General features: G+C 38.2%; 1 protein-coding gene and 1 long non-coding RNA gene across 8 annotated transcripts in view; one reads left to right on the plus strand and one right to left on the minus strand.

The window, feature by feature from the left end:
- The window catches only part of LOC135198647 (uncharacterized), a 148,964-nt gene extending 139,703 nt beyond the window's left edge, over positions 1–9,261 (minus strand). For both annotated transcript variants that reach the window (XR_010310857.1, XR_010310856.1), the window contains exon 1: positions 9,177–9,261. This is a non-coding gene — a long non-coding RNA (uncharacterized LOC135198647). The remainder of the gene's footprint in view (positions 1–9,176) is intronic.
- A 13,374-nt stretch (positions 9,262–22,635) lies between these two features.
- LOC135198648 (uncharacterized) lies at positions 22,636–59,998 on the plus strand. Of its 6 annotated transcripts, none has more exons than XM_064226431.1 (9): positions 22,636–23,355; positions 32,449–32,794; positions 33,759–33,920; positions 44,486–44,635; positions 46,911–47,030; positions 48,276–48,389; positions 49,496–49,892; positions 50,027–50,244; positions 51,163–59,998. In XM_064226431.1, the coding sequence occupies exons 2-9, from the start codon at positions 32,459–32,461 to the stop codon at positions 51,817–51,819; spliced, it is 2,154 nt and encodes a 717-aa protein (XP_064082501.1). In that variant the 5' UTR covers positions 22,636–23,355; positions 32,449–32,458; the 3' UTR covers positions 51,820–59,998. The 6 variants fall into 6 exon arrangements, with proteins under 6 accessions (XP_064082501.1, XP_064082503.1, XP_064082504.1 ...); XM_064226433.1 differs by lacking the exon at positions 32,449–32,794 and adding an exon at positions 26,008–26,292 and having other exon boundaries at positions 22,640–23,355; XM_064226434.1 differs by lacking the exon at positions 32,449–32,794 and adding an exon at positions 26,008–26,292 and having other exon boundaries at positions 22,640–23,045.
- Positions 59,999–61,615: the final 1,617 nt, after the last annotated feature.

The following is a 61,615-nucleotide window of genomic DNA, read 5'->3' on the forward strand; positions in this document are numbered from 1 at the left end:
GAGAGAGAGAGAGAGAGAGAGAGAGAGAGGAGAGTTTGGTCCCTTTGAAATATAGTAGTCCCTTTCTTCTATATTTTTGGCGTTTTCATGGGCTCCTTCTATCAATAATATATATATATTAATAATAATATAGATATATATATCTCTATATTATATATAATATACTATGAAATCACAAAATTAAGCACGTTATTTTGTTTACCAGCAGAAGCCACAGGGAAAATACACGAAAGTACTTGGCCCTCTGTCTTTTCTTTTTTCAAATTTTCCCTGTGGTTTTTGCTGATATATATATTATTATATTACATATATATATATATATATATATATTATACACATATATATATAATAATATATATAAAATATTATATATCATATATAATAAAACATAATATAATATATATCAAAAGAATCTCTTTAAAGGTCGTCTCTAGTCTCCCCGAGAAAAAGAAAACATATCAACTTCTTCTTCTTCCAAAACTTTAAGAAAGAAAGAAAGAAAGAAGAAGACTTCGCGATAACTTCTTGATCGAAAAGAATCCTTCTCCTTTTTTTTTCGTCTCCAAGTTAAAGGTGCATTCCTCGGCTGCGTCTTCAAGCTGCCCTGGCCCGACGGACTTTGCTGTTATTCTAAGCGTCTTTTTTCTCTCGCTTCTTTGAAATATTTAGATATATTATTCCCGTTGCTTTGGGATATTATTATAATTATTTTTTACTTGCGATTTTCTTCCTTTTTTAGACTTACGGTCGGCAATAATAATAATAGATTGATAAGCGGAACCGAACAGATTCCCGAAAGCTATATTTGCTGTTTTTAAACTGAAATATATGTACATTTACATAACTGTGGATTTGTTTCTCCAATAATAATAATAATAAATATAATAATAATAATAATAATAATAATAATAATAATAATATACTCTTGGGACGCTTGAATTTCAAGTCAGTGGCCCCTCTGGTGGCCCTGATCCATAAGAATGGGGTTCGTCTTATTCAATAATAATAATAATAATAATAATAATAATAATAATAATAATAATAATAATAATAATAATAATAATAATAATGATATACTCTGACGGACTTTGCTAGTAATATAAGCGTATTTTTCTCATTCCTTGGAAATATTTTAATGATTCCCGTTGCTTTGGATTATAATTACAATAATTATTATTATTGGGGATATTTTTTGGTGGGGGGAGGGAAGACGGGTTTGGTCTTGCAGTAGTTAAGGCCAATTTCAGAACGAGTGCGAAACTTCGAAACTCCTGAATGAATGAGGGGGAAAATTCCCGAACGAACGAATGAATGAATGGATGGCCGTGACGTCATTTGACGTTTCGCGTGAGGCGGACATTCGATCAGCTGATTCTCGTCTCCTGAGCTTTTCTGCGCGATTCCCAAGGTCTTATTCGCTCTGCGGCTCCGTGAACCCCCGCCCCCAAACCCCCCTAAAGGCTTTCCTGATTTCTTTTAAGGATAACTTACTTCAAAATCTGTTATATCTCTCTCTCTCTCTCTCTCTCCTCGAGTTAAGATAACTCTCTCCCCTCTGCAAAATCCCGCAACTCACGTCTCTCCTTGTTTCTGTTTAAGATAAGCTACTCTTGTTTTTTTGTTTATTTTTTTGTTATTCTCGAGTTAAAATAATCGTTTTTCTTACCGACGACAGCCAGTGAAAAATCTGGAAGACCATTATGAAATGCTGGAACAAAGCCATTCTTCTTTTTTTTATTTCTTCCCGAGTGAAAAATCTGGAAAGTCATTATGGAATGCTGAAACAACACCATTCTGTCTTTTTTTTATTTATTCCAGAGTGAAAAATCTGGAAGACCATTATGGAACGCTGGAACCCCATTCTGTCGTTTTTTTTATATTCCAGAGTGAAAAATCTGTAAGGCCATTATGGAATGCTGGAACAACACCATTCTGTCTTTTTTTTATTCCAGATTTAAAAATCTGGAAGATCATTATGGAATGCTAGTACAACATCATTCTGTCTTTTTTTGTTTTATGTATTCCAGTGAAAAATCTGGAAGGCCATTATGGAATGCTGTAACAACGCCATTCTGTCTTATTTTTTATTCATTTATGCCAGAGTGAAAATAATTAGCTTTACCGACGAGAGCCAGTGAAAATTCTGGAAGGAGCATCCTGGAATGCTGGACGGTTCTCAAAGAGAACAAATACATTATGATCAGCTGATTTCAGCTTCCGTACAAAAGGTGAGATCGTTCTTTGCATATAATAATAATAATAATAATAATAATAATAATAATAATAATAATAATAATAATATTGGATCACTTCACGATTAGCGAATCCACTATTTTTCAAGACAATATCATACCAGTTTGATTTATATATATAAAACATATACGTATATATAATATACATACATATATAAATCAAAGTGGTATGATATTGTCTTGAAAAATAGTGGGTTTGGTAATCTTGACATGATCCATAATATTTTTGGGGGAATATCAAGTCAATGCCCCCTGTAGTGGGCTTATTCAACGGGAATACGGTCCATCTTAATAATAATAATAATATTAATAATTATAATAATAATATATTCTTAAGAAGCTTGAATTTCAAGTCTTAGGTGGGCTTGTTCCATATGAACGGGATTCATCTTAATAATAATAATAATAATAATAATAATAATAAAGAAATTCACAGTCTCGTGAAGAAACAGTCTGTTATAAAAATCCGCAATTATATATTAAAGTATATTACTATGTAAAAGAAACAGTAATATACTTCAATATATAATTGTGGATTTTTTATAATAAAATAATAATAAAAAATAATAATAATAATAATAATAATAATAATAAAGAAAAACCTTCTAAACTGCTGAAGCAAACAAAGCTGAGGACACTTTTGGTTACATATCGTCCTTAAAAGGAACGTCTCTCGTTCCGTAAACGTTAATTTTTTTTTTTTTTTTTTTTGTTTTTTTTTTTTTTTTTTATAGTCCTGTAATGGACTTGACTGGATCCCCCTAAAACCGAAAGCAGTGACGCGTCCAGAAGTCTCCTCCTCCCCCTCCCCCCCCCCCTCCACCCCAACCCCAATTTAGTTCATGACTTCCGTTTGGCCGAACTTCCGCCTGAATTTTTTATTTTTTCATTTTTTATTTTTTTTTTAATCTTCCGGTGAATGGTTGTGGTGTACATGCAGTCATGGATTTTTTTTCGATTTTTTTTTAATTTGTTACTTTTTTTAAAGTTGTTATAATAGCAGTAATAGTTGTTGGACTTGTGGTAGGCCAGAATGGTATTTAGCGACTGAAATGGATGACTGGTTAACATATTAGGAAATACGTATTACCATTATTACTATTATTAAAATATAATATATATATATATATATATATATATATATATATATATATATATATATATATATATATATAATAATAATTTAAGTTGTTACAATGGCAGTAATAGTTGTTGGACTTGTGGTCGGCCAGAATGGTATTTAGCGACTGAATTTGAAGAATGGTTGAGATATTAGGAAATATATACGTATTATTATAATTATTAGTGAAAAAGAAACCCACAAAATTAATGTGTATAACGTGTTTACTTATAAGTATTTAAATTTTATTTTACTTATAAGTAAACACGTTATACACAATAATTTTGTGGGTTTCTTTTTCAATCTTCATAAGAAAACTGAAAGAAGTTTTTGTTTGGTTCATTATTATTATTATTGAAAAAAGAAACCCACAAAATTCCTGTGAATAACGTGTTTACTTATAAGTATTTACATTGTATTTTACTCAACACTCGAGTACTTTGAGGTCTTATCTGTGGACCCTTTTCAAAGTTAAGTATATCTTAGTTTAACCAGACCACTGAGCTTATTAATTAACAGCTCTCCTAGGGCTGGCCCGAAGGATTAGATATTTTTACGTGGCTAGGAACCAATTGGTCACCTAGCAACGGTAACTACAGCTTATTGTGGTATGCGGACCACATTATATCGAGAAATGAATTTCTATCACCAGAAATAAATTTCTCTGGTTCCGCGTTGGTCGAGCCGAGAATCGAACTTCGGACCATCGGGTTGGTAGCCGAGCGCGAAATCCACTCGTCCAATGAGGAACTCAGCCCTTTTTCAAAAGATGCGTAGGTTGTCAGCCTAGGTCAAGGTCCAGCAGTCTTCTCTGGGTCTTGACCCAAGCTGACAACCTACACATCTCTTGAAATAGGGCCACATTAGATAAAGATTTAAATCCAACATCTCTTCATTAAGATGATAAAACTTCACATAAAACTACCAGCCAAATCGAAACTGGCGTGAGAACGCTATTGTTGACGTTTCTCCAAAAATCGAGTGAAAAAGGGGGCCACATTCCTGCACAGATTTCTGTCAGAAATTTTTACAAGTAGACCCCTTCCCCAAAACTCCATCCCCAGCAACCAACCCCACCCTTGGTGGTGGAGGGGGAAAGGGCCAACCCCACCCCTTCCCACACACCCCCCCCCCCCCCCACAAAGACCACTGCGGTAATCGCAGTATCTATAAGAACGCATCCATCTCTCGCGAACCAGATTTCAGTCAGAAACTTTTACAAGTAGACCCCTTCCCGTCCCCACGCCCTAAACACCATCCCCAGCACCCACCCCCAACACCAACACCCCCCCATGGTGGTGGAGGGGGAATGGGGGAAGGAACCATCCCCCCACCACCACAGCGGTAATCGCAGCATCTATGAGAACGCATCCATCTCTTGCTAACCAGATTTCTGTCAGAAATTATTACAAGCTTTCCCCTCCCCCTAAATCCATCCCCAGCCTTCCCCGACCTCCCCCCTACAGCAACAGCCACACCCCCTTGATGTGGAAGGGAAGGGAGAGGAGGGGGAATATCCTCCCCCCTCACCACCGCAGCAATGATCGTGGTCTTAGTACAAGAACGCATTCTATCTCCCGCGAAGCAGATTTTTGTCAGAAACTTTACAAGGAGACCCCTTCCACTCCTAACCACATCCCCAGCGCCCCCTCCCCACCCACAACAACAAATCCCCCCCACTTTGGTGGTGGAGAAGGAGGAGGGAGGAAGGAAGGGCAGGACCCCCTCCCCCCCAGGCAAGCAGAGCACCAATGCGATGATCGTAGAGCACATATAAAGTTTCTAATCAAAGAGCGAGATATTGGTTAATAACACCGCATTACACCACAAATCGCTCCTGCTATGGGTTAACAAGTCCTATCTCTCTCTCTCTCTCCTTGTTACCACCCACCCACACCAAAGACGGTCAGAGACATCTTTCCAGAAAGCGCTGAGTCATTCTTTTCCGATCGGCCTGATTGAATTCTCGCTATTATGACAACCACAGCGGGGACGGTGGAGTAATTCAAATCTCTCTCTCTCTCTCTCTCACACACGGTCCACAGTATATTTATATATATATATATATATATATATATATATATATATATATATATATATATATACTATATATATATATATATATATATATATAGAGAGAGTAGAGAGAGAGAGAGACGAGAGAGAGAGAGAGAGACGAGAGAGAGAGAGAGAGCCTGAGTAGAGAGAGAGGCCTGCCTGCTTCGTGGCTCATTTGAATTCCTGCAAATTACGAATTAATAAAGTCGACGAATCCGCTTTAGGTATATCTAGGTGGATATATACATTTTTCAATGATTACTTTAAAACATTAATCACTTTTGAAGTGGATATACCTTCAATCTTGAATTATTATACTAGAATGCTTATAGATCGAATTCCAAGTGACTTTGTGTATAGTATGGTAAGCACTATCTCACTGAGAATAATGTATGTATATATATATATATATATATATGTATATATATACATATACATATATATATATATATATAATATACATATATATATATCTGGTGTGTATGTGTATGTATTTATTTGTATAACGAATATGAAAGATATATGTATAAAGCACAAATATACAAACACTCATATTGTGTGTGTATGTATGTATGTATATATATATATATATATATATATATATATATATATTATATATATGATTACGGCAGGTCAAGACGAGAGAGAGAGAGAGAGACTAGGAAAAAAAAACATGCAATTCTTACGAGCAAGCCAGTGTCCGCTTTTTCCGATCGGTTCCCACAACACCGGTTTTCGATAAGCACGTACTAGGAGGAATACGAGTATTTTTGCTTCTTCATGAGCGAGAGCTAAAGAGAACAGATTAAAGAGATGTGTTCGCTGGGTCTATAATAATAGTTCCTGCTGCCTTCCAACCCTCCCCCCAGCCTTTTCCCCCACCCTAACCCCCTACGACGAGGTTCCTGTCTATCCTAGGAAGGGCTTCCACTATATGTGCAGTTCGATGTTCCCTCAAATATCCGTCTATGCAATGAAGATGCTACCTACGTCTATTTCCCGTTTATACTCTTGAACAGGTTCCCTATTTCTAATCTCTGTCGAACACTGAAGGACGTTCCCTAGGCCTAGTGTAGGTCTAACCCTCAATCAGGTCCCTAGGCCTAGCTCCTGTCTATCTATGGAAAAGGTTCTCTAGGTCTAGTTCCCGTCTATCTATGGAAAAGGTTCCCTAGGTCTAGTTCCCGTCTATCTATGGATAAGGTTCCCTAGGTCTAGTTCCTGTCTAATCCCTTGAAAAGGTTCCTTAGGTCTAGTTCTGTCTATCTATAGAAAAGGTTTCCTAGGTCTAGTTCCTGTCTATCTATAAAAAAGATTCCTTCGATCTAATTCCCGTTCATCTATAGAAAAGATTCCCAAAGTCTAGTTCCTGTCTATCTACAGAAAAGGTTCCCTAGGTCTAGTTCCCGTCTATCTAAGGCAAAGGCTCCACAGTCTAATTCCCGTTTATCCCTTGAAAAGGTTCCCTAGGTCTAGTTCCCATCTATCCCTTGAAAAAGGTTCCCTAGATCTGGTTCCCATCTGTCCCTTGGAAAGGTTCCCTAGGCCTAGTTTTCATTTATCCTTTGAAAAAGGTTCCCTAGGTCTAGTTCCAATCTATCCCTCGAAAAATTTCGCTGGATCTGTACCCGTCTATTCCTCGAAAAGGATTCCCAAAGCCTAGTGCCTGTGTATATATTTTCAAAGTTTCCTATGTCTAGTTCCCGTCTATCCGCTGACGAAAGTTCCCTCTTGTCTAAAAGTTCCCGTTTATTCCTTGACAAAAGTTCCCTGTAGGTCTAGTTCCCGTCTACCTTTCAGCAAGAGCAAAGTCCTTCGAAGCTGGCTGATTGAATATAGGCATAACAAAACTTAATTAATTTTAAATGAGCCAAATTAACGGCGTCCAGAATAAACGAACACGCCAGAAAAATGGCTGAGATGATAAATGTTGATATTTGTCATATAAATCGTCAAGTCTGCCATCTCTTCTTAACCCGAAGAAAACTTGATTGACCATACAAAAGTTTTCCTAAAATGTATACTATATATATATATATATATATATATATATATATATATATATATATATATATATATATAATGCACTCGTATGAATTTTGATTAAGCAAGGCATTGCAAATTATCTATATGTTCTGTTAACCTAAACTGTAAATAAAAAATCAAGCTGTTTATCTTATGTCTCATATTCTCTCAGAGAATATATCATTTGTAATGAAAAAAAAAAACATGGAAATATTGTCGAATACCTGTGACAAAAAAGCCGTGCAAAACGAAATTTATATATATATATATATATATATATATATATATATATATATATAATATATAAAATTTCGTTTTGCACGGCTTTTTTGTCACAGGTATTCGACAATATTTCCATGTTTTTTTGCATTACAAATGTATATTCTCTGAGAGAATAAGATACATACGATAAACAAAGCTTGTGTTTTTTTTATTATTTACAGTTCAGGTTAACAGAACATTGAGATAATTTGCAATGCCTTCGCTAATCCAAATTTCGTACGAGTGCATATAATAAGACATATATATATATATATATATATATATATATTATATATATATATATATATATTATATATATCTCACCCAGTCGCGTTCAGCAGCCCTAAACCGAGCGAATATACATATTTACGCCCTCATCGTAATCACTACCTAGGTCTCCTTCCCGCTGGAGTATGTAGCATTTAGTCTATGCGATCCTCGGTCGGAGATGAGGTTGACCAAAAAGATCTTAATTATAACTGGCTGAGCATTTAGAGCGGCTCGTTTTCTCCCAGTGGTGGTGGTGTGCTCCCCCCGTGTGCCAGATGCCGAATTTTCAGAGGAGGAGGAGGAGGAGGAGGAGGAGGAGAGGAGGAGGAGGAGGAGGAGGAGGAGGAGGAGGAGGCGGAGGATCAGGAGGAGGAATAGGGAAGGAGGAGGAGGAGGGAAGAGGAGAGGAGGAGGAGGAGGGAAGACGTTACCCACCTCCGATAGACGACTTGCCTGGGTCTAAAGGGAAGAGGATGAAGAGGTGGAGGAGGAGGAAGGAGACGAATGTTTAAGAAGAGGAGGAACGTGTCAGAAGAGGAGAAGGAATGTGGAGGAGGAGGAGGAGGAAGAAGAATGAATAGGAGAAGGAGTAAGAAGAATGTGGAGGAGGAGGAGGAATGAGGGGTAAGAATCCGGAGGCGGAGAAATGGCTCCAATAGACTTAAACCTACAGCCAATATATGTCTACTAAGATGAAGAAGAGCTGGAAATGGAAACATCGATGACCTCTGCTCGTGTGACGCCAGTTTGGACGTCAGAAAAAAATAAGAAAATAAATCAAAATACGTTTAAAAAAATAATCAGGAAAAACAAATCGTTTCGTTAAGAAGGAGGGACAGTATAGCCTGGTTAAGGTTTAGGTTAGACAAGGGGGGTTGCCCCATGACCATGTTCTGTGCCAGCAAAGGGCCATTTCGTCCCGTGGCGGACCGTCAGCGTGGCAGTGCATTGGAAAGGATTCAAAGGGGCTTATACGTACCTTAGGGCGCCGCCCTACCGACAGAAATAAGGTGTAAAATGAATATAATTAGTATATGCGTCTAGTGCCTAAGCTGTCAAAGGGTCTAAAGGGAATCCCGCCCAAAATAGACACTCGTCTATTCAAAATGCAAGAGTAAATAAACATAAATAACAACAGGCGCCTCACTAGGGCGAATAAACGACTCATTTTGCAAAAGACACGACGTTACCTTTGATCTTGCCCCGTCGGAAGACGAACAATACCCGGAGGTAACTTTACCGGACCTCTGCAGGAGCAGCACAATGCCAGCGAAGCGTCGGCGGCAAAAATAAAAACGCTTTGCTTTTGTTTCCTCCATAATATCACCTCGCTCCGTTGTTCGCCATTATTATTATTATATTAATTGTGAGGCCTCGTTGCTTCGCCCGGGCCTAAAGACAAAGCATTGCAAAGCGTCGGCCAGTTTGTCTTTAGGGGACAGGTTTGCTTTTTTTTCGGGAGACATCTTTGTTTGCTGGAGGATTGTGCGCGGATGATGGCTGATGCATTCGGTTTCACGGTAGCCACATATCGCGAGATTTTGATTTTAATTACGAGATTATCATTCCAGTCGACTAGTTTATTTGAACGGGATAGTTTTGCATGACTAGCGAGACTATATTATCTGTCAGTGACCATGAACTGAAATGAGGGAGGGAAAGGCCTCGCTAGTCATGAGACTAATACCCAGGTGACTAGGATATATATGTGTCTCTTGTACCGGAACTTCGAGTCATATCGTTCAGTATACTGCGGAAGACAAGTTTTTCTTCTTCTTTTCATCTTATTCTCCTTCTTCTTCCTCAATTTCATTTCAATTGGGCAACAATGGTGGCCGCTCTGATCTGTAGTCTCTCTCTCTCTCTCTCTCTCTCTCTCTCTCTCTCTCTCTCTCTGTGAGAGAGAGTGTGTGGGAATCTGATGTCCCCGATGTTGCTACAAGTGGAATATTAAAAAATAAAATGAAAAATAAATTTGAAAAAAAAATACGTACATTGACGAACTGATACATTTTACTGCACGCGAACTGACAAAGATATTACGCAAAAACTGAAAAACATAAAACAAAAAAAATGATAGAGGGAAAAATGCAATATATTGTTATTCATAAAACTTTAGAAAACAGCCCATCAGCGAATACATAATTCTCTCCTGCCATTGGTGTACCCGGGGCACAAAAAATATATATATAAAAAACAGTCATGCTGTAAATATCATAAAATAATAGAAGCAGTCGTAATCTTCTATATAAAATAAGAGATTTTCCTTCGGGAATTGGTACAGTATGCAAATTTTACATGATTCTTTCAATATAAAATGTTGTGAGGTCTCTTTCAATAAATATATATATATGTATGTTTATGTATACATATGTTTGTATATATACTGTATATATATGTGTGTATATGTATTTATGTATATATGCATACATAAATGCCAGTATATTTCGAGACTGCGACTATCAGACACATACGAGACTAAAACGAAGACCCTATGGGACTAAATCTTGGAGGGAAAAGACGAGAGACGTATAGGTAGCCACTCTCGCCAACAGTGGAAGAGAACTAGCAGGAACTTTCTCTCCAGGCCGGTACCGGGAATAATAGCGATAATTATAAGAATAATAATATTAATAGCATTTGCGTGCTGCTAAAAACATATCGATACGGTCGACAGCCAAAAACCGCGGGTCCTAATCAGCTCTTCAAGTACTAATGCTCTCGGAGTTCGTCCCAAGATGCCAGATGTCGCCGCGTACGCAAGTTTTGTGTCTGGACGCAGCCAGTGATGAGTGAGGGTTTTATTTAATTTATTTAATCTATATTTGTGGGATTTTGTTTAATATTATGTTTGTTTGGCTTCTGCCTTGTTGTAATTAGGCTACTATACACTTCCGCCAGCTCATCTTACGTTTCGGATCAAGCATTCGACGGGTTTGCACAAATATTTCATCAGAATCATTTTTACAGATAGTTTTTATTAGATCATTTTCATTAGGAGAGAGAGACAGAGAGATGATGACTCACGTTTGAACCCAACACCGACTTTCTTATTGAGGTATTCGTATTTGTTTTATATAATAGCTCTTTACAGCGAGTAGGAAAATGTGGAACAAACAGATTGACGTATTAGCAAAAGAAAAAAAAAAGTATGCAGTTAACCTATACTGAGTGCCCGATGTATGACAACTTTCCTTTTCTGCTTCCGTTCAGCATCATGCCACCAGCATCACAGCTTTCAGAGACAACGGAAATAGTAACGAAATGTCACCACATTTCTTATTATACCATCACGCTGTCAGTACTAGTTTCTCTCTCTCTCTCTCTCTCTCTCTCTCTCTCTCTCTCTCTCTCTCTCTCTCTCTCTCTCTCTCTCTCTCTCTCTCTCTCTAAGACGTTGCGTCTATTTATCATCAGCTACATTCGTCGTAACTTGGAATTCCAAAACATCCTCAAGGTTAAAGGAAGAATATAACGTTGATTCTACCATAGGAGTTCATAAAGGTCCTGCAAAACAATTTATTATAATATGCAGCAGAAAACTTTCACGAGAATGGGTCATAGTGAGACATAGAACAGAACGGAAGAGTCTAGGCCTATATCAAATATAGTTCGTAACGCTGGTGGTCTGTAGGAAATAATATCCAAGATCTAGACATAATAACTTTGACCAGCTGCAAAGTACGAGTCAAATTGGTTAATTGATTGGCTTACATGCGCTAGCGTCAAAAATTCACTTGCAAGTCTTCCTCATACCCCCACCCCCCAGAGAATTAGAGAGTAGGGAGAATTATCTGTCAGTAATCTCGTAGATTTATTTAGATTATACAGAACAGCTGTAGCAACGAGCTGTAGCGTCCAACCGCTGGAAACCATGGCCGAATCTGACCCTACAGATGACACCAGAGCATTTCCAGGAGGAGAAGAAACCATTTAAGAAAACGAAAACGGCGAAGTGGAATGCGATTGAGCGGCTGCGTTCGAAACCGGTCAATCGGAGCGAAATATCTACCAAACACGCTTTCTGACTGGGTCGGGAGAGGACACGTTTTTGGGGTGGGAGGCCCCGGTGTAGGGGAGTTACTGGGAGGGGGAGAGGGTTGATTACGGCGAGGTTACCAGGTATGGCGAGAGGTAGGTAGGTAGAGAGGGAGAAAGAGGGAGCTTGTTTGGTAGGGAAGGGTCTACGGGTATATGGAGAAATGGTTCTTACGTAAGGCTGCATCAGAATACTTCTCTCTCACTCTCTGGCGTTCAGCGACCTTCAAGAAGATCGTGTTTACGTAGACCGACACGTGTGTACGTATTTTAGGCGTATGAACGTACACGTTCGCCTGCGCACGTATATGTAGCGCATGTGTATGCATCTATATGAAACGCCAGAGGATGAGAATATGCAGGAATTTATACTCTGGACGCTCATAAACAATAATGAAATCAAACCGGAGACGTAGGCCGAAGTTAAGAAATGGTTTAAAGCGAACTTGCTTGTTTGGTAGCCCCACGCTACTGTCCCAATCTTCACATAAAGCAAGAGCCCGTGCTTGCATTCGGCCACAATAAGAAATAAGAATATTAATTTTGTCCTTACGATTATAGGATGGAATTTCACAGCCACTTGGGATGGGACTAGTGACCTCTCAAAATCTATGCTGGTGACCCTTGGTAAGTTGTACATGTTGCTTTTAACAGGAGAGTATTTTCATATACGTTAGTTTCCGGATGTGTTTTTTATTCGGTGTTATTATTATTATTATTATTATTATTATTATTATTATTATTATTTCTCTGTTTTTTTCTAATCCTGATCGAACGTATTCCCTATCCAAATACGAACATTCAAGCTCGTAGAAGTTGCTCTGCAAATGGCTTTTTTATTTCATTGTTTTTTCAGTAGGCTGATTCTGCGTATGTGAGGAGGAAATGAAGGAAACCCAATTAATGAATAAATAAATCTCACACAAAATATCGTAGTACCATATCAGAGAGTTTACAAAGCTCATAATGGGATACCGGATTGTAAATAACACGTAGTAGACTAAAATTTTGTCCGGAAACGAAACCGGCCGTCCGGTGCAACTTCATCTTTCTTCTTCTCTCGCATTCACAAAAATCGGCTGGTCACATCCGTCATCTGCAGGAAATGCAGAGAGAGAGAGAGAGAGAGAGAGAGAGAGAGTAGTTTCATGCTCTTTTGCGACATGAGAGAGAGAGAGAGAGAGAGAGAGAGAGAGAGAGAGAGTATTTTTACGCTGTTTTGCGACATGACAGAGAGAGGAGAGAGAGAGAGAGAGAGAGAGAGAGAGAGAGAGAAGCTTTATGCTGTTGTGCGACATGACCGAGAGAGAGAGAGAGAGAGAGTAGCTTCGTGCTGTTTTGCGACATGATCGAGAGAGAGAGAGAGAGAGAGTAGCACGTGTTTTTTTTGCGACTGACGAGGGAGAGAAGAAGAGAGAGAGAGAGAGAGAGAGAGAGAGAGAGAGAGAGAGAGTAGCTTCGTGCTGTTTTGCGACATGATTGAGAGAGAGAGAGAGAGAGAGAGAGAGAGAGAGTAGTTTCGTGCTGTTTTGCGACATGGCCAAGAGAGAGAGAGAGAGAGAGAGAGAGAGACCTTACAGACCTTACAGACCTTACATTCTTGTTCGGGTTGCCCCAGGTCCCTCAGTGTGAGGCACCTCTAATGTCTACCAGAGAGTTGCTAGTACATCTTCCGGTATATTTTGCATCTTCCAATCTTGGATGGTCTGGGATGCAGTTTAGATATTTGTCGAGCTTATTCTTAAACACATCTACGCTCACTCCTGATATATGCCTCAGATGAGCTGGCAACGCATTGAATAGACGCTGCATTATCGATGCTGGTGCGTAGTGGATTAATGTCCTGTGTGCTTTCCTTATTTTTCCTGGTATAGTTTTGGGCACTATTAATCTACCTCTGCTTGCTCTTTCTGATATTTTTAGTTCCATGATATTTTCTGCTATTCCTTCTATCTGTTTCCATGCCTGAATTATCATGTAGCGTTCTCTTCTCCTTTCTAGACTATATAATTTTAAGAATTGTAGTCTTTCCCAGTAGTCAAGGTCTTTAACTTCTTCTATTCTAGCTGTAAAGGATGCAATATCCTTTTGATAGTGTGGGTACCATATCATATTGCAATATTCAAGTGGACTACGAACATATGTTTTATAAAGCATAATCATGTGTTTCAGCTTTCTTGTTTTGAAGTGCCGTAACAACATTCCCATTTTTGCTTTACATTTTGCCAACAAAGTTGCTATTTGATCATTGCATAACATGTTCCTATTCATCATCACACCAAGGTCTTTAACTGCTTCCTTATTTGTGATTGTCTCATTATTAGGTCCCTTATATGCATATAGCTTTCTTTCTCTGTCTCCATAATTTATTGATTCAAATTTATCAGAGTTAAATACCATCCTATTTACCTCTGCCCAATCATATACTTTGTTAAGGTCTCTTTGTAGAGCGTTCCTATCTTCATCACAAGTAATTTCTCTACTTATTCTTGTGTCATCTGCGAAACTACTCACTACCGAATCCTTAACATTATTGTCTATGTCTTCAATCATAATAACAAACAGTATTGCAGCTAACACCGTACCTTGCGGCACACCGGATATTACCTTGGCTTCATCCGATTTCTCGTCGTTTGCAATAACTATCTGTTTTCTGTTGTGTAAAAATTCTTTTAACCATCTTCCTACTTTATCCACGATATTGTGTTTTCTAATCTTCTTCGCTAATATATTATGGTCTACTTTATCAAAAGCTTTTGCAAGTCTAAATAAACCACATCTGTTTCATTTCCGCTTTTCATATTTTTGAATATGTTCTCACGGTGGACTAACAGTTGGGTTTGTGTACTTTTTCCGGGTACGAAAACCATGTTTGTTCCTTTATTAAACAAATTATTTTTTATTAAATGTTTCATAATATTTTTCTTCATTACCCTTTCATACACTTTCATAATATGTGATGTTAGACTCACAGGCCTATAATTACTTGCCTCTAGTCTTGATCCACTTTTGAAAGTAGGGGTAATATATGCTAATTTGTGCTCATCATAAATCTTGCCTGTATCTACACTTTGTCTTAATAATATTGCAAGTGGCTTTGCGATAGAATGAACTACTTTCTTTAACAAAATAGCAAGGAATTCCATCAGGCCCTGCAGCAGCTCCATTTTTAATTTCATTAATAGCCTGCACAATATCAGCTTCATTAATATCTATGTCAGCTAAATATTCACTATTTTCATCCCTTACTTCTATATCATTATCTTCATTATCTATTCTAGGGGTGAATTCTCTCTTATATCGTTCTGCCAGTATGTTGCAACTTTCCTTTTTTTCATTCGTTAATCTCCCTTCAATTCTTAGAGGGCCTATTTCTATTCTTCTTTTATTCATCTTCTTCGCATATGAGTATAATAGTTTGGGATTTTGCTTGATATTTAATAGGGTTTTTTCTTCCAAGTCCCGTTTTTCATTTTCTTTTGATTGTATAATCTTTTGTCTGCATTTTCTATCTTACTTTTTAGTTCTATAACTTTCCATGCATTTTTTTTTTTTGCTAGACCTTTTTTCCACTTTCTGATTTTCTGGAACAAGATCCTTCTGTCTCTTGGTATGCATGACTGATGTTTACTTTTCTTCTTCAGTATATGATTTATCCACTATTTTCTCTAATATTTTATATAATATCTCCGTATTTACCTTTATGTCATCCCTTACGAAAATATTATCCCAATCTTTGTTTAATTCTTCATTTATTCTGACCATTTTATATTTTTACTGTAGAAGTTGTATTTTCCATATCCTTCCCACTTTTTCATTTCTTGCTTATCTCTGTTTTCACTTGCTTTGGAATGGACTGTTAATTCTATGACATTATGGTCTGAAATACTCGCATTATAAACTATTATTTCTTTAACATAATTCATCTCGTTCACAAATACTAGGTCTAAAGTATTTTCCTTTCTTGTTGGCAGGTGATTTATTTGTTGAATGTTGTATTCTAGTAGCATATCTAATAGCTTTTCGAATTGCCTCTTATCTTCTGCACTACTATTACTCTCTTTTTTATATGTATAAGTACATCCACAATCTCCTATTCGTTCTTTCCAGTCTACGAAAGGAAAGTTTGAAGTCTCAGATAGGAGAATAGTCCAGTCCTTGTGATTTCTACATATATCATCCAATTTTTCTATTATTAAGTCAAACTCTTTAGTATTAGGAGGTCTATATATTACTATGTTCATTAATTTTTCAGATTCAAATTCTACCGCTATTAGTTCACATTCCCTTGAGTTACTATATTTCTCATATATTTTTCCTTGTTTTTTGTCTTTCCCATATATTGCGGTTCCCCCTTGATTCTTATTTTTTCTATCTGATCTATAAGTTTGAAACCCTTTTATTTGATCATCATTCCCAGTCTCTTGGGAATACCAGGTTTCACTTATATTCATTATATCTATTTTCTTTTCAATTTGGGTTAGTTCTTCTAGTACTCTATTTTTTCTTTTTGAGTTACTCGTAACTAAACCCTGCGCATTATCACTATGATGGTTTGCGTGTTTTCTCCTTCATTTAATATTGGTAATAATAAGGATTTTCCCATGTCTCTTTCCTGTTCTGGTATGTTGTTCTTTTTTTCATTTCCAGAAATTCTGACATTAAAAAATCCAACTTTTTCCATAATATTTGTTCTTCCTTCATCATAATTATTCATTTTGTGTCTGAATCTGCAATTTTCTCCATATCTGCAATATCCCCTTGCATAATAAAAACAGTTATTATCTCTTGAGTAGAATCTTGGAGCTGATGCATTGAAATTTTTTGCTGGCACCTCTGCATATCTCGTTGATGGCTTGCTTTTTTCTTTTTACCTGATATTCTTCATTCCTCTCTTTATTTGTTTCTTTCTTATTTTGGATTTTATTGCTTGATTGGTTATTTATTTGATTATTTTTCATGGCTACAGGGTGCATATATTTACATTTTTTGTCGAACTTACATTCCTTTTCCTTCTTTTAGGTTTTTGCATATTTTTGGATGTAGATCTCTGCAATCATCCTCATATCCATCTAAGTATGCACATTTACCATATATTTCATAGTTGTGACATACCTTAGGATGTTTGTAGTAACATTTTTCTCCATATCTGCAATTCCCTCTTTTCAAAAGGTTGCAGACTTTGTCTTTTTGTATATTTTTTCCTCTTTCCCGTCATTGTGTAGATCTGGGTAGAGCCTCTTCGGCATTTTCTTTTGTGCTGTCATATCGTAATTTATTTCTTCGTAGGTATGCTGCTTTATAGCCTCATATGTAGTATCAATGAGTATCTCTGCATTCCATACTTTTATTCTTGTTCTTTGTTTCCTTATCTTTTTCTGTCATTTCAGTTTTTCCGTTTACTTCTCTTAACGTTTGTCCCTCTTGTTCTTTTCTTCTTCTTCTTCTTCTTCTTCTTCGTCTTCTTCTTCCCTTCCTACCTTACCCCTTCTTTCCTTTACTTCCTTCTTTCATCCTCAACTATTTGTACATTCAATCTTGATTTAATAACATTGTCTATCCATGGTAGACATGTTGAGCAAAAAATTCTTGTGTCTTTTCTCATATCTTGCATTACCTCAGCACACTGTGGATGGGTCGGAATGTTGCATGCAGCACATTTTCTGATTAGGTTTTGTGGATTAACTATGCTATACCACACCTTACACAGTTTACATGCTTTTGGCATTCTTTTTCCTAATGCATCAATTAGGATATTCACAAGGTTCACTTTATTCATTTTCTTTGTCGGAATATGTTGGTTTATGTATATTTTCTTTATGAGTCTCTTGACCACTTGGATTTTATTTGGAACTTCTTCAATTATTTTCAAGATGTTTTCATTTGATTTGTTCCAGTTTGAAGGATTGTATCCTTCTAATATATCTATGAATGATTTTGTATCTTTTTGGTTAGGACTGTTGCTGATTTCATAGATGAGAAATGCCAGTTCCCTTCCTGCTACCTCATCGTATTGCGAATCTGCCAAGCAAGCTAAATCTCGCCATTTTTTTCCGCAGTTGGAGCTTACTGCCATCTTGTTATGATTTACAGTATTTCACTTGATAAACTAACTTAGAAGACGCTTTATCCTACTATTTCCACACTAATCTTATCACCGATAGTTCACGAACACTTCTAGATATTTCTCAAATTCTAGACGTATGTTAAACTTGTGAGAGAGAGAGTAGCTTTATGCTGTTTTGCAACATGACCGAGAGAGAGAGAGAGAGAGAGAGAGAGAGAGAGAGAGAGAGGACCCATAGACTCATTAACGGAAACGAAGCCATTCAAGCCTGGGATTTCTTCCGGCCGGTTGACATAAGCTGAGATTCCGGAAGTGATGTTTCTCCAACAAGTGAGACTAAACAAATAAATCACCAAAGTAAACAAATAAATCTCTAAATAACCAATGAAATCGGCAAACACATTGATTTTTAATAATTAGAAAAATAGATAAATAGACCTACATGTTGGACTAGAGCATTCAGATTTTCTTTCTTACTAAGATAACTGGAAAAACCAATGTCAAGTTTTTTTCCTTTTTTTAATCTTTCCGAGCGAGTTTTGATTCATTCACAGATTTTTTTTATCGCGAAAAAAACGTGAAAAATTCAGACGAATTTGTCAACGAAGTAAGAGAAAAACTTGTTTATTCGAAATAAAACTGTTTTGATAGTTTATTAACTGCTGAATAAACTGTTCGTACAACGCGTAATAAATAAAAAAGACATGCATTTATTTTAAAGATTGGAAAAAATATCAATTAGCAACGGATTTCCGTGACACGCACGAACACACAAACACAGACATATATACGTCTATACATGCCTCACTTTTAGAGAGAGAGAGAGAGAGAGAGAGAGAGAGAGAGAGAGAGAGAGATGAGGACAAGGCTCAGTTTGATTTTGGTGTTGGGTTTTGCAAGTAACTCACTCTTAGACCTATATAAATACATATAGGTCTAAAAGTGAGGTATTTACGAAACCCAACACCGAAATCAAACTGAGCCTTCTCTCTCTCTCTCTCTCTCTCTCTCTCTCTCTCTCTCTCTCTCTCTCCCAGTCGCACAAGCGTAATAAGAAGTCCGTCCTGACGCAATGCGTGACTTCTTCTTTCTTGTGTTCATCTGCTCCAGGAGGACGTGGTTCCTTCTCAGTGTATAGTACCTAGAGATATTCTCCTTTTCGAAGTCGACACAATAGACTGCAACACATGGAGAATGAATGCTCTTTCTGCTAGACCTATACCTTTGTTTGTTGTCTGTTCTCTGTCTTGTATGCCTGTTTCAATTGTGTGTGTATGTATTTATGTGTGCGTGCACGCGTGTGTGTAAGTATTTAAGTGTGCGTGCACGCGCGCATCCAGGAACTAGCTACCAGTTTTGTACCAGATTGTGTTCCACAGTTTTAAAATAATTGCGGTCGTATTATGGCCGGTAGCATATAACGTGAAATGTTATTAAAACATTAAACATTAAATCTGTTATTTTCTAATATTTTTTTACCTTAAGCGTGTTATGGTTTTTATCATATTAATGATAAAAACTAAATGTCACACAGAAAGCCAACTAGACGTAACACAGCTCCACTGTTGCTTTCAAATTACTTTTTTTTTTTCATGGCAAACATTTTAGCAACCAAATTTCCATGACATTTGAGAGAGAGAAAGAGAGAATGCTAAACCTGCAATTTCATAGCTAAATATGCACGCTCACCCCAACCCCCCAAAACCCCGCCCAATACACCTCTGGCATCCCAGATTAGGATCCGAGTTTGTATTTTTTACAGAGGCCGATGGGGATGGCGACCCAGTGCCCTCATCTCTCTCTCTCTCTCAAAGTGATCCCCGCGCAACGGGAGAGGCGCAACGACAAATTCATTAATGAACTACATCGGTTCCTTTGGGACAAGACTCCCTGAATCATTGTCAAGAATTCAGAGCACAAGAGCTGTACCTTCACTGAAATATTGAATTGCCTGATCATACCTCTCTCTCTCCCCTACTGGTGCTGGTATAAGGACACCTAATCCTAAATGCATGGTCTCAAAACTGCATTTGCAACACTGACGGTTCATAAATAGCAAGGAATTGCAGGCTGTATAGGTCTAAGGATCTTCCTGGAAAAAGCCTAGGAAAAAAGTGCTCATTTTTTATCTCATATCCATAAACCTATGCAAAGTAGATTTGGAGGTTTTTAAAATTTAATTTGCGGTGCAGATGCACGTGAAGATTGTTTCACATCTTGGCTTACTCTGGTCTATGATACGGAATCCAGTGAACTGGAAAAAAAAAAAAAAAAATCTTTGACATTAAAGAAACCTTACGCGCGATCATGTTTGAACTAGGCGCTTTTAAATGTTGGAAACAACGGGGTACTTATTATAAAGCTTTCAGAATTCAGCTTGGCCTCAAGTTCATCAGGTTTCGTATCTCGTTAAGACGAGGAGGAATAATGATTTACAGACTCCAATCCTGGCTAAGTGAGTCTGCGGGGAATAAATAGTACTAAAACTCCTTCCCTCGTCTCATTCCCACAACAACGCGAAGGAAGAAGACGAAGAAGAAGTGACGAAGTTTATGCGATAAAACAAGAAATGTAATTGATATCCAAGACGATATGAAAGTGCAGAGTAATGATCCCATAGGGACTGAATGGGAGGTGGTGGGGGGAGGTGGAGGGACTGACAGAGCCGAGGGAATGGAGTATACGTATGCGCGTGTGTGTATTTGCAAGAAAATAATTACATCCTTGCCCGCATTTATATAGCGGCTTTCTCTCGCCTAGAATTTTTCCGCGTCGTAATGAGTGGATATATCATTTGATTTGCGAGCTCTTGTATAACAAGACTTCATTGAATCTTATTTTGCATTATCAGCGTAATAAACGTGGAATAAATATAAAGTAGGATATGTTAATCATTTTGAAGCAATCCTTATCCAGCAAGACGCCTTAAACGGCGGTTGAACTCGACGTAAATGGAAACCATAGTTCAACTATGCGATACTGAAATATTAAACGAGAGAGAGAGAGAAGAGAGAGACGAGAGAGAGGAGAGAGAGGCACAAGTTTCCCCAATTAAAGAAAGTTATCGCACAATTCTATGGCAAAAGAGACGAGAGAGGAGATGAGAGAGAGAGAGAGAGAGAGAGAGAGAGATGAAGACGAGAGAGAGAGAGAGAGAGAGAGAGAGAGAGAGAGAGAGAGAGCACAAGTTTCCCCGAATTAAAGAAAGTTATCGCTTACAGATTTCTATGGCAAGAGAGAGAGAGAGAGAGAGAGAGAGAGAGAGAGAGAGAGAGAGAGAGAGAGAGAGAGAGAGAGAGAGAGAGAGATCGCAACAGCGTCATGGAGGAGACTAACAAAACCATTTAAATTAACCAGCCCAAGGCTGACAGGTGTTTCCGTTTCGACCAAAATTGAGGAGAGAAAAATAATTTCAGGACTACCAACCTCTGTCAAAAGTAGGGGCGGAGGCAGTGAGGGAGAAGCAGGGCCGCCAACCTATTCAACTACAATTGATTACTTTAGGGTAATTACTCCCCACCGGCCTTTATTGATTATCGCAAACTTAGCGGCAATATGATAGTTAGGGCTGTGCATTTCCAGTTCGAGAGTTTGATGAAGATCGTAGCGTTTAGCAGCTGTTTTTTTAGTCATCTTTTTTTTCTTTTCAAACAAGTCGCTTTTTCGGCCGATGATGTGTATAGCTAGTAGGCCTACGAGCGAGCGAAGCAGCAGCAGCACAGCACAGCAGCAGAGCAGCAGCACAGCACAGCAGCAGCATCGCCCAGCCCCCCACAAAAACGAGGAAAGGAAATGATACGATACCAGCCTAGCTAATAAAAACGACAGAGAACACACTAGCAGAAACTTTCTGGTGCTCTCTCGGGCGAGAGAGCCAGCCAAAATTCACAAAGAAGAGGTATTGGCAGCTACCCAGAAACGGGTCCAAGGGGTTTTTTGTTTCAAATTATGGTTAATTTTAGACGATGTCAGAAACTCCAAGTTCACATCGGGGAGGATTGTGTGTGCGGGCTTTATATACAATGTGCAGCAGAAGCATAAGAAGAAGAGGAAGAAGAAACAGCAGCACTCGCACGGTTTACGAAGGGAAATATGAATTGAATTGATAGATTAATTAGATAGTCCAGCTGTAGAAAAGTCGGTTCTCGCACACCCTACCCTGCTCTGCATACAGAATGCGTATGGGGGCATGGAGGTATTTGTGTGTGTGTGTCTGTCTCAAATACGATTTTCTGGCGCGACTTGGAAATTTCGTCCGAGGCGTTTCTAACATCAAATAAAAGAAACGGGCGGTGAGACGAAGCGAGGCAGACCATCCCACCTGATATGGAATGCCGGCGTTCTCCATTATCTGAGGCACAGAGGCCATATAAAAATTTATTATTCCCCCCCTCAAACCCCCACCCCCCTTCGCCCGTCAACTCCCAAACCCCCTTTCCGCAAAGAGCTAAGACGCGGTCGCCAAGTTATGTTTTTCGCGCCGGCATTTTTGCGGCCTGTTTCGCTTTGGACATTTTGTTGGGAGGGTTTTTGGTGGTCCATATATGTTCATTTGGAAGTGCTGACGAAGTCATCGTGTCCCAAATCGCCATCTGCGATGAAATTTGGTGCAGTTCTTTAGCTTTGGCTCAAATCAGCTGGCTGGCCGCATGTCGCTGCCGGGAGAGGGAAAACGTGTCGTGCAACCGAGAATTTCCTCCCGTTTCGAATTCGGCCGCTGAATTCATGAGACGTGTCCTCGAATATGTCCGCATGAAGTCGCGCCGCGTCCAAAAGGCGACAGTTTAGAATAAGAAGTGGGCGTCTGGAATTCAAAACCATAATCATGCGTGTGGCGGAGATGGGCGGGAGGTAGTTGCGTTGGCGGCCGTCAGGGGGACGGTCGTTCGGAATATTTTTGAACAAAAAATTATCTAAATAAAATCCGAAAGGCGCCATAGTGACGAGGTCCAAGGTAGGAGGAGAGCGTCGTGTCCTTTCGGATCATGTGGGTGTGTTTGCCGAAGGATAAGAACGCGGCCAGTGATGAAATAGGCGTCTGAAAAAAAAAGAGGGCGGTGTGTGAGAGTGAGTGAGTGTGACCCTCGCCAGCGAGTATAACTCTTTCGACCCAAAAACGAAAAAAACAGGAAAATGAAAGGACTTGACGATTAATCGAATTTCTTCTTCTACTCCTGAGGTCGCGCGGCGGACGGCGGCGGCGGCGGAGGCACCAGCGGTGGATCTCTCTCCTCTCCTCCTCCTCGCTATTTATGTCTCCTAAGGTATGATATCGTGGCCCTGTCACGCCGAAAACTGAAAAGAGAGAGAAAAAAATATTAGTGAAAACCTCGCTCCCATTGACCGCCCCCCGAATTTTTCTAAAAAGCCCAAATTCGACTACTAAAAATAACTTTGGGCCGGGAGGGCCACCAACACAGCAGAGCCCTCCTCCTCTCCTCTTCCTCCTCCAACTCCAACAACATCTCCTCCTCCAACACCACGCTTCTGCTTCTCCAACTTTCCAAGAAGCAGCAGCAGGAGGGGGTTCAGAAAGCCCCACGCTGTCTGTCCGTGTGTCTGTCTGTCACTGTCCGTGTCTGTCTTGTGTGCCCTTTTCAATCCCCAGCCCCTTCACCCCTTTTTCCAAAAAATATAATAATTTCGAAAAAATAACTCGAAAAGAAAACTTAGAATTTCAGTGTGGCAAAAGTTTCCCACGAGTGGTGGAGTTTTTTTATTTTCATCTTTTTACTTTTTCTTCGAGATTTTTCGTATGCAGAAGTTCACGCAAACTTTGGGAAGTGAGTGAGAGAGAGAGAGAGAGAGAGATGGAGACTGTTAGTGTGTTTGTGTGTGTGAGAGAGAGAAAGATAAAGAGAGAGTGTGTGTGTGAGAAAGAGGAGAGAGAGAGAGACCGGCTCCTGGTGAGTGCCTTGTGAATAAGTGAGTCATTGTTAAAGAGGATGTGTCATAGTAACTTCGCCACTTTACATATACGCTTGCTCTCTCGCCCATGGGGTAGGCTTGGCCATTGGGCCTATCCTATAGGCCTATTTCTCTCTCTCTCTCTCTCTCTCTCTCTCTCTCTCTCTCGTACGAGACAGGATTTCTCTCGTTTCGGAAAGCCTACGCGAGTAGGAGTTGGAGGGGGAGGAGGATTCCTGACGTAGGTTTTGTCGTAAAATGACCCCCACCCTATTCTATCTAGCTACCTCCTTCAGGAAGTATGTCGCTAATGTATTGTCGCCTAAACGAACGTCACAAGTGTGGAAAACTGATCCTGGAAGTCAATGTATTTTAATTATATATTTAATGATGTTTCGAGTGTCATATAATCATTTTTTAATGTCATTCCTTCGGCGACTGTTATAGGAGTAGCACCACCACCAGCAGGATCATCAGCATCCTGCCTCTTCAGTCAAGGTGTTTTGTGTTGTGGTTCCTCCTCCCTCCCCCCCCCCCCCTACTCACGCTCCCTCCACCCCATTTGGTGGCCTACTTTGCCAAGCCCTGTCATAGGTCAGTGTGCACCTGGATGAGTTTTCGGCCCTTCCACCACCTGGGACTCGATGCGGGCCTCAAGGGGGCGGCCCTGGAATGTTTTGCATGGCCCGGGGACAGAGGTCACACACAATGCCCTCCTGGTGTTTTGACCTTGGTGACACTGTTGTTGGGCAGTGTTCTGAAGTGAGTCCTAGGGCGTGTGTCACGAGTGTAGTAACCTGCAGAAGGGCCGTGAATTGAGAAGTCCTTTTTGTGTGGAAGGGCCATGTCTGGTGCTACCCCCGGGCATTTAGCCTGTGTTGCTTGGCTAAATGGCCCGTGCCCTTGGCCGGGCATTTGTGGTTTGTGGAAGTTTTACACCCCCAGGGGAAGTGTAGGGAGAATTGCGAGGCATAGCCGAGTCTGGATGTTTGATTTGGCGAAGGTGAAAGGCTTTTGTGCAGGAAGTGACTTTTGTGAAGTGCAAGGAAGGACCCCTTGGCTATATGGTCATTGGTAGGCCCCTCGCTTTTCCCTAGGCTAACCGGGTCTTTGCACAGTTCAGTGACGCCAGTAAGGACAATTAGCGAGCAGTTAAGTCAGTGTTGACCGTGGTGACCTCGCAAAGAATTTCTTTTAGTCTGTGTTGACCTGTCGTTAGGCACCCCTGATATAGCCATTGCTGTAATGCAAAGTTAGAATTGTGGTTTGTCATTCTGTGGAAAGCTTGTAAGATGCCAATATTCCAACTGTTTTGCTTTCTAAGTCGTGTTGCAGGCTTAGGTTAGGCTAGCCTTGTTCTAATGTCGTAAAAGTTTTTTGGACTGAGTGATTTAGCTCTTTGCAATAGGGTTTTTGTAGAAACCAAGTGGTTGGCTATTCTGTTTATTAAGTCGGCTCTGAAAGAATTATAATATGAAAAAGTGGTAGCCAAAGAAATTTTTGTAGAACTAAAAGTTAAATAGCATTGTTCTTAATGAGATGTGGATGAGATTTTTTTTGGCATTGCAGTGGGCCACCTTGTAATATTGCATTGTGGATTGTTATTTGTGTTCATTTACTTTTAATACTATTTATTTCATTTTTTAAACATAATTTCCACCCTGACAATATTTTAATACTATCTTGTGAATTCCCATTGTTGGTAACAACGTGCTCCAGGTATTCATTCTTCCGTGGGTGTTCAGATTACTGTCCTTTAAAAATTCCAGTATATCGAAAGAGACATTTGAATTTGGAACTAGAGAGCGCAGGAACAAAAGATTCATTTCATTGTCGACAGGAAAAGAAAAGTGTTTTCCTCATTTACAAGAAAAGTGATACTAAGTGCTCTGAAGTTGAATTAGGTCACTTTGGATTCTACATCAGGTCAAGAGGTGAGATTCCCTCCAAGATGGGATAGGCAAGTTAACTTATCGACATCACTTCAGGTTTCATTTTCTTTCCCCCAGATGCCTAATTTAAGGAGTTTAAACACTTCTCTCGACCTAATTTTCTGCTGAAGGAACCAGGAAAATTTGGTGTGTCGTTCTCTGAGGATAATTTGGAGCCTGTAACAGTGAAAAAGATAGTCAATGATATTCAGTGGAACAAAATACTATGTGACCAAAAATGTGACCAAAGTTACTACAAACATTGCTGTGTTATGTGACTCAGTGAAGTGTGTTGAGGTATCTGACCTGACCTTCCCTAATGCTGACTTGCATTTTTGCAAGGAAGTTGAAATTGCAGTAGAGGTAAGGATTGCAAAATATGAGGATCACTTCAAAAGGGTTAACTTTTTATTGAGTGTGGGTGGAATATTGAATGATTTAATTGTGTGGATTGCATATTTCATTAACTTTTTATTTTTTTGAACTTTTGTGAATTTTTCACTCTGAATCATGAAGTTGAAAATAATTACAGTGCATGAGGTGTTTTCTGATATATTTTGAAGTGGATACATAGGTTTTCGGTCGTCAATTGGTTTTTGAATACTGCATCAAACTTATTGTTTTAGCATTTCGTTTACTGCTTTCTTTGATGCTAGTGTACATACTGTTATTACACCGCTTAAGCTAGTGAGAATCAGATATGTTGGAGAGCACTTGTTTAAAGAAAGAATTCTGGTTACCTATGTCATAGTTTGACTGAGATTCAGTCCTCCTCCTTTCAGAGAAAGAAATCTTTGCAACAGTCTGCTCGTAGAAAGTGACCTTCATCAGGTTGGTGCTTTTGCTATGAAGTTTATTATAAAATTCAACAAGTTCAATATAAAATTTGCAAGTCTTCTGGTTTATTAGGCGTTCAGGCGTATTTATAACCAAGAGAACCACTCACTCTCACTCTTGACGTAAAGGATTTGTACTTTTTCAATTAAATGTAATTGTGTTTTTATTTAAATAAAATTTAACTTGTGTTTTCTATTAAAAAATATTTTCAGTTATATTTTGCTGACCTGAAATACTTGACAAGCAGTAATTGTAGTAAAGTAATTGATACAAAATAATTTTGAATATTTTGAATTTTGAAACCGTAAACCAACAGTTTCCTCGCAGTGTTGCTTTTTACAAGAGCACCTGATCATGGAACCTCTTGGAATCGCAAAAGTAACCCGACTTTTGTTTAAGGACGAGTGAAAATTGAGTTGTTGAAGGAGAGTGCAGACATTTGTAATTGCTTTACAAAAGCATTTTGACAGGTTTAGACCCAGATATAGAAATTGTCAGTGGTGATAGTCAGGGCTGTAATTAAAAGCTATATTTTGTTGTGTCAAGAATGTCATGAACTCCATTTATCTAATGTGGAGCTAGTACAGTATATGCTTTGAGTTGTGCATGACTCTCCACAAAGGTCCCCTTCACCGTTGTTGTGTTGTTGTTTATTTTGGAAGTTCTGGACCACGGAGGAGTTAGCTCAGTTGCAGGTTAACCTGTCATTCTAGTTATGATGAATAACTAGATATTGTACCAGTAGTGCATTATCATTTCAACAAGAAAACTGTAGATTGAATTTTGAAACAGTAACTGTGCTAGATAACAGTTCTTCATTTTTTAAGTATTTCTCCTTTTTCTAGAAGGTTATAGATGTGCCATGGAAATGATTCAATTCAGAATAGATTTCTAATTTTTCTCCGTTATCTAGGTTACAGATGTGCCATGGAAATGATTTAATTCCGAATAAACATGAGTATCAGTCATACTATCATGCTGAAATGGAATGACATTGTTTTGAAATACACGTACATACGTACTGGTAAAACATTTCACAGCTTTAGATAGTTTTCTCAGTAATTCAACACGTTTACAATCGTTTAAGAAAGATTAAGGGTAATGAAATGGCAGTGAGAGAGTGTATGTGATAGCAAGGAAGAGGGAGATTTAGGCCTATGAAACCTAACCATGGATTAGTTGGCTTGGGTCCGTGGGGGATGGAAGATGTCTCTTTTATTTTTGGTCTTGTTTATACGGCAGACTACACATCCAAAGTAATTTGATGTTTTATTATGGCCTAGTTTTATGTTACTGTTGGAAAACTCATCAACAAATGTACTTAATGTTCTCTGCGTTTTGGATGTTGTTTGTTCATTCAGGAATTCATTCATATTGCGGGGCCTGGGTTAGCTTGAATTAGATGATTGTTATTACTCTGCCATCTTTTCATGGCAAGATGGCAATTCTCCATGGCCACGGTCAAGTTACACCTGTTGCTAGCCTGGAGAAACATTGATTGATCCAGTCCAGAAGCATTGTCATTCTGTTTCTAGTAATTATTTGAAGACATTCATTGTAGGGTTGATGTGTGGGAAAGCATTCCTAAATCTTGTAGCCACTCAAATAGGTATTGAAAAGGTAGTTTCGTTGAAATTTTTCAGGGTACTGTACTAAAACAACACACAACAGTTGGGTAAAGAAGGAACAAGTATTTTGCAATTGAAATTTCAAATTCAATAACCATTTGTTCCCATTATGTAATGGTACCTTACCCATCAGAGAATGCACCAGGTTAAGCGTGAAGTTTTGTAATACACTGACCATTGCAGGAAGAATCAGATTATGCAATGCATTGCCAATTGCAGAAATCATTAATATATTATTTATAACACATTAATTTATGGGGGACACTGCCAATTGCAGAAAGCATCAGGTCATGTAACACATTGCTCATTGCAGAAAGCATTAATTTATATAACACACTGTCCATTGCAAAAAGCATCAGGTCATATAACACATTGCCAGTTGCAGAAAGCATCAATTTATGTAACAGAAGTCCATTGCAGAAAGCATTAGGTTATGTAACACATTGCCCATTGCAGAAAGCATTAGGGTATGTAACATACTGCTTATTGCAGAAAGAATCAGGTTATTTAACACATTGCTAATTGCAGAAAGCAATCAGGTTGCCAATTACACACAGCATCAGGTTACGTAACACGTTGCCCATTGCAGAAAACATTAGGGTATGCAACAATGCCCATTGCAGAGTGTCAGGTTATTAACATAATGCCCCATCACAGAAAGCATAAGGTTATGCAAAACATTGCCCATTGCAAAAAACATTAACTTTTGTAATACGTTGCCGATTGCACAATGCATGAGGTTGTATAACACATTGACCATTGCAGAAAGGCTGAGATTATGTAACACATTGCCCATTGCAGAAGCAAAAGTTTATGTAACACACTGCCCATTGCAGAAAGCATTAATTTATGTAACACATTGCCTATTGCACAAAGCAATAGGTAATGTATAATGCACTTCCTGTTTGGACAGCAAGACATTTGCAAATTAAATGTAGCCAAATTCCACGTATCTTCACTTGTGGTTTCTCATAGTACTGTAGTCATATGAGATGGCTCTTTGTAGTCAGTTTCAAGGTTAACTTTCTATTAAACATTAGCATAATATTCAGAAAAAGGTCCTGAAGTATTTTTTGTGGTAGGCCTGTTTATGTATATTAGGTGTCTAAGTTTTTGGTGGCTTGTCCATAGATATTTCTTTGGTGTAATTGACAGGATTAATTTTTTATATTATATATAATTATAGCATGTGTCTGTGTAGGCTTGGATTTTGTTGGCTGAAGCTGATTTCATATTGTTGAGATTTCCCACAACTTCCATATCTAAATGGTGTAAGCCATTTCTGATAGGTTATCTTACGGCATTGTCAGTTATACCTCTTATAAATAGCAAGGGTGAACTGCAGGGGCTATTTATAGTCAGTTATACCAGTATATATATATATATATATATATATATATATATATATATATATATATATATATATATATATATATATATTATATATATATATATATAGGTATATATATATATATATATATGTATATATAGTATATATATATATTACGGTATATATATATAATATATATATATAATAGTATATAGATATAGATATATATATATAATATATTATATATATATATATATATATTAACTTGTAAACATTCCACATCTCTCAATTTAGAAAAGATGTGATTAGCATTGTTGTCTTCATTAGCTTTTTTTATTGCAAGTCTTGTTTGGTATAAATTGTTACAAATATTCTTAGCAGCTCCTGTTGTTGTTGTCAGTTCATAAGCCCTAGAATCATTATTATGTATGATGGTGTATGTTTAAAATTTATCCCATAGCAAATCATTTCAACCTTGGATGGGAAATGTGCAAGTCTGGGGACTGCCAACGAGGTTTGTCAGCTATATCTAGGAAAAGATGACGTAAAAATTGAATGCCTTTCTCAGGAAATTGTACATAGCATAGTCTAGATTTGTTTTATGCAAATTAATCTAGAAACGAGTAACACAGATAGTACCATGTAGAACTGGATGCTTGGTAGCTGTAGTGGTTGTGTCTAAGATCAGTAGGCTTGTGGGCACAGACTTCTGATATATTATCCCAGACTTCTGCCTTCTCAGAATATCTGTGATTCTCACTGGTTTGAAGTAGTGATGTGTACTCATTCAAAAATGTGTTTCTTCTAAAATAAGGATGCTACAAAATGTGGTTTTCTGAGAAAGTGTTTGAGAAAAGCAAGAGTTATTACTTCAGTATATAAGTAGTTGGGGAAGAGGGTCATCCCAAAACCGATAAAATGAACTGGATATTGCATCATCAATATCATATGGACTGTGCAAGTCAATTGTGGTGTACTGAAATAGGTCTCCATCAATGGTCTTTTGGAACTGATTTTTTGTTTGTACAGCACAATTTCAGTTAACCAGGATACATGGTAATTGGTGGCTTAATGAGAAATATCTCAAACTTCTTTGAAGAATTCATTGTTGAAATGAATTGAACCATAAAACAGCTTGGTATTAGTGATAACATAGAGTATTTCAAGGGCACCAGTTGATAAGAGAAGTTGTGGCTCGTATAGTGCTTATTGGAAAATCTTTTGCAGGTTTAGATGTGGGATTGTAGTACGTGTCTGTTCACGATGACTTTATGTATGCCAAAATGCTGTCTGTCTGTGACTCACTAGGTCTTAGGAAGCCCTGTTCCAGAACCAGATCCGGGTGAAACAGTTTCATGTTTTGCACACTGAAGTTATGATTCCTGCTATGAAATGCATTCTGCTGTCATTTTAAAGCAGAGCACGCACTTGTAATAAGATATATTACTATGGTTAAAAATAAAAACATTAAAATAAGGAACATACCGTGAACAATTACAGATGAATTTTTGGATGCTGTCCGTGCGTCAGAAGTGATCCAGACAGTTATGTTTGACAAATTGGATATAGATAGTGGTGTATGAACGTGAAAAGAAGTGAACGGGTGATGTTATTAGTTCTGTTTGTCTTTGATAGTGAGAATGGTTTGTTCAAGACTTCTGGCAAATTTATTTTCAGGTTCATCTTTATTCTATCCGTGTTAATTGTTGCCAGTTATATTAATTTTGCATGTGGAGAGATGGTTATTTTATTCATTATGATTTTGAGCTGCTTGATTATAAGTGAATGTCTTTTACTTTGAATCATTTGAATTGAGCATTTGTTTTAATATGTATTTTATTAGACTGGTCATATTTCAATAAAACATTGCTGTGTGGTATCACATAGTACTGGTTTAGCGAGTTGTTTTATACCTTCAAGTTGACTGTGGCATAGTCGACCATTCAAATTGTTCCATAATTTTCTTGCTCTTCGTCCAGAACTCTTCACCCACCCCTCACGAGTACAAGTTCCTCAGAAGTCTGGTTTCTATGTAGACTTCAGAGTTTTATCATTACGTATTTGGAGATACGTACTGCATTGACATCTAACTTTATATTTCCATTTTTGATTGACAGTCAGCGAGCCTCTTAATACTACATTTTGCCCTCACCAGAAAGGTGGCTCACTTAATATAATTGGTAACTTGTACAAACTGTAGTTTTGGCTACTAATGTGTTGATGGGTTAACCAACATGTTTTCCTACTACATTAACATAAGTTTTAAAGCATGACATAATTTACAGGGGCCATGGGCATAACTTCATTTTCAACAGCTGAAACAATTTGGGATGAAATTTGCTTAGCTAGTCAGTAGCCAGAAGATGAGTCCATGTGTTTTTCTGATTGAGAATAAATCAATTTTGAAGATTCTTTGTGTTACCATTTCAAGTTTTGGAATTTTAGACATAACTGAATGATTACACCAAGCAGAAATCCTTCAAGAATTGAGTACACTGTATCATACCACTCCCCAACAGTTAAAATGAATGGGTCCCATGTCCTAGGTGGGATTTTTTACGATAACAATAAACTTTGCGTGTTATTTATTTTGTGACAGTTTTATGTTTATGAATAGTATTGATTTAGTATCTGTATCTCAATGATTTCTCATGGCTGTGGCACATAGAAAATGTTCCACTGGTGATGAGGCTTGATTCTCACTGAAAACTATTTGTCTTTTAGCGTATGCAACATGAGCTTCCGAGAAGGTAAAGCTGGAAGACGGAGTGATTCAGTGTGGTGGCACTTTAGTAAGCGCTGGACAGATGAAAAGCACTATGTGGTGATCTGTAACCATTGCAAACAAAGAGTCAGTGCCAAAGTCGATAGACTGCGGAGGCACTTGAGGAAGTGCATTCCGGGCTATGAAAGTCCCAAGCCTGACCTAGAAGGGTCTGAGGGTCCTTTGCCAGCTAGCATGAGCTGTAACGATCCTTCTGAGTATGCCATGCCACAGCCCAATATAGAGGATACCTCTTCCCACCTCTCTCCTTCGTGGAAAACGGAAAATGTTCTTGTTGATAGTAAGGTTAGTGACTGTCCAATCCAGACCACTGTGGGGAATATATCAAAGCAAGTTGCAAAATCCGCTTTCTGAGACACATTTCTCGCCACCAACAAATGCTTGGAACACCTCGCTTTTCGTTCACCAGGCACTCAGCTGAGTCCTGCAAGTGCTGTTGTTGCAGCTTTTGCCTTTTCTGCAGGAAAAGAAGGAACAAGTAAATGTTTGTGACCTTGGATGTTATTCCTATGAAGTTTTTTGTTTGTCATGATTGTGATCAATAATGAACGCATGTCTTAAGAAAATTTAATGTACAGTAGTAGCTACCTCCTGTTGTCATTGATGATTTTTGGCCTACTTGATTGTGTGTCATTGTGGAAGATAGGGATCTGTGTCATACTGTATTGAGTAGGGTGACTGAATATGGTTATTATTGCATTTAAAGGGCAAACTGATTGATATTTGTTCAGCATAAGTATACTTGCAATTCCCTATAAATGTATTTAGATGCAATTGGTTGCTATACTGCATTAATTTTCAAAAATATTTTCAATATGTTATACACCCTAGACAAATATTAGCATTGTAACCAAATGCACTGCCATTAAGAATTCGTCTTACAGGTAAAATGCAAAAATTAATTGTGCATGCTTTGAACCATCCATCTGAAAAATGTATACAGTACTGTACTTCCTATCTAAAAGTTTTGCTTCTACAACTTGCAGCTTCTGTGAGTGTTTTAAAAATTGATCTGTTTTGAAGGAAAACAGTGGACACGAGTATTCGCACAGCACACACATTCACAAACACATTTGTACACTAAAAGATCATTAATCTGCCATCACTGCTTTTGCTGCTCTCTGCCTCTGAGATAATCTAAACCAGTTGAATTTTTTTGTACGAGGTATAAAAATACTGTGAACTCTGGTGTCGACAAGGCCTGTGAACTTGGTTTTTTGAGGTGTTAATAACCCATCTTACTTCACAGGACTCCCCACATTCCCCGTCTGCAATGGCGAACCAACAGTATTGCCTCAAGTGGAACAATCATCAGTCCAATCTCCTGCGTGCGTTTGACAGACTGCTTCAGTCTGAGTCTTTCACTGATGTCACTTTGGCCTGCGAAGGCAGGTCCCTCAGAGCACACAAGGTAAGGGGTCTTTAGGATCATGTCAAATTCACATTCATAACTTCTGAGTGGCAATGAGTCCATGAGGATTTCAATGTGTCCTTTCTTCTTTCAAAAAAAAGATTGGGAAGCTTGATCTTGTGTCAAATTTTGTCTCATGAACTTTGTATCCCAGCTATGAACTAATTATTTCTCAGTGGCAAAAGTGTTATTTATGAAGAAACTTCTGTCCCAGCTATGAACTAATTATTTCTCAGTGGCAAAAGTGTTATTTATGAAGAAACTTCTGTCAAATTTGTTTGTGATTATTTTATCTTTTTGTATCATTTGATAGTGATGTGATTATAATGAGATTGTTTGTGCATAGGTTGCTCTTACGAGAAAAAGTGGCCTTTCTTTTCAAACTTTTGCTTTAGAATTAAAGTAAACAGTGAGGATTTAGAATTAAAGTAAACAGTGAGGACAGGTACTTAAGAATAGAAGAGTTTCTTATCAGCAATCTTGCCCATGTTGATAAGGAAGTGAATGTGTGTGGGGCTTGAGATTTTGCAGGTCTCAGTTATCACCTAATATTTTGAGCATCAAATTTTCCATCCCTAATTTTCTTGAGATTTGTGTGGAATGAAACTGAGTATTATTTGGTTCTGAGCCATTACATTTTATTAAAGCCTCCTTTTTTTATGATTGAATTTTTTTTTCTTTTTTTTTATACAAGCAGAGCAGGACCAAATGTCCAGATTTATTTCTAACCACTCTAAGAAGAAATGCAATAAAAGCAAAAGGTACTGTAGGTTTTGCAATTGTAACATCTTCCTCATTCAGAAAGTTGAAACCTTTCAAATGTTATGAAGTGGTTGAACTTTTGGTCAAAATCAGAAATAGTGTGTTTTTATCTGTTTGGAAAGTCATAGGCCAGATCTCGGCTTAAGCTGACTAGTTATAGTACCCAGAAAAGAGTTTAAGGCTTGGGCCCAGCATAGCAGATATATTTCAAAGGGGAACTTCTAGAATTTAGGGCACTTAGCACCTATACCCAGTTAGCGCCTCAGTGTTGTGGTTGGTATGGTGTTGGCGTGCCACCTCGTTGGCTGCGAGTTTGATTCTTGGGCATTCCATTAAGGGGTGAGAGATGTGTATTTCTGGTGATAGAAGTTCACTCTCAACGTGGTTCGGTCACGTAAAGCCGTTTGTCCCGTTGCTGAATAACCATTGGTTCCATGCAAAGTAAAAACACCATACAGACAAAACCTATGCCCAGTTAAATTGTACGCGAGATTTGTTTTATGTGAAATCAGTATCCTCCTCCTCTTGAAGGCCCATGCTGCCACACCTCTCAGGATCACGAGTCTTCCATTTCTAAAATGCTAGGAACAGTGTTTCATTTATGTACTTTGGTGCAGTTACAGAAAGTTTTACAGCACTTAGGTATCGCTTCTAGGGGTTGCAGAGAAGTAGAAGTGATTATCGGAATGGTAGCTTGTTAAGAGGCTTGGCTGGTAACATGATCCTTCAAAAACCTGTTGCTATTGGCATAGAAAAGCTAATGTATTAAAGAAAACTACATTGTAAGAACTGCATTGTAGGTGGATCATTATAAAGAACATTTGTAAATGCCATCTGCTTACAACAAAGGGAGACAGCAGTTTTTATAGGTTGCATTTGTTCATAGCAGTAACTGAAGTCTTCCAATTTCTTGTAAATGTTTTAAACAAGTATTTTTGACAAATTGGTTGTATAATATCTCTCAGATCTCACCTAAGGTTAAATTTTTGTGCACTTGAGATCTGAACTAAGATTTTCTTGCAGCTCCTGTCTGTATATAGGAAATATGTCCAGAGGAATAATCCCATTTTATTTTCCTTCATTATTTGGCATTAAACACAGCATTTAATTTTTACTGTTAACTATGTGTGTAAAATATAGATTTACAGATTTTTTTTTACTGAGAATTATTGAAAGAATTATTTACAGTTGTGCTGGGAATCTAGGTTGATATTCTGTCTGACACTTAGGTCATATCTTACTTAAACCTCTCAGATACAAAGATAGTTTCTTGATTGTTTTCTTCATGGTTGTAGTTTTCCTCTCAAAGTAGACACTGGAAAGCAAGTTGACCTGTCTGGCTAGCCAGCAATCAGCAGACAGATTCTTGGTACTCAGGCAGTAAGTTATAGGGTGGCGGACTGATTTAAGGTACCATCGCAGTTGGATTTGACTCAGAAGTATTAAACAGGTGACAGGCAAGTCTATGAGTATTTTGTCATAGGTACATATGGTCATCAAGATCTTCAGTGATGCCTAACCTCTGGGAACCTAACTCCAAGAGAATTCCAGTATTCATTAGAACAAGTCTCAGGAAACAGCGTAAGCTTTCAAAATTGGATACTATAGTAGAAGTAATGTAGGATGTATAGCTACAGTGGGGTATAGAATGTTTTGAACACCAGCGATACTCCATTCTTTGTAGCCTTATTGGAAATACAGTTTAATGCAACTATCATTAGAAAACAAGTTGGGATTGATAAGGTATATTTTATTATTCTGAAGCCCCATTTTCCTTTAACATTTTTATATTTTATTTAGTAATGGTTTATAAAAGAGAATCAGGGTGAGTGTCGTATTGGTAAATAAACATTGGATTTTTTTTTTATTTTTTATTTTCATACACTCAACTTACCTGTCAGATATATACATAGCTATCGACTCCGTCGTCCCCGACAGAAATTCGAAATTCGCGGCACACGCTACAGGTAGGTCAGGTGATCTACCGGCCTGCCGCTGGGTGGCAGGACTAGGAACCATTCCCGTTTTCTAATCAGATTCTCTCTGTCGCTGGGAATGTAAACATATGTTTACTTTCCCTCCTGATTTGATTTTCGTGTTTCATCGCCATCGATCTTCTGGGCCGACTTTTTACAGGGAAGTACTGGATCGGTGGTTTGGCATACGTTTTAATAACTTTTTAATAACTTTTTAATGAATTAACTTCGAAGTTTTCAAAGAATAGAGGATGTGTAACTACCGAAGTTTTCGTTTTCGGTAGACAATTACATAGTTTGCAAGAAAGGGAAATATAAATATTTATTCATTGATAAAGTGTAATAAATGTTAGAATTTGATTGAGGAAAATAAGGTAACTTCCTATTTGAGGAAGTCAGAAAAACATAGAACTAGATATGCTTTCTTTAGAAGCTTTAATAGCCCTCGTTCTGACAAGCAGTTAGAATATTAACAGTACTAGTAGTGTTGTTTCCTCATCACCTTCTTACTTCACAGAAACTACAAATTCATTTGCAATTTGAAGATAAAGGAATGTAGCTCAAGATACGAGCTATTATAAGGTAAGAAGTGATTATAGTGTTCCCCATTGCAATAGAGGGTGCGTCTGATCGGCTCTGTCTCGCTCCCAGGCCTAGACCTCTTCCAAGCTCCCTGGCCCGGAGGAGAAGGAAAGTCGAAAGCCGTACGGAGGTTATGGAGAACCCCCACCGATCAGGCGTCCCCTCGGCAGGTTCTGTAGGACGTCCCAGACTGCCAGGGATAGCCATTGGAAAGGCATCCTAATTCAATGTCCCCTTATTATATCGTCTTGACGAATAAGGAGAAGAAACATTCAACGGCGTAGATTAAATGAAGATGCAAGATATCTCGTCTGGCTATCGGAACCTCAGAAGAGACGGAGAAAGGAAGACATCATTCGATAATAGTTGCGGTAGAGGCATTGCCCTATCCGGGTTCGTCCCCCGTACAGCTGGACGGGGGGGGCTCTATCCCATGGGGGTTTGAAATAGTTATTTCAATAAATTCCTCATCGGTACGTGTATATGAAAATATATCTATTCTGAGAATAACGAATTAGATATTAAAGAATATTTGTTGATCGAATGAATTATATGGATCTCGTTTAGTGATTACACATATTTATAACTTTTAAGCTTCTAGCTCCTCGGGCATGAAGCTCCGGTAACGAGGCTCAATGCGCCTAAAGCGTCTGAAACAAGGCGCAAAGCGCCTGAAACGAGGCGCAAAGCACCTGAAGAGCCTGAATAGAGGCGCAAAGCGCCTGAAGCACTATGAACCAGGATCGTCATCGGAAATGGAAGTCCTTCTCATTCAGAAGAAAGGGAGGGCTATGGACGAGAATGGAAGTATTGTCAAATTCTAAGCAAGAACAAGTGTACTAGAGATCGGAACCTTCCGCACACGGATCCTTCTGCACAAGCGGAACCTTCCAGAAGGCGGAAGATTCCAGATTCGAATCGCCTTCCAGGCTCTTGGAATTTTCCAAGAAGGAATATTTTTCCAAATGTGCAGAACATTTCACATAAGCGGAATTTGACAATAACTCGGAAACTTCCAGACGTACAGAACTTTCCAGGCGAGGATCGCCTTTCAGACGCTCGGAACTTTCCAAGCGGAAATCTTTTTCTGGATAAGCGGAACTTTCCAGGCGCGCGGAACCTTCCGCACAAGAAAAACTATACAAGCGCGATACGTCTGCTAGGATCCAGGAGTATTCTGATCACGATACTCCTCCTAGGCGCCAGGAGTATTCGGAACGCGATACTCCTGCCAGGTGCCAGGAGTGTTCCGATCACGATACTCCTCCTAGGAAAGCGATACTTCTGCCAGGCGCCAGGGAGTATTCCGAGCACGATACTCCTCCAGCGCCAGGAGTATTCCGAGCGCGATACTCCTACCAGGCGCCAGGAGTATTCCGAGACGAGGCGCCGGTATTCCGATCGCGATACTCCTCCCAGGGCGCCAGGAGTATTCGGAGCGCGATACTCCTGCCAGGCGCCAGGAGTATTCCGAGGACGAGGAGTATTCCGATCGCGATACTCCTCCCAGGCGCCAGGAGTATTCTAGGCAAGATACTCCTGCTTAGCGCCAGGCACTTTCTCCTACAAAAGAAGAGCCTGACAACCGCCAGAGTCCTCCAGGCGAAAGGTGAAAGACATTCGAGGCTTCTCCTGATAGGGACGGGAGTTGTCGCACAGGCGGCCGTTGCCCTTGTCAGGATCGTCTTAATGCAATAAAGGCAAGAGCAAGTTCGGCTTTTTCCAGGCAGGGACTCAAGACTGTAGCACAGGCTGCCGTAGCCCTTGTCAGGTTAGAGTCGGTACTGCTAAAAGCCCTTCACCTTTCGAAAGGAAGCGCTCTCCTCCGGTTGCTCAATCTTGTCCCAACTTGAGGAATGGAAGATAGAGCAGAATTGTGAGAATTAGTTCAGTATTAGTAAGAGGATATTAAAATCATCCTCCTTCTAAAAAATAATGCAACCAACCATTTACAGAAAGAGGGGCAATCGTTTGGAAGTTGAACAAGATTCGTACGAGCTCTCATTCATTGATTAGAGGCTCTTCCAGATAAGAAAGGCGTAAAATACGGACTTATCTCCAAGATAATAAAAGCTGAGAGATTCTCTTCGATCCTCGGTTGTCATTTGCGATCTCTTTCGACTAATACTCATTCGGGATTATTGACGAAATGAACGAAGAGAGGAAGATTTCCATTCTTTCTCTGCATGTCGGAAAGAAAGTGTCGTAGAAGGCTTGCTGTATACGACTACTGAATGACAAGTCATATACGCATACCATAGTTGCCTTTCTAGTTCGCTACGGAATTATCTATATCCTTACAGGATTTTCCTAGTAAGGACTTCGCTTAAAAGTTTGTTACGACAATACCTACTCAGCTTCGGTATTTAACAAAGGTTGTTTGGCTTAAATTTGCATTATTGAGAGCTTTCTTAGACTCGAGAATGAATTTTATTATATCCATTCATTGAAGGGAGTAACTGGCAACTCAGAATGAATGCAGCCAGGCAGTGAATGAGGACGCTGTAATTGTGAGCCAATCCAGTACCATCCGGTTCTCGGTCGTGAACGGTTGGTTACATCTCTCTCTCCTAAGGGATCGAATGCTTCACCGTATATTCCCCCTACAATCAGGGACTTAACCACGAATTGAGGGGATTTTTTTAGGCAAACATGAATAACATCGTATTCGTTTTGCTAAAGATATCTCTCTGCCTCGGCGAGGAAAGAAGAATGTAGTAGGAAATTCACCTTAAGATACGATACTGGTTAAGCTTATGCACACACCGTGGTTAAATTACAGCGTTCCTACTATCCTTACAAGAGTTTCCTAGATGAATGCTGTTTACCACAATGTGACGGTATTATAAAGGATTTTAATTTGGCAGAGCACGATTTAACATTTATTGGAAAGAGTTGTCAGACCCCGCGGAAAGTATTCACAGATCTCTTCGCAAGGCAGAAGATGAGCGAGCTTCTTATAGATTGCTTCCTTTTCCTCGAAACAAGAGAGGTAGCAAGATACGCCATCTTTAATTTAAATAGGGGAATAAACTTTAGTCTTTTTTCCCCTAGTTATATATATTCTTAACAGATATTAAAATAAATGGGCGTCAAAGGAAGAAGATGAATGCATCATTTTGGCAATAAAAAGGTTGGATTCACAGAGGTCACGTTCTTCTTTCAACATGTGTCGGAAGGTTTTTCTAAGAGAGTAGAGATTTTATCGGAATCTATTATAAATATTGGACCTGAAAAACCTATCCACTCTGAGTCTGTCTGCGTGCAGACTGACCAGAAGTAATATGAATGAGAGGATTTTTCAAGGGAAGCTTGATAATTCCTTTAAATATGTTAAAGACCATAGAATTGCTACAGATCGTGCTAGATGGAAAGGGAAACTGTCCTCTTCCGATACCTCTGTGAACCACATAATGGTTTTCTTCCCTTTCAGAGGGAAGAATCACCTTGGTATTTTATGCTATCAATGAACACAGTAAAAAGATATACTCTGTCTCGACAAAGAATATTAGAGATAGTAGAGAATTAAGATCTTCGGGATCTTATACAATACCTCTATACGATAATAGTAAGAGATATTATACTTAGAATGGGATCCTAATTTGGGCCTCATGATTCCATGTTCCGACAAGATGGAACTGCTCCTAATCAAATGTTTCTCTTGGTCCTAAACGATCAAGAGGACAAAGTGAAATTTTGCGTTAGAATCTGGAATCAAAAAATTCTATGAAGACTCGACAATGGTTCTGCGCCAGCATAGTATGTTTGGCAAAAGAACTAAAGCCTTTTATTCCTGGATCAACGCTTTCAGATAGAGGTTTCGTTGTCCGGGTAATGTATTGACATTGTCATCTACAGAAGAAGACAAGGTTTAAACGTTTACTGACAGTCTTTGGAACGCGATGAGGGCCCAAACTACTTCCCAAAAGGGTCAGAGAGATACATTCAAGAGCTAGAAATCAGGAGCCCTACCAATTTCAGCTCAGAATCTCTTTAAGCTTCCAGGCTCCTTCCCTTCCTTCGGGCAAGGATAGGGAAGCTTCTGCAACGAGAAAACTCATCAACATTTAGGAGGAGAACTCGTTAGCAACGGAAGTATTCAATAAGGATCCTCCTCGGAGGAAGACTTGTCTCTCGGACTTTTAGATTCCTATCGTTACTGGATGTAGCTTGACTAAATTTTGATGGAATGTGCAGGAGCAATTAGCGTCTTTGGTAGGAGTACTTTCTAAAGAGCCTACTCGTAAAAAGGATGACAGGCTTCCGATTAAGAGATCCAAATACCGATCTCCTGTCGGGCGCGACGAACCCTACAGGGGAGTTGTCGCACAAGCGGCCATCTCTGGGGGGAGCGATGCGTTAGGCAGGCGAGAAGTGAGAAAGGAAGTAACTCCTGCCAAGCGTCTGGCGCCAACTAGGAGCCAGGCGCAAAGAGTCTGACTTTACTGTAGATCGTTCTAGGCCCAGATCTTCATCCAAGCAACAAGAGCCAACTGGAGAAGAGAGAACTCCTGATAGGAGTATAGCGCCCGCCTAAGCGCAATATACTTGCCATTCGAAAGGTGCATTCCATGAGCGATACTCCTACCAAGCCACAGGAGTATTCGGAACTAGATGCGCCTTCCATAGGTCAGGAGTATTTGGGAAGAGATACTCCTGCCAGGCGCCTTGAGTACTCTGACCTCGATACTCCTCCCAGGCGCCATAGTTATTCTAGACTTTTTACTCCTACCAGGCGCCAGGAGTATTCGAAGCGCGATTGTGCCCTACCAAGCGCCAGGAGTATTCTGAGCTTAATACTCCTAACAGGCGCCAGGAGTATTTGGACCGAGATGCGCCTTCCAGACGGCAGGAGTATTCGAGAAGTGTTTACGACTGTCAGGCGGCAGGAGTATTCCAAACAGGATACTCCTCGCGCCAGCAGGCGCGAGGCGCCAGCCAGACGCTAGGCTTCATCCAGATGAGATCCAGTTCAAAGAAAGTCCTAGTCTTCTTTGAAACAATGGTGATCTCTAAAGCACTTCATAAGTGACTTGATGATACCTTCAAACAGCTGAGAATTTAAAAGCTCATGAAGTGCGAGCTTTTGCAATTCTTGTTCTTTTCGTAACAATATGTCAGGAAAGACATATTAGCTTTAACATATGAGAGATGCAACTATGTGTTGACTGCTCATTACACGAAGGACTTCAAGTTACCTACGGAGATCCTTCTCTCTTGGTTTATACCTTATCAGCGGATACGTTGCTGGGATAAGGAGCCGACACTGATCCTTTAATAATGAGTTGAATTTATTTTAACTCAGTGATTTTTTTTGAGGTTTGAAAGGAGTTTGGGGGATAACTCTTTTTCATTTTAGCGCGAACCCTCATGTTAAGAAACATGTGATCGGGATCGGTGTTGCGCTCCTTAGTTATGCCAATAGGCATAGGCATGTTGTCATATAAGCGGATTAGCACCCATTGACAAATGCCAATTAGGCTCGACCGAGTAAGTGATAGACCCCATCGGTAGACCCACAAGAACTCTTGGCCACAGATCACTATCTTGCTAAGGCTCTTGAGACGAAGCAGACTCCTATGCAATAGCTAGGAAGTCAACCCTTCGTATAGAAACACAGAGGAACCAAGGTCTATAAATACCTACAACATATGTTGTTTACCTGTCTAGTCAGTAGTTAGCTGTCTCTTGCCCTCCACCAAAGGGTGTCAATCAGCTATGTATATATCTGACAGGTAAGTTGAGTGTATGAAAATGATATTGTTATGATACAATAAAGTTTCATACATACTTACCTGGCAGATATATACAATTGAAGACCCACCCAGCCTCCCCGCAGGAGACAGGTGGAAGAGAGAATCTGATTAGAAAACAGGAATGGTTCCTAGTCCTGCCACCCAGCGGCAGGCCGGTAGATCACCTGACCTACCTGTAGCGTGTGCCGCGAATTTCGAATTTCTGTCGGGGACGACGGAGTCGATAGCTATGTATATATCTGCCAGGTAAGTATGTATGAAACTTTATTGTATCATAACAATATCATTTTTTTTAAGGAAAACAGCTTTACAAGTCTTAAAATCCAAGTTTAGCAATGGATGACACTGCTAAAAGAAGTACTTACATACATATTCTGTATTCTCTTAAATTTAAGAGCTTTGACATCCAGGAAGACCAATTGTTGGTTTTTCTGTGCATTTTAGAAATGGAAGATTTTTGGTGCTCATAAGTGTGGCAGCTTGGGCCTTCAAGAGAAGGCAGATGCTGATGTCATGTAAAACAATAAAACAAGTCTCCTGTACAATTTAACTGGGTATAGAGGGAGACAGAATTAGATGGCGAGATGAAGTGAAGGGAAGATATGGAGAGAAGAGGTTTGGTGGTGGAGGATGATGATGTCATGTATAAAACAGTAAAACAAGTCTCCTGTACAATTTAACTGGGTATAGAGGGAGACAGAATTAGATGGCGAGATGAAGTGAAGGAAGATATGGAGAGAAGAGGTTTGGTGGAGGATGATGATGCCTTTGATGGAGGGGAGTGGAGAAGGCGCATCAGGCAACCAACCCCTTAATGTAGGGATAACGATGGGAAAGAAGAAGAAGGCGCTGAGAGTGCTGAATTCTAGAAGTTCCCCTTTGAAATAGAGCTCATGAAAAGATGCTTATGTCAAAATTAGGCCAAGTTGATCAGGAGGATGAGGAGTTTTAAAAGCATGATTTTAAGTGAGTCATTGTGCTAGTCTTAGTAGTTTATTTCTACAGGCTGTTAACGAGCATTAAAGCATACAGTAATTTTTTTTGGTGCCTCAAACTTTTATATTTAAGCCATCTTTTGGGTACACTGTAAACAGCTTTTATTTTAGTGAAGGCCATCCAAGTTCTGTGGAGTGGACTTTCGAAGTACTATAGTGTATGTAAAGAATTACCAGACTGACGTAGTATTAGGTTCATATTGGTCCAATATGAACTTGTAACCCTGAAGAGATTTACATGTTACATGAACATTAGCATGCTTATATCTTTGATGATGAAATAGAATATTTAAAAAAAATGTGAAATTGTAGACCATTCTTAACTGATCATTTCTTAAAGAATGTATTGCCAGAAATCCACTATGAAATACAGTGAGAATAAGTCTACTGGCACCCTACATAAAATGACAGTGTGGGTCATACCTTGAAAGTAATGATGCAATGTGATCTAGAGTTTTTCTGGGTGTTCTTGTAATCCATTGTTGCCCTTTCAGGTGGTGTTGTCAGCATGTAGCAGTTACTTTGAACAGCTTTTTGAGGAACATCCAGACAAATCACCCATCATCATACTGAAGGACATGAAGTTTGCTCATGTTTCTCAACTGGTGAATTTCATGTATCGCGGAGAGATTAACATTACACAAGTAAGTCTCTTGCTTATTGAACCAGTAAGATCAGCCCCAGTTACCTAGTTTTCGTAATTTCATTTTTCATAAACTACTTGGTCAGTTCTCATTAGTCCAGTATTTTCAATCTGGTTCTGGTTCAGTGTTTGTTCTTGGTTTAAGAATGAATCTGTTTGGTCAGCCTGGTAATAGTAGACATGACTTGGTGATCTAATGGAGTGGAAATGTTTCATAACAAAAGTATGTGGTAAGGAATTTATTTACCTTGGTAAAACTAAATGGGCTTAGTATATATCTTAGATGTGATGGTTTGTATACGACAAATTTTGCTGTGCAGCGCAGTTATCCTATAGCAGGCAGTGCCTCTGTGGTGTGATTGGTATGGTCTTGGCCTGCCACCTCGGGTTAGAGATGTGAATTTCTGGTGATAGAAGTTCATTCTCGACGTGGTTCGGAAGTCACATAAAACTGTTGGTCCTGTTGCTGAATAACCACTGGTTCCATGCAATGCAAAAACACTATACAAACAAACAATCCTATAGCAGGCGTACCTAACTTATGAGGTAAGGGTAATACTATCCAGACACTTACAGCAAATACCAGGACCATATATTGATGCAAAATTGAGGTTATCTACTTCCTCTTTTTGACTGTTGTGTATTTCACAGTGGAGAATCCACATTTTACTTTTATTATGAGGATATGTTGGTAGAGCACCTTTTTGTCTTAAAGTACCCTTTTTCCGAGTTGCATTTGTCACATTTTGGAAACCTGTCATAGACAGAAGAGTACCACGTTTAAGCACACTTTTTCTTTTTTCTCCTCCACACATACTGTATTTAGGATTAAATGTTTGACAGGTACTGGTGGAGCAGTAACAATGTGCTATACTGTAATATTTTTGTGAGCACATCACATCTATTGTACGTTAACTGCTTTCTACAAATTTCCTTATGATGACATGGTAATTATTATGGAGGGAGAGCAAAAGTCTCATTTGTCTGTCTTGTAGTCCAACCTGTATGTTGCTTCTTAGTGCAAGTGTGGGGTTTTTTCCCAGTTACACCTTTTGATCCTTGCACTTCATCTTAATTGTATTCTCCTGTACGGGGTTAGTGCTGTCAGTGCACTGTAGGCATTACTTGAGTTTCTTTGCAGTGTCTCTTCAGGCCCTAGCTGCAATCCCTTTCATTGCTATGTATTACTGTACCTCCATTTTTGTTGTCTTTCTTCCATCTTGCTATCCACCCTCTCCTAACAATTGTTTCATAGTGCAACTACAAAGTTTTTCCTCTGTTACACCTTTCAAACCTTTCTACACGCAGTTTCCTTTTCAGTCCTGAATGACCTCCTAAGTCCCAGTGTTTGACCTTTGGCCAAAATTCAACTTTCTATTCTGTTAATTATTTTCTGGATCTCTGTATTTCACTGTTCAACTACAACAGCTCCCTGTTTTCACTGTCTTCAATGCTAAATGTCTGAAAGTGCCTAAATGATTGGATTATAGTACAAAATTCAAGTATTTGTACTCATTTAGAGCTTCATATGTATTCTATATTTTTCACTGATATGTAGTTCCATTTCCAGAAGTTTGTGTAAACACAAAGGGGAGCTCAGCTGGGTCACATGGCACTTGTTCTGGTGTGTGTGTGTGTTTTTTTTTGCATTAAAATTTGTAATTAGTACCTCCTTAACTTGAAGTAATGCATGTCTATGCTTGTGTGACTGGACCTTGATCAACATTCATGACTTAAATGTTCCATAGTTTGGGCAACATATGACCAATAATGGTATAATATATATCAGGCAAAGAAAGATACCAGAATGTTTATTCATTGTCACAACCTTTGGATGAACTTTGAATGGAACCTTTTGTCAAGATAATGTAGTGCAGGTAACATAAAGTATGCGTATGTTTATAGGTTTCTGTTTGGTGCTAGAAAGCATTGTCATCTTGTAAGCATTCACTGAAATACAATTTTTTTTTTATAATTTTAAAGGCTGTTCCGTAAAAGCCAGTGATTATGTCATGTCAGTAGTGATTTTGAGATACAAATGTCTTTGATTGTCATTGTTCCTGTAAGAAAACACTTGGTTTATGTTATCAGATATGGTAGTGTTGGTTAAAAAGTGTAAACTTTCCTTTTGTGGTAAGAATATGGTCAAATAGACAAATCATTAGAGGAAGCAAACACATCTTTACTTGAATGCCTAAATGATTTGGATTTTCTTGTGCTTTGAGCTTCTCCCTTAAGTTATATCTTTTTCAATATTTATTGTTGTTTTGTTTCAGGATATGTTATCAGGTTTGCTTAAGACAGCAGAAACCTTAAAAGTCAAGGGATTGGCAGAGGTGTCAGGAGATCAGCCTGTTCAAGCTGTTAATCCCATGCCTCCAGTTCTTCGGCTTGCTGTAAGTTGTCAAAGTAATTGGGATGCTTAACCAGTGGGGATTTTTTTTCCCTTGATGTGGGATGCTTAACCAGTGGGGTTTTTTTCCCCTTGATGTGGGATGCTTAACCAATGGGGATTTTTTGTTTTCCCTCCAGAAAGGGTTGGGGTCTGTCTCAACCCGACAAGGGGAAAATGGCAAAAGATATCCTGCAGATTGTCTAAACTAATAGGTGTCTGTGATAACTGGAAGCTTGTTATCTTAGTTAAAGAATGTGAAATATTTAAAAAGTGTGTCAGTTTGTTCTTGTCAGTTCATTAATATTCATGTGATCTGGTAGCAGAGAGCAGTTTTAAATAGTTGAAATGCTGAAATGATATTAGATTCATGGCTGAAACTTCAAGGTTTATAGAAAACCTTTTTAAAAATTGGAAAATTGCACCTTGGTGAAATCCTTGAAATATTTTGTAGTGTCAAGTCACACCCACACACCCAAAGGATTAACCAGGACTACAGTGTATCAGTATTGCAATTTTCCACATAAAAAGCTGTAATTCATCATTGAATATGGATTTGGAAATATAAGAATTAAGTGGCATTTCTTGTTCCTTAGTACCATTTAGCATTTGGTTGATATGATAATGCCTGAGAGCGCATTCCTGGTAATAGTCATGTTGAGTCCTTTAGTTATGTGTCCTGAATTAAATTGGCGAGAATGCAGACATATAAGGCCTTGGAGTTGGAATTTGTTTAAAAAAAATTTAGATGCTCATGTGTATCTTAGCAATATCAAGTCCAGGGTAGTAGATTGGATATTTGTGCAGTACCCTTCAGAGAGTATTGGAATTAGGAACCCCTATGTATATATGTATTAAAATTAATTTTTGAAGTGTTCAGTCAACTGTTTCCCGTTTCTCACTGGACAAGTGGTTTACGTGCTCGCTTACCAATTCGGTAGTCTTGAGTTCGATTCCCCACTCTGCCAGTGTGGAACCAGAGGAATTTGTTTCTGGTAATTAGAAATTAATTTCTCAGTATAATGTGGTTTGGATCCCACAATAAGCTGTAGGTCCCATTGCTAGGTAACCAATTGGTTCCTAGCCACATGAAAATACCTAATCCTTCAGGCAAGCCCTAGGAGAACTGCTAATCAGCTCAGTGGTCTGGTTAAACTAAGATATACTTAACTTTCTATCATTGGGAAGTTTTGATAGGCATATACCCTACTGATCTTCATCATTAATTGCTTCTAATCATTCTTGGCAGGCTTCACTTCCTCAGATGGTGGCCCCCAGCAATTCTCCGTTAACCACTGCTCTCAATGCTCCGCTCGTTGGTCCACCAACACTGGCACCACTCACAGCATTGCTAAATCCTGACGTAAGTAGAAATTGTTGATTGTGTAAAAGTCAGCAACTTTTCATGGATTTCTGAAAATGTTTGGCATTGATTTTAATTTACTATTGTAGTAATATCCATTGTTCTTTTTCCACCTCATTAACCTTATAGTTTTGTGGGAATAATGACAATGTTCTGAAGTCAGACTTTTGTATACCTTCAATTGATTTTCGTGTCACAGCTGTCTGTTAATGTCCTAATTGCAGTTCTCAGAATAATGGTCTTGGCATTCGTTGTCATTTTCTCAATTTTATTCCTTTATTGGGTCCACTTACCCTGAGCTGTTTTTCTTTCTTTCTGCTGGGTACTTTTCATCATCCAGTCTTTTAGTCTTAACTTATCTAGCTATCAAATTTAACTTAATTAGCTGCATTTTTCAACTTTCATTCGAGAACGAATCTTTCAGACTAACCCTGTGAAAATCGAGAATCAAGAAATAAGTCTGCAGTTTCCGTACAGCAATTTATAGCTTGTGATAATTGTCAGATATGATATCGGTCTTGGTTTTGAATTCATATACTACATTCAGTCCTGAGCGAATTAAGATATATTAAACATATACTAGTGCTCTGTGAATAGTTTTAAGCATTCCCATGACATATTTTTTTCAATGCTGTTCTAGAAAATGTCGTAATTCTATGTTCTAGTCGTTGCATGCATTTATTGGTGGAATAGAAAAAGGTAATTTTCCGAATGTGGAGAAAAGGGAAGGAATTCTTTGCTGAAAGAGTGTGTGTTTAAATCTTTTGAAGATATTTTGGTAATAGAAATTGCAGAAACGTGTAATGATAATAGATCAGTATCAGACTAGGAAACCTGAAAATGCCACAAAATGGAGAACAATTTTGCATTAGAGATTCATATTCACTTTCAAAATGTCACGCTGCCTCTTCTGTGTGGAGACACTGGAGCCCAGTTACTATTGGTAGTTGGGTTCTGCTTTCTAAACACTGAAGAGGCAGCATAATGCTCTGGGAGTGAATGTGGATTTCTTTAATATATTTGTTCTCCATTTTGTGTTTTTTGCAGAAAGGGTTAATCAGTTTGGTCTGATATACAGTGAGTCATTTAAGAAATCTGTCTTCCAGGGGATGGGTTTGGATGAACGCAGAGTCAACCTCTTGAAGCGGATGAGTGCAGCACATGAAGCAGTAGCAGCTGCTGCAGTGACAGCAGCGGCAACAGCTGTCGCTACAGCTGACGTTGGCGGTGGAGGAGGTGGAGGTGGAGGGGGTGGAGGAGGAGGAGGAGGAGGTGGGGGCGGAAGCGTCGGCGGAGGCGGTAGCGTAGGAGACGTCATTCACGAACCGCCTCAGAAGATACCGAGAAGAGAACTGAAAGAGGAAGGCGATCCATCCCAGTTACCACACGGCTCCTTGTTCATGAGTCCCCAAGACCAGTTGGCAACATCGAAGACACCCCCAGTGCAAAATGTTCTCACCCCCATCCCCCACGAACTAACTGTCAATTCGCAGGCAGAGCTACGTAAGTGCTTAAAAGACCTAGCTATGGAAAAATGTCGTTGAATGGTTTTCCAGTCATAAAACATTATATGTATATTTTTTGTTTGTGGCAAGAATTGGAGAATTGCTAAAACAATTATCATTATCTCCCTACAGCTGATTTTCTGAAAAACTTTACTGTCTTCAAACTCAATGATTATTTGGGTTTCCGCACAAGACAACAGTTTTGGGAAGAGCCATCGGTTAGACGCATTCTGGAAGGAATCAAGAATAAAGAAATAGACATGAAAAGTGCAGCAGAACTTATTGGCGTGTCTTACGGGACTTTATATGGACGATACCGTGAAGTGTTTGGCTATTTAAAACACTCTTGGGTAAGCGCCCCTCATATTTTTAGTGTATTGTACAGGGCTTGTTTTCTGCCATTGTCTGCCTTTCATGGTCCTCTGTAGGGAGGGTCTTTGTTCCCACCTGTGGTGCTCTCATAGTAGAGCTTTTTTTTTTTTTTTTTTGAGTTGTTTAAGCAGACCTTGAGTTATCGTAACATACATTGAATAAATTTTTAAGATAGGAACATGCAACCTTTCCAAGTTCCTTTCTCACTTGAATGATTTAACATGTCTGTTTTTAAATGTAATTGGAGATGAAGGCCCTGGATGTACACGTAATATAGTGATATATGTATGGCTTATACACTTTGGACGGTTATTTAAGTCTCCAAGGGTGAATGTTATCAAACTTCAGCATAGAGCAAAATGATATGCAGTAAAGTGAAAAAATCCCTTCAGGCTCCTTGTTTTAGAGCAAAACACTGGTAAACTTGGGCCAAAGTAAACGAATTTCATGGATTGTAAAACCAACTTTATGGGGTGGACCAGAGAGTTAGAGATAAACCTGAGGAAGTAAACAAGAAGGTGGAAACACATGAAACTCCCAAAGAGAGAGAGAGAGAGATGCTATAGACAATAGTAGGGTTTAAGGTTCAAACTCAGGAAAGAGTGCATTGGGATTTATATCCATTAAGTAGGTGTGTTCTTACTTAGTCTGCCCCTTGATCATCCAAGGCTCAAAAGATAATACCTTAGTTTGTATCTGCGAAACAAATAATATGAAAGACGTCCACTTGTGATTGCCAGTTGAAAGTTGTAGACAAGTATTTATTTTGACTTAAGTTAATGTTCAGGATGTTCTTTTTTGTATGTATATCAAAGAAATTTTTTCTTGCATTTGCTGTGCACTGATGTTCTTTTTTGTATGTATATCATGATTTCCTTTTCTTATTTTTCTTCCAGGTGAATAAACCTGGTCGAAATTCAGGCCCAGGACAAAAAGAGCGATCTATATGGGAAGAGTCTCGAGCCCAGGAGTTGATTCAGAGGGTACTTAGCAAAGAGCTGTCGTTGACAGCCGCTGCTGTGAGACTTGGGGTAGATACAAATACGTTCTTTGCACACATAACAGACAACGGTAAGAATAAGTCTCGTGTAGCACTTTTGCTAGGTACGGATGCCAATACAGAAAATAATTCTTTCATGAACGCCAATCATAGTGAGGATTCAGATCACAACAATTCTGCAGGAGATCCTCTAGAGATTCCCCCAGGTGATCCCTTAGGAGAAGATTCTAATCCGCCACCTTATCCAGGAAGTAGTGAAGATGGCAATATGGAAGGTGTGATGGAAAATTCACATGCCGGACCAGAAATGAACGGAGATGACAATGAAGAACCAGAAATCATCGAGGATACAGCCGATCAGAGTAGATCAGGAGATGAGCAGGGAATGCCAGAGCAAGTTACAGCAATGCAGGAAATGACAGAAGGTGACGAGGCGGCAGACCAAGGCGTAGGGGAGCCACAGGATGCGGGAGAGACTGTGGAAAGTTTCCAGTCCATGGTAGAGGATGATCCTGGCGAAAATGAATGTGATGCCGCTGTGGCTAACAATTGATACACCCACTTACTTACTTCGTAAGGATAAGGCACAAATACCAGTTTTCAGTGATGAATGAAATAACCTAAGGTGAGCTTTCGGTCAAAGTACTTTTGACGTGGCTCCATCATACAAATATAGTGCAACTTAATCTCAGTAAAACATGTTTTATTAGGGTACCAACTGATTGTATTACATTTAGAGGAATGGTTTGAAAGAATGTTTGAGGGCTATTAAATGCTCAATTAGCGTGTTGGAGTTTATGACTGAGGAAATGTTTGGTATTGGGGAGTGATTTGTTATTGTGTAGCATATGATCGAGTGTTGCTACAAGAATGCATTAACTGTTTTGCCACTAGTTTTGACACAAAGCAAATGTGTTGGTTATCTCACAGGGAGCTGAGAAATGATGGACAGTGTTGGGGAAACAGAATAAGATAAGGACGGCTTTGCTGAGGCACGTTTTATGCCATATGTATTGAAGTTTCAAAATGCAGGACAGGTTCAGTGTGACGGCAAGGATGTTGAAGGTTTCAGTAATTATCGTCAACATTTCTAGGGATTGGCATCCGGAGGATGGAGATAGTTTTCATATCAGTGACCTGACGAAGTTTATTGGTGAAATTGCCTTTGCCGTTGCAGTACATTTTCATATTGCAACGTTATTGATTGTTAACAAACTGGATATTAAGATTTATCTGACTTGAGAAGATAAATGATTAGCATGTGAGCATTGCATTTTTTTCTTTTGGTGCTTTGCTTCACAGCAACTGATCTGATGTTAAGATAAGCTCTTTTAATATTTTTATTAAATATATATAAAAATGTTATGGCATTGCAGCTGTCTTTGGTATTTACCTATTATAAGTGACTAGCAGGTAGGAAATCTATAGCTTTTTTCTTTGTCTTTAGTAATGCATAGTTTGCTTTATTTTGAATGCAAAGCTATCGACAATGAGCAGCTAATTCAGCGTTGGCTTTGACTGATAACGTCAGAGATAGTGGCAATATTAACTTTATATACGAACCCCAAAGACTATACCTTTATGAGCTATTTAATGGTTCAAGTTTTGTACTTTGAATAAATTAGAAATCATTTACCAGATTTAACTTTTAACATCCCATACATTATATAACAATAAATACCCCTAGCTCTGTCAATTCGTGCAAGTGTCACTTCTACCCTTCTTGTGAGTTGCAAACATGAATTGACATGATGTCTAAGGGTATTTTTCCAATATATATATATATATTTAAATATATGAAATTGTATATTTTATTATACTTTTACTGTTTTATTTAATTTTTTTTGTTATACAGTACTAATGTGTATTCATTTATTCACACAAGAGGAATAAAGAGCCTCCTATTTTGAATGGAAGGATCACTTCACTATTTATGCCATCCAGAAATGACAAAAGACTCGTTCTTGTTGAAAATTCTTCAAATAGCAGTTTGTTTTTGTTGTTACACTTTCTTCATATACGTTTATCTTAGTGATCTCGCACCTTTACGAATAAAGATTGCTTCATTGCGTCCAAGGTGAAGTTACACAAAGTATTGCGGATTTCTCCACGTACGAGGTTACAGTTTATGCAAAATCAATTGTGAAAACCTGTGAGCAATTCCATGGGTACATTTTTATCCCCCACAAAGTTTGTTAGGGCTCATGTTGTGAGTTGTTTTCTAGATTTGCTGCTGACCTTGAAATAACTCTGCAGAAAGGCATCGTTTTGCTGTCATTTTTGATGAAAGTTGTAGTTTAAGAGTTGAATAATAAGTGCATGGTTTTTTTATGCATATAGTTGTGTAATAGCTGTTTTATGTTGGTATGTATAGTCACCACTGTGCTCTGCTATACTTTGAAGACAAAAAAAAAAATAATGAAGAGATGTTTGAGTTAGGTAGCCCCCTCCCCCATCTGCCGCTTGTACTTAGAAGGCAAGTGGTGTAGGTAACATTCCCTGATATGTCACGTATGTGATACTGAAAGGCATAGGCTGCACCAACAGAGGTATGTGTTATGTTCACTTATGCTTTTTTTTTTATTCAAGGTTAAAGTGTTTGATCTATGTATGTTCAAAATTCAACTTGAAATATATATGCATTGTACTATGATTGTGATGAAGCTGAAAAATAATTACCGGTAGTTTTGTTTTACATGTCATACTGGATTTTTAATTTACAAAATTCATTTTGTGAGCCTGGTTTTATGCTGATTGAATGAATGTGGAATTACACTTGCACAACATAATGTAAAACATACACATGCATTTATGCAGACCTAGGTACATGTACATTCATTTGTGTGTAAAACAGATATGTGATGGTTTAAACTAAAACTTTGACGTGGATATGCTTTTAAAACTAAGTATGTTATGTTCTGTAGATGATGTTTGCATGAGAACATGGAATTACTATTGTGCCACATATATTGAGTTCACATTAGAATTTATCTGTTCAAAACAAGATTTGAACTCAATACCTCTGAACAACATGCCCATTGTCAACCAGTGCCACCTGGTCTGTTGAAAACGTGATCATTGGTTTTATATCATACCTGAGACATGTACATTTCCATTTGATGAAGGAATGCAGAGTATAGCAGTTTTACCCAAACGAGAGTTCAAATAAATGTGACACACTCCAAAGGGGCACACGAGATACAGGTAGTACAAACTTCATTGTGTTGATGATGGATTTAGGCTAAAATAGGTTATTTTCCAAAGTACATTGTACTGACTCTAGGGATTTTTTTTTTTTAAAGCCAAAAAGCCTTGAAGTATAAATAAATGTCAAAAACGTAAAAGTAGATTAATGCAGAAGAAAGTTGTGAGAAGCAGAAACATGCAAGCTCATTAGCCATTTCAACTAGGACACATTGAAATTTCAAATGGTCAGTGTACATTGCAGTGGTATTGATTGCATACTTTTGACATACTATACATGACAATTTTACACACACATTTGCATGTATACACAAAATTACATGATGTGTTTGTCAGATGTATGCTGGCACAATTTTTAAAGCTGTGTGGCATTATATTCCAGGAGACCGCTCTAGAATAGTGCAAGACTATGATCCTAATGTTTGTTTTTGAAGGTGAAGAAATGTAGTCAATTTTATCTTGAGCATACAGCTCTTTTTGTCACTTTTATATAATGTGGTTCAGAATAGTGTACTTTTTGACAGTGATCTACATTAAATAATTACAAAACATGTGGCAGTATGTAGGGTGAGGTTTTTACTGAGATGTGATCCAAAATTAGTTTGTTATAAGGTCTTTAGTGTTTGTATCTGAAAATGTAAATGGTTTATATACATATCCATATGCTAGTGTGCACACAAACATATCTTGTATGCTTTAGTATATGTTAATGTATATATTGTTTGTAGGTGAGAACAGTTTAATACTATTAGTACACACATACAGCCTTCTTAAGGAACTCACTTATTTACACAAATAACGAGATATCCCAGTAAATGAGGCATATGCCTTGTGCCTGTGCCTGATTGAATGTGAAATTCAACTCCTCTCTCTTGTGATACCTGTGACAAATATTTGATCAACAAAATTTCTAGTTACTTAGTTAATTGTGATTCCCATTGCAGTAGATGATTTCATCCTGGGTTGTAATTCCCCATTCCATTATTTTATATTTGCAATTTGCTCCATGTATCTCTCAGTCATTTAGTATTAGTGCAAGTGATTTTCAGACGATGACCTTTGACATGCATGGATAGTGCCAAGTTCCCCCAAACTATTAACACTTGAGTTGCAAGAGATTCTGGGTTTTACTCGCAGTATATTTTGAAGATGGCCTTGGTGTTACGTGATCTCACACCTTATAAAGTAGACACCGTGTCGTACAGAAAGATGATACATAAAGTCACGTTCAAGTTGCAACCCATCAAAGCACAAGATCATCTCTGCTTGGAGTTGTGTGTGTTCCTTGTGTCTACTTGTCAAGAAAAGAAGAAGTGGTCTTTTCCAGTGGCAAGTATTTCTCATTTGTAACAGATTTAACAAACAATACTGCAGTGGTGATAAATGTGTGACAAACGACTACAGACTTAAGGTGAACGAGCTAGCAAATTTCCTGGAGGGTGAGGGAACTATTCTTCAGCAACAGTAATTAACCCCCATTGATTTCATTTGTGGTAAGGCCTTTGTCCTGTTGAAGGTCTGTGACACTGGTTGTGAGGATGACTTATCGTTGATGAATTATCAACATTGGTGAGTACGGTACTATGCAGTCCGTCTGTTCAATTTTTTAGTTGTGTTGTTTTCTTTCCTACGTCGTGGGTAGAATTAGGTCCAGGGTCATGTTCATGTTGTTACTTTACTTTTTGCACCATGAATATTTGTGGTGTGAAAAATGTGGTGCCATTTGTAGTCAACAGTAACTTAGTAGCCACGAAATCGTTTCATCAGTTATATATTCAAATGCTTATGATAAAGGTAAATTTCAAATTCAGAGTACAGTAATGCTGTAGAAACACACTTTTTGCAGCTAAAACATTGGCTGTCATGATTAGTGTGTAAACCTTGAGAACATTTGTGTGGTACATATTTTATTGCTTCATTTATCTCAAGAACTGAAGACAAGGTTTTTTTTATTGCTAAGGGGTTTTATATGATGCAGTATTATACGTATACCTTGATTATTTTGGCATACGCAGTTCTAATTTTGATATAGTATCTTATATTCAGCCCTCTAGCATTTTTTAAGTTATGTCTTTACAGTCCCTCTGCATGTTGATAAAATATTGCAGTACTAATTGTGCCATGCAAAGTCTTGTGGCTTTTTGGTCGTGCTGGTGGAAAGTGCTGTACAGAGAACACTGCACTGAAACCATGCATTTGCAGATTGAGTAAGATCATTTGGTGTACATTTTTGTGTGCGTGTGTTTCAAGTTCCTTGTATCTTCATCAAAAGTGTCACTAGAGTTGCTTTCCACCTCTTACAAAATGCTCTTTGTGATCAATCACTACAGTCCTATTAATTTGTATACAACCTTGCCACTTTTGCCATTTGGTGTGTTTGGGTATAATTCAGGAGGTTTAAATCTAAGAATTCAGACATTGGAGAAGGATGATTTGAAAATATTCTTTTTCTTGTTGTTTTCTAATTTTTTTCTAGTGCAAAGTGTAATATGTGTGTGGATATTAACTTACAGGCTGAAGAAAAAGATTTAATTACATGTCAGCAAGAGGAGTAGAATTGAAGTATCCTAGAAATATACAGTGAATTTAAATAAACAAGTTTAGTTAGACAAAACTTCAGAAAGCTTAATTTGTAAAGTTGAGAAGAAGGGACAAGAAACAAGGATGGGGTTCAAGATGAGCAGAAATTGGGCACAGGCACATGACCAATATGCCAATCCTTCCTCTGACCACATGAAACAAGCGAATATTTACTCATAAACATAATATAAGATACTCTTAAACAAACATGTACACATGCTATATCCATTTTTACGTGAAAGACTAATCTTGGGAAAGTTTTTTTGAAAGTTACAGTATTAATGTCTATGACCATATTTCTGTTACGTTACCTGGTTTGCGATGATGTGTAGAATGGAAGTTGGTTTTATGTCGGAATCGTGTGTAAAATTCACAGATTTTCCGTTCTGTTCGGTTGTTGAGTATGTGATACATTGAACGGTGGTTGATTTTGTCTTGTCTGAGAATCGGAAGACATTTGGATGCAGTGCTCATTCAGATTGTTTCGTATGTGCTTTTTTTCAAGGCTAGTCCCACAATTACTTTCATGAATGTATGTTACGTGTTTTATGTACATTGTTTATATTATGCATATATACAGTACAGTATGTATATATATCCTATATGTATGCACAGTGTGTATAGGGAAGCATCAAATCTCCAGTTTATTGTAAACCCAGTTAAGTATTACAGAAGTGTATTAATTACTTTGGCTCAAATGAGAATTTTCTCTTTAATTACTCTGATTTGTAACTATTTTTGAGACGAGGCAGGATTTGGGTAAGTTAACATCTTGCTCGATGTCATGCTGGGTTTGCAGTGAATTTGGTCCATTGCTTTATTGTGTATGTATGTACAGTACATGTGTGTATGTTTGTGTGTATATTTATATACACATACTGTAAGTGTATGCATGTATATATAAATATTAGTTTTTTTTTTTTTCATACAAAATCCAAAGGAGTTTGGAGCATTCATGGAAGGATGCCATCTATTTTCATCCCAGTGTTTAGACTTAGATTTTATTTGGAACTGAATTGGTTATTAGCACTGCACTGCAGTCAGTTTGTATCCAGTTTTCTCTGTTGAAAAGTTAGTTGTGATAGTTTTGCCGGGTTTACAGAAGTGGTAGTTTTTGTAGGCGATTTTTAGTTTCAGAAAAGAATTGATATGTTTTGGGGTAGCAAGTACTATAAGATTTTGTTGTGTACTTGAAACAATTATTTGATACTGAAAGAGTTTACAAAGTTTTTTTTTTTATAAAATTCGGGAACGTTTTCCAAAAATATTTGCTAGTGTGTGCAAATTCATATGCATCATTTGTATATAATATTTGATGTCAAGTGTACACTTATCATGTAGTGCAAATTTGAACCAAACGAAAGTCTGCTCCTTGGAAGAAGACCAAATTTTACAAAGTGTTGTAGTACTATTTGTATGGTTATCTTTTATTGTGAAATACAGATTGCGTGATTAAATCCACTCCCAGTTGACTTTTTAAGTTAAGGAAAGGAGCCGGCCTTTATCATTCACTATTTTTCTTCTCTCTTTCCGAAGTGGCCTTAAAAATGAGTGTGAAAATGCAAGACACACCAAAGCGTTTCAGTAAACACAGCAACGAGCCTTCTCTCTCCTACAACATATTTCAAGTGTTAGTCTAAGCAGCTTTTTTGTGTGTGGCACAGATCACTTGTATTTTGACTTGTAATTTCTAGAACTTGCTATGAACATTTAGTAAAAGTTTCTAACTTATGCCGGATGAGAAGTAACATTTTTTGCCCAAATCTGTGGTCTTGGTAAGTCTTGAAAATTTTTGTTTTACTATTATGTGTTAAGTCGATGTTCATACACTTGGATATGCCTTGTTCCTTAGGGTGCCTTAAAAAGCATATTGTATATTACTATTTTTTGTAACATAACTGGGACACCTTGAGGTAAACATTGGGTAATTAAGACCTATTTAGACATTATTGTATGTACTATAATATTATAATCACAACATAGGCTAATAAGTGGATGAGATAGTCACTAATTCTAACAATATTCTTGTTTGCTCTTCAATCATATTTTTACTATGAGCCTTCAACCAAAGTGTATTACTACCATAATAAAACTTCTTCATTTTTACCCTCTAGTTTAGAGTAACACTGTATTGGTTTACAAATTTCTGATATTGCATTTTGCAGTGTATGTAGTTTATAATTAGTACTGTATATGAATGTATTTATCTACTTCAATACTGTGCTATGCAGTGATTGGTTGATTCACATATCAAAAATAGTCTAGAAACTTATAAGTACAGTATTTCTTAACTGCATTAAGACCTACTCAGTGTCAGGGAATAATCAGAATTTTCTCGTATGATTTCTCCAATTTATGCAGTATGTGGCTATAGGTGGAAAGCAGATGACTGGAAGGTGGTTCGATATCAAGCTCATTGTGTCTAATTTGTGTTGGAGTTTCAAAGGCAGTAATTTGGTGTGACGTAGAGTGAATATTGAAAATCAAATCCGTAACATTTGCAGATGGGAGGAAAACACTGCACACTACGAGTGGGTTTGCATAACTACCTGTCATGATAACAAGCAGCAGTTGGAAATAAGGAGGACACATTTCAGTTTGTATCTTGGGAGAGACTCCAAGAACAGAGGCAGAAGCTTTATTTAAAACCAGTCAGTCGAGTTGAGAGACGGAAGTAGAATTTTTTTTTTATATTTTTTATTCCTTTTTAGGTTTTGCAGTGTGTAATGACATTACATCAGAGGTCAGCTTAGTGCAATGAACCCATGAACAAATGTTTCATGTTTGTTTTTCGAATTCTGACCCTAAGAGAATATGAAACCTTGTATATATATTTTCCTGTCTAACAACCCACTATCATCTATGGGTATAAGGGTCATATATGTTTATTATTAGGTTCTTATTGTCAGTAATATGTATGCATATGAATATAATAAATTTTAATGAATTTCCATTTTTTTATAACCTTTATGTTCACAACCAACATGATTTTACTGTACAGAACTTAACTTCTCAGACAACAAATTAAACACTTTGCTGGGTGCTTAGTTGTTTATTATTTTATTATTTTATTGCTATAAGTTTTTCCTTATTAAAAGTATTTTACATCGGTACAGTGGTCACTTTAATTTGGATACTCATAATTTTGTCTAATTGAACTTTTAAAAGTAATAGACTGGTTGTTTTTTTTGTTTTTTTTTCACTGATGGAGCTTGGAAAATCTGTTATTTATTACCAGTATTGTGTAGGACTGATTTTTATTATACAAAGTGGAAGGGAGACTAGTTTCCAATAGTGCTATCATTTCGCAGATGTAGTCCAGCAAAAATAAAATAAAAAAAAAAAAAATGGAATGTGATATATAAACCTCTACACACACCATACATTTTGTACCTTGTTTGGAAGTGATAACCAGGCTGAACGTTTGGTCTTACAAGCAATTTGGTCAAGGTGTGCTACAGAATTTATGAACAATCAATATTTACTCAGCATTGGGAAATTATTACCTATAAGACATTTTGGCACTGCCTTTCAGATGTCAAACCTAAAGCATTTCCAGTGATTTCATCTAATGACTCTTGATGGTCTTGTGACCATCCTTCTGTGAGACTTTGTTGAATCTCTCCTAGTCTCTTTTGGCATTTGAGACATTAAAAATTGTCTGGTTCATGGTCCCTGTAAGATCGGGTAACAGGTTAAATAGTTTTAGTCCTTGTGACTTCGTTGCTGGTCTATAATTTGGCCAAGAAATTCGCATATCTCGGCAATACATGCCTGTCTAGTGCAGACTCTCCATGGCCCAGTGCCTAGGTTTTGACCCCAAACATTATCGATCATCCATCCCTCCAGATTTTAGCGATACGTAGGCGTAAAGTGAGTGGTCTTTCACCTCTCGTGGAGTATTCCACCCAAAGAGGTAATACTGTTTGCTTACAGTTTATTTATCATGTCTGATTTTGATGATGAATAAAAATGTGGAGCCAAAGTTAGAGTCAGACTTATTCCATAGTGCTCACTATATGCTCCCATTTCTTTTTATTTAAAAATTTTTGTTGCCAAAGAAATCTAATCTTGATGGGGTAAATAACTCAAAGATGCTTTAGATTAGGATTGATAGGCTAGTGTGAAATTAAAGAGAAGCTTGGAATTCCCAACTAACCTTGGGATTGAAAAATAACGATATCCCAGGTTATAGTTGGAGATACATTAGTTGGCCATACGTCTGTATTTAGTCCTCAAATCATCATGATCTTGAAGAAATGAAGAACTTAGTACTGTAACTTGAGTACAGCCCAAGATTGCATAGCTGCATACTTTACATTACACTTTGAACTTTGTTCTAGCGCAACAGATATCGGACTAGACCCTAAACACTTCTGCTTTTAAATAATTATTCTGGTTCATGATGAATCTCACATTACGCAACCACTTGAAACTAAATGTACATTTTTAATACTACCTGCAGTTTGCCATAAATTACGAAGGAGTTTTTTACCTCCGAAAATAACTAGTGTGTGTGTGGACAATCTTATCATACGTCAGACAACCTCGATTGATTTGTTGTA

This window comes from Macrobrachium nipponense, chromosome 22 (assembly GCF_015104395.2).
Source record: "Macrobrachium nipponense isolate FS-2020 chromosome 22, ASM1510439v2, whole genome shotgun sequence".
In the NCBI taxonomy this organism is placed as follows: domain Eukaryota; kingdom Metazoa; phylum Arthropoda; class Malacostraca; order Decapoda; family Palaemonidae; genus Macrobrachium; species Macrobrachium nipponense.

Coding starts and splice junctions, on each gene's coding strand:
- LOC135198648 (XM_064226431.1), top strand. CDS start 32,459: ATGAGCTTCCGAGAAGGTAAAGCTGGAAGACGGAGTGATTCAGTGTGG. Junction 32,795..33,758: donor ATGTTCTTGTTGATAGTAAG/GTTAGTGACTGT, acceptor CTTACTTCACAG/GACTCCCCACATTCCCCGTC. Junction 50,245..51,162: donor GCTATTTAAAACACTCTTGG/GTAAGCGCCCCT, acceptor TTTTTCTTCCAG/GTGAATAAACCTGGTCGAAA.